General features: G+C 41.2%; 1 protein-coding gene across 1 annotated transcript; it reads right to left on the reverse strand.

Annotated features, from left to right (window-relative positions):
- Positions 1-275: 275 nt before the first annotated feature.
- FAM47E (family with sequence similarity 47 member E) lies at positions 276-29,592 on the reverse strand. Its single transcript, XM_036852609.1, has 8 exons — positions 29,291-29,592; positions 24,381-24,753; positions 22,021-22,148; positions 15,893-16,043; positions 9,391-9,591; positions 4,546-4,701; positions 2,910-2,987; positions 276-595 (listed from the first exon to the last, which is right to left on the reverse strand). Exons 1-8 carry the CDS (start codon positions 29,305-29,307, stop codon positions 530-532), a joined length of 1,170 nt encoding a protein of 389 aa, XP_036708504.1. The 5' UTR covers positions 29,308-29,592; the 3' UTR covers positions 276-529.
- Positions 29,593-54,601: the final 25,009 nt, after the last annotated feature.

Raw genomic sequence — 54,601 nt, forward strand, 5'->3', positions numbered from 1 at the left:
TCTTGAGTTTCCATTAAACTTTATGACCCATGACCTTATATTATAGGTACACATTTATTATCAAGATTAACATGCCAAAAAACCCTCAGTAAGCTTAATTCAAAATGAAAGAAAATTATATTGTAAAGAAAGAGTAAAGGAGCTATTCACTCAAAACCAGGGAAAATAATACTCTGGGAAAATGAAATAGAGCAATTCTGCTTTTTTATGGTTTTATTTATTTTTACAAATAGTTGATATAACTATGTAATATTGACAATGCTACCAAAATGTTAGAATACCAAATATGAAATTGATCTCACGGTTGATAAAATATATAAAATATTGATTAACTGAAGCAGAAGACTATTCTGAAATGTTTGCAAGTATTAGTTATAAATTTTATGGATGTTACCAAGTCAAAATTGTACAGCTATGGTGGGACATTCATCATAAATTTTGTTTAATGTTTAAAGAGAGAGAGAAATAGCCAAGTATATAGTAAATGAAATCTGTCTAATCATCTTCCCAAGATTCTTCCATGCTTGAGTTATTTTACAGAAGTCTTGTTACACTCACATTTACATTCCTTCCTCATATACATCTTCTCAAGGAACTAAAAAAAAAAAAAAAAAAAAGATGAGGGAAACTCCTTTAAATTGTCAAATGAAAATTGTACAGTCTAGTCACAACCACTACCATACCCGAATTCACAATCTCACACTCTGATGTATATCCTGATAGGACCCAAAATCTGATGTCGATGATTAGACCATGCGAGGTGGTGGACTTTGGAAGGTAGTTGCACACCATCAGAAATATCTAGAGATAATTCATGCTTTTTCTGTGACCAAGTCCAGCCCAGCCCAGCTCAGTACAGCCTTGTGCTGCTCATCTCTGCTATTAAAGGCCTGGGACTTCTGTGTAGCCGAGGGAATGAAGCTGTAGGTAAGGCACAGAGCAGTTAATCCAGCAGCAGATACTGTAATGTGTATATAAGTATGTATGCTCATGTAACATACATAAACATGTATGTATACAAGGTGTACATAGACATTTAAGGGAGTAAAAAGAATGAATGCTCACATATAAATTTAAATAAGTAATGATTTTATATATAGATAGATAGATAATTTACCATCATAGATTCCCCCCTCTCTTTTAGTTGAAATCCTATTGATAAAATAGAGGATATAGGATGTAAGAATAAAGGGAGAAAATATTCCAGGGTTTTGAGTGACAGGTGTTCTCAGGGGACTCAGCCATAGCCAGGGGCATCACCTTGCTTTAGTTGATGCAGCTAAAAGAGTAACCAGTGAGTCAGGCATGTTTCCTTCTGCCCAAAATTGAACTAAATGTTCAGCAACGGAATGGATTAAACCAACAGGGGACAAATCAAACTGAATAAAAAATCCTCTTTTGCCACTAAAGAAAAAACTATGAGTCACTATAATGTCAAGAGCAAATAGGGATATATATATATGTATATACATATATCTCCTTGGCAAGAAGAATATATATGTGTGTGTGTGTGTGTGTGTGTATATGTGTGTGTCTGTATATACACATATATATCACATAATTATATTTATGCTTAAGTATAATTTTGTGTGTATTATATAAATATATAATCATATATACAATTATGTTATATAAAATATATAAGCATATTTTATCTATTATACATATAAATATATAAAATATACTTATGTAGGCCATATATGCAGATGAGGCAGTTACATAAATACATAAGTACAAAAATGTGTGTAAGTATATTAACTATATCTTACTTATATATAAGTATCTTATATATAAGATATATACTTATATCTAAGAGTATAAAATATGTAGGCCCATTATTGATGCTCAAAGCTATTGGAGAGATTTCATCCTAGTTCTATAATGGAATCTCTAGCCCATTAGTCTATTACCATACTCTCGACTTTCCCTTCACATCGCCTGATTTAACTTTGAACAAGTCTGGATCTGAGATTGGTCAATATATCTATTTGCCAGTAAGTGTAAGCTGTTGCTAGTTCTATCGCTCTTGGAAAAAAAGAAATCCAGTATCCTAGTTCCAGGGACTTCTACCATCTTGGCTGCATGTCCTCCTAAGGACTACCATCTTGGCTGCATGTCCTCCTAAGGACTCCACGGGCCGTGAGCACAGGGAACGCTGGACAAACACAGAACTTATCAGCCACGACTTGGGCCCCAGGCCCAGCTGGCTTCCTGCCACGGTGGCAGGGCTGGTCTGGGGACAGATCTCCAGGCTGCAGGGCCTCCTGCTAAGGGGTCCGCTCTGCCAGCCTCCCACCCCACTCCTGTTATCTGTGGCCTCCCAGGGGAGCCCTCCACGTGGGAGGCGGGGGCGCCAGCAGCACAAGTTCAGGGAGAGGGAAAGACAAAGTGGGAAAAAGACAGAAGAGGCTGCAGGGCTGCCGGAAAGTGACCTTTTGCCCTAGTCTGCGTGCTCATGTACCCCACAGATGGCACAATAATAGTCCTGTGACTCCCAGCTCCACTTCGTCCTGACCCCAGCCCGGCTCCTTAGAAGTAGAAGTGAAGGAGACTTGACACTTCCTGGAGAATTCATTGTTTTAGTAGCAGGCTCACGCCCTGCACGTGGATCGCTTTCACTTTGGCCCCGTTAAGGCCAAACCCAAGGAAGGTGAGTCAGCAGGGAGATAGCACCTCTGACAGCAGGAGCCAAACAGGCAGAATGAAAAGAGCAGAACGCCAAATCCCATCTGTGGGCCCCTGTGGGCCCCTGTGGGTCTGGGGAAAGCACACCCCTTCTCCCAGGGCTGAGTCCTGGTGTGTCCCTGTAGAAGAAGTATTTTGATTTTGTCAGGGTGCTGACCCCTTCCCATCAACAACTGTGAGCCCCTCAGCAGGTCTTTCCAAGGTCTTTCCAACCCTTTACTCACACTCGGCATCCTGTAGCCCCTGCTCAGAACGAAATCCTTAAAGGCAACTGTTCCATGAAGGCCTGCGAGTAACTCCTCCTAAAAGAGGGTCCACACTTTAAAAAACTGGTCAGCTGTCAGAAGCTTGATTTCATATTTGTCCTAATTAAAAGCACTTAGCCGTTTATCAAGTATGTCATTTTAAACGACTTCCTTCTCATTTAGGAATATGTGTGTAAATAACGTTCAGAAGTTGATGAATACAAAGGCTTTCAAAAGATATCCAACTTTCTCTCCTTTCTCTGTTCTTTTTCTTACCCTTGTATCAAGGATAAGCAACACATTTTATCAATTAGATCATTATTGACCTAGGATGTCCGGAATCTAATCTATTTGAGATTAATAATTGTGATACTGTGATTTATAATAACAGATATTTGGTCTTCTTCCCATTCCTGGCACAGAGGTCTTAAAAACCTTGGAATTTCCTAAGTGATGAGAGCCACAATGGTGAGAGTCTTTCCTTATTCATAACAAGCCCCTTTCAACCACATTGGAGTTTATCTTAATGAAGTGTTTTCTGGAAAGCCCCTAGATAGCTACAAGATGGGGGCTGGTTGCCAGGGAAACCAACCACGTGATTAGAGGGTTGGCACTTTCAGCTCCACCTCCCCAACTCCAGGGAGGGGAGAGGAGCTGGAGGTTGAATTAATCACTAATGGCCAATGATGTAATCAATTACACCAGTGTAATGAAGCCTCTATACAAACCCAAAGGAGGGGGTTTGGAGAGCTTCCAGGTCGGTGAACATGTAAAGGTACCTGGAGAAGGCAAGGAAGCTCCAAGCCCCTCCCCACATACCTTACCCTATGCATCTCTTCCATCTGGCTGCTCCTGAGTGTAGCTCTTTATAATAAACTGGTAATCTTACTAGATTGTAAGTAAACTGTTTTCCTGAGTTCTGTGAGCTGTTCTAGCAGATGATCAAACTCAAGGAGGGCGTCGTGTGAACCTCTGATTTATAGCCAGTCAGCCAGAAGCACAGGTGACAACCTGGACTTGAGACTGGCATTTGCAGTGGGGGCAGTTTTGTGGGACTGAGCCCTTAACCTGTGGGATCTGATGCTCTCTCCAGGTAGGTGATATCAGAATTGAGTAAAACTGTAGGACATCCAGCTGGTGTCAGGGAATTAGAGTATTGCTTGGTGTGGGGAAAAAACCCCGACACATTTGCTGACCAGAACTGAGAGCGGTAGAGGAAGAAACGGGAGTGTTTTCCTACTCAATATATATCCACAAATTTTAGATCTTAACTCCAAAGGGCATGATAATCAAAAGAGATTTGATTCAGTCCCAACATCTTAGGTGTATTCATGCATTCATTTGGTTTTTCTTTCTATTTATTGGAATTTAAAATTTGGGATGTAGAAGTTTATATCATTGTAATTCAGTTCTTTAAGACCATTTCACCTTCCAAATGAACTCAATCAAGAATAGTCAAAAGTCATGTGTTTCCAGCAAGACAGCCATGTCATCATAGTGTCCCTTACCAGCACACGGCTGCACCCACGTCTTGTGAATTGACTTCAATATGAGATGGCATTTGCACTGTGACCACCTTCATCTCAGATGATCAAGTCTCAGCATATACACATACCTGTTCCCATAGCTCCTTTTTAACGGTCTCATCTTGAGCTTTACGTAAGACCTTGGGGTCAACCAAAGGTTCATCGGCTCTTTGCTTTTTCCACAACTTGGTGTTCAGATACCATGCTCCGTACCTCATCTTTACCCACTTTGGTTTATAAGGATTCTGTAGAAATAACATAATTCCCAATTTCATTAGTTTGTTTGGTTTGTCATTTCAATAAACCTAAGATTTAGCTTATGAAAGCAGTATCATTTATTTTTAATTTATGGTTACTCCTTGCCAAAGTATTTTATGAAGTTTCAGTGTGCTTTGATTTACAAAGGTAACAGGAAAAGTTCATGACTGAGAAAATAATGTGGTAGTTAAGCATGACTTTTGGATTTAGACAAACCTGGGCTCAAATCCAGCCTTCCCCACTTAGTAGCTATGAGTCCATGGACAAGTTAGTTAAATTCTTCATTTGTAAAATAGAGATAATAGTATCTACCCCATAGGGTTGTTGGGAAGACTAAAGGAGAGAATTATGTAAAGCAGCTAGAACTCATGTAAGAATCACATATTTCAGTGAAGGGTAATGACCTTCAACAATACTCAGTCAACCAAAATAATAAGTTATCAGCCTCTCTCTGAGCCCAGCTCTGTACTCAGCTTTGTAAATGGTACACTACTTTTGATCCAAATGCTATTCAACACCAGTCTCTTGCCTCTTTATTTTTTTAAGTTTTAAAAAATATTTATGTATTTATTTATTTGGCTGCACCACGTCTGAGTTGCTGCTGTGTGTGGGATCTGCAGTTGTGGCATGCGGGATCTTTTTAGTTGCAGCATGCAAACTCTTAGTTGCAGCATACGGGATCTAGTTCCCTGACCAGGGATTGAACCCGGGCCCCCTGCATTGGGAGCGTGGAGTCTCAACCACTGGACCGCCAGGGAAGTTCCTCTTGCCTCTTTAATTGGAAGAGAGAAAGAGGGGGAGGAAGAGATGTCTTTCCTTTCTTTCTCCCATTCCTCAGGAGTGCATCTGTTGGTTCACAGCCTGATGCTGTGATGCAGTACCCGCTCATTGTCTCATCATGAAAGGAGGTCTGACGCTTGTGTAGGACAAAGAAACATGAAACACAAAGACCCTGCTCCTCCCTCTTCTCACTCATATCTAAACTATGAGGTGGAACATGTGGCCATTCTAGAGTCAAGTCAGAAACACCTGCCTGAAGCAGAGATGATGGGACAGAGCAGAGGGGAGGGAAATCCCTTCTCAGAGCTGGATTCAGCATTATGATCCCTCCATTCCAAGCAGACTGACCTCCTTGCTATTTCTAGAGCACCTATCACACTGCTGCCTCAGGGCCTTTGCACTCACTGTTCCCTCTCCATAATGCTCTTCCCCAAGACACCCACATGGCTCACTCTCTTACCTATTTCAGGTCATCTTTTCAGTTGTATCTTCCCTGACCACCCAATTCAAAAACGGTAACCCCTCACAACACTGCTTGCCTTCATTCCCTGCCTCATTTTTCTGAACAGCACTTATCGCCACTTGATATGCTGTATATTTTTCTGATTGTTTTCTCACCTCTCACCTTCTAAAATGTAAGCTTCTGAGCTTGTTCCCTGCTACATCCCCCTGGCATCTAGAACAATACTTAGGACACAACAGGTGCCTAAGGTTTCTTAACTTCAGCGTTATTGACATTTTGAGCTGGATAATTCTTTGTTGGAGGTGGGGGGCGGAGGTGCTGTCCTGTGCATTGTAAGACGTTAAGCAGCATTCCTGGTCTCCACCCACTAGATGCCAGTAGCGTCTCCAAATTGTGACAACCAAAAATGTCATCTCCAACGTGGCCAAATATCCCTGGTGGGGTGCGGGGGTGGGAAGGGGGACAAAATTGCCCTGGCTGAGAACCACTGAATTAAAGGAAGGAGGGTAAGAGAGGAAAGAGAGGAAAAAAGAAAGGAAGGGAGAGGAACGCAATCTACATACTGCTCCACTAAAGAACTTGAGCTCTGGAATACGTTAGGTTGCTGGGTACCTGGTGATCTTTCAAGATTCAGTACAAACATAATTTCGTCTGTGAAGTCTTAACTGTACCACCCTCAGCCCATGCATGGTGGAACTGGTTACTTCTTCCTACAACCCGGATGAACCATGACATCATTTCATTATAGTTAGTCATTTATCCATTGACCTCACTAGACCGTAAGCTCCTTAAATGCAGGAAACAGTCCTTCATTTGCTCCCAGCACTTTTCGGCACATAGTAACAGATGCTCAGAAGTGTTTGTTGAATTAATGTATAAATAAATGGATGAATGAATATATAGGGCAAAGAGAAATATGCTACAATAGAGGCACAAACTGCTGTGAGAGATTAGAAATAAGAATAAATTAATGTCAACCGAAGGACCTGGAGAAAACTCCACGGAAAAATTGGCATCTGACCTGTGTCTAAAGGAAGATGTAAGAGTGTAGACATGAGAAGAGGGGCACATCAGGCAGAGAGAATACTGTGAGCAAAGGTAAGGTAGTCGAAAAGCTCAGAGTTTTAAAGAACATCAAAGAGCAGAGGATAACAGGCCTGAGAGTATGTGGAGTAAGAAAATAAAGATGGAGATTCCATCCCTGGAATAGGGACCAGATTTACCCTTCCACCTGCAACAACCAAAAAACGAAATATAGATATATATAAATATATATATATATATATGTTTATAAGACACTTCACATCAAATAGCAAAGGACAGTGATCCCTGAGAGGCAAAAAGTAAATATAAGCCCCCCAAATGCCCCAGTTCACTGTCTTCAGAGAGTTCCCAGGCCACAGAGCAGGAGGAGGAGCCCAGCAGGAACCCAGTGGACTTTCTGAGTTGAGAAGACAGAACTGAGAGTCCAGGAAGACCAAGGCAGCTAAAGTTTGCAGCACAGAGTAACAGAAAGGAAAGAGCTGCACAGAGAGGGAACTACAGAAGTTTGCAGAGGGTCTCCATCTGCGTATGTTTGGGAGGAAACCACCTGAGGTCTGGGAAAGAACTAACCAAAAGGATTAGAGAGAACAGTGTCCTGCATGCACACAGGGCCAGGGCCTCTTCCCTCCTGGGAAACTCAAAGATTCACAGGATACTGGGTAGAATACACAGAAGGGTCTCGCGTCAGTAGTAGGGAGTTAGCCCTAGACTAAACATTATTTTGACCCTTCTCAACAGTTCTTAAAAGCAAGACCCAAAAGGATCAAACTTTTCCAGGCACAAGAAACATGAAGACATATACACCAATGTGTATAATAATCACACTACTCAAAACCAGTGACAAAGAGAAAGTATTAAAAGCAGCCAATATAGTAGTCTATAGTCTACTGACTATTAAAAAACATGTCCAGAAAAACAAAGATAAGGATGACATAAGATTTCTCATCAGAAACAACACAGCCAAGAGGACGGTGGAGCAATATTTTTAAAGGACTAAAAACAAACAAACAAAAAACTTTGAACCTAGAATTCTATACCCACAAAAAATCTTTAAAAATGAAGGAAGAACAAGGATATCTTCAGACATAGAAAAGCTGGAAGAATTCATTGCCAGCAGATCTACACTAGACATATTAAAGGAAGTCCTTCAGGCAGAAGGAAAATGATACTCTGTGGAAATCTATTTGAACTTTTGCATAGTGATCCTCCATCGGCCAGCCAAAAGTTCGATTTTGGCAATAACCACCATGCTTTATAAAGCAGCATTTGTGCAATTATTTGTAAATACAGAGAATTGAGCAATTTCATTCAGCCCAGATTCAGAACAAGCAGTGGTTCAGGCCCCATGTGCCTGAACCACATGGATATAATTTGCCTGTCCAGCATCATTCTGCATTTTACCCTTTAGAAAGATGAGAGGAGAATGGAAGATTTAAAGTGCTGAATTAGTGATGGAATACATAGTTTTCATAAACTTTATGCAACAGAGTCAAAGATGGAAAACATCATGAATGTAAAAATAGGTCAGCTGATCATGTTCAATTATGAAAAGACAAAGTTAGTATGTCAAAAATATTGGAAATATAGTATCAAAGATTATGTGTAAAAGACAGAGGGAAATTATTATCTTCACTTCCAGAGAAACTAACTCTATAATCTCCCCACTCCCAACCCCCAATTAGGCACATAAATCTGTTGTTGGACTGGCACAATTTGACTTGTGTATATATATTTGCACTAACACATTGTGTAGAAAAGTACTTAGGGGCCCATAGTACTTCCCTTTAGAACATAGCTTGTTTTTTCTCCTCTCTGCTTCCTTGTTCTGTCTTCACAGGAAATTGGTGCTGGGGAACTGAGCGATTTGTTAATTATCAGGCAAGCATGTGGTCAAGAATGATGGTCTGTGGTCGAAAAGACCGCCATAAAAATTCAAGAATTCTTTGGACATACACAGTGTTCACAATTGTTAACTGCAGCATTTTACTCTTGCAGTAATAACATTCATGTATATTTCTACTGACGATTAGACTTGCAACATGTAAAACACATAAAGAGATAGATTTCAACATATAAAACACATAAAGAGGTTCTCTCAACATATAAAACACATAAAGAGAGAAATAATGACTGTTCAGATATTAACAATAATGCTGAATGGCCTGCCTTGTTTGTATAACTGACTTTTTAAGATGTATTAAATATTCATTCATTTAACAAATGTTTGTTTATTTATTGTATTTTTTACAAATATTAAACATCAAAAAAATTTCAAGAATTTTATTGAAAAAGGTCAGTGCCTTCTGAAGTACCAGAAGTCAAGAACATTTAATATTTTAATACAATTTAATTTCCTTTGATTCTCAGTCTTCTCCCTTTTTGCAGTTACCTGTGGTTTCTGAAGTCTCTGCTCATAGTGTAGTTTCTGGAAAAACTGTGGCTCCTGCAGTTTATTTAGCCCAATCCTTTTCTTTAGCTCCAGAGGAACCTGGTTGGGTCTCATTGTATGGAGCACATTATAGCTTGGTTTGCTCTGATAGTCAGTGTTAAACTGTTTCAGGATGAACTCCTCATCAATGTTCAGGCCCCCCTGGAAGAATAGCACAGGGCATGAGTCAAGGACAAATGGTGAAATGCTCCTTCTTCCTTCTTTAATCTACAGGCGGTATTCGACCATGGCCGGAGAAGAGAGAGGTAGTTTAAAGGAGAGGTAGAAAGTGCTCAGTCACCGTTTATAGGAGACAAGAAGTATTTGGGGTCTGGAGAGCTTTGTCAGTGCATTAAGAGACAACTTAGGACCTATAAGAAGCAGTGAGTCCTGAGGGAGATAGTGGTGCTGAGGAAAATTCAGTCTGTTTGATCAAAAGCAAACATCTCCAACACTTTATAGTAGGAACATCTTTAGAGGTATTTTCCAGACATGTCTAGAAATGTTAGTGGGTGTTCTGCCCACAGCCCCTTATACGGGAAGCTGCCCTGTTCGGGGCTCCTACTGAAGCCATGGGCTCCTTTTAGTCAGCCATGTTTTGTGCACAGAACAAACCTGCCTCCCCTCCCCCAGCCATAGCTGGCAGGAGTACAGATGGGCACATTAAGAGCCCCTAATCTGTAGGCTGACTGTGGATCTATGATATGGCTGAAAGATAACTTAGATTTGAAGGATAGTAGAATATAGCACCCCAAAATATGCCTCTGGCTTAAGGCTTATTTTGAGCTGATGATTTTGAGAAACAGCAGACAGTGCAGGGAACGATCTAGAAACGGAGGAGAAGTCACCCTTTAAGTGAAATTTATATTTATTAAAAAAAATCTCCACTTGTAAGGCTGTCTCCCTCTCCATTCCAGGAAGAGAAGGAAGACTTTAAATCATAAGACACTCTTAGCAAAGGAAAAGGCACCCACTTAAATCTGCATAATAAACCATACTCTTGTTCTCCTATTTCTTCCTGGTCACCTCCTCATTACTGACTCCCCACACCTTTCTCTCTTTGTCTTTGGTGGAAGTTGGTATTTGAGCCTTAATTCTAAGCCACCTAGGAGAGTTAGTCATTTTTCCCTGGGTATCTCCCATGTATACATGAGGTATACTTCTTAATAAACTTCTGTTTGTTTTTCTCTTGTTAATCTGTCTTTAGTTATAGAGATCCCAGAGAGAACTTAGAAGAATAAAAGGAAAATTACTTTTTCCTGCTCTACAGGCTCAACACAATCCTACTTTGGAATATATAAGTAGGGGAATATAGAGAATGAGGTCGTTAGCAACTGAAGCTGATGTTGGAGTGAAATTTATAGACAGGGGTCATTTAATCGAGTCAGGGGTATAAAGTAGAGCAAGCAGAATCAATGAGGTAAAAAACAGAATAAAGAAAAAAGAATGAAAAGAAATGAAGACAGCCTAAAACACCTCTGGGACAACATTAAATCCAAAAACATTTTCATGATAGGGGTCCCAGAAGGAGAAGAGAGAGAGAAAGGACCCAAGAAAATATTTGAAGAGATTATAGTAGAAAACTTCCCTAACATGGGAAAGGAAATTGCCACCCAAGTCCAGGAAGCACAGAGAGTCCCATACAGGATAACCCCAAGGAGAAACACGCCGAGACACATAATAATCAAATTGGCAAAAATTAAAGACAAAGAAAAACTATTGAAAGCAGCAAGGGAAAAACGACAGAAACTCTACAAGCCAGAAGGGAGTGGCATGACATATTTAAAGTGATGAAAGGGAAGAACCTACAACCAAGATTACTCTACCCAGCAAGGATCTCATTCAGATTCAATGGAGAAATCAAAAGTTTTACAGACAAGCAAAAGCTAAGAGAATTCAGCACCACCAAACCAGCTGTACAACAAATGCTAAAGGACCTTCTATAAGTGGGAAGCACAAGAAAAGAAAAGGACCTACAAAAACAAACCCAAAACAATTAAGAAAATAGTAATAAGAACATACATATCGATAATTACCTTAAACGTGAATGGATTAAATGCTCCAACCAAAAGACACAGGCTCACTGAATGGATACAAAAACAAGACCCATATATATGCGGCCTACAAGAGACCCACTTCATACCTAGGGACATAGAGACTGAAAGTGAAGGGATGGTAAAAGATATTCCATGCAAATGGAAATCAAAAGAAAGTTGGAGTGGCAATACTCATATCAGATAAAATAGACTTTAAAATAAAGAATGTTACAAGAGACAAGGAAGGACACTACATAATGATCAATGAATCAATCCAAGAAGAAGATATAACAATTATAAATATATATGCACCCAACATAGGAGCACCTCAATACATAAGGCAACTGCTAACAGCTATAAAAGAGGAAACTGACATAACACAATAATTGTGGGGGACTTTAACGCCTCACTTACACCAATGGACAGATCATCCAAACAGAAAATTAATAAGGAAACACAAGGTTTAAATGACACAATAGACCAGATAGATTTAATTGATATTTATAGGACATTCCATCCAAAAACAGCAGATTACACTTTCTTCTCAAGTACGCATGGAACACTCTCCAGGATAGATCACATCTTGGGTCACAAATCAAGCCTCGGTAAATTTAAGAAAACTGAAATCATATCAAGCATCTTTTCTGACCACAACGCTATGAGATTAGAAATGAATTACAGGGGAAAAAACGTAAAAAACACAAACACATGGAGGCTAAACAGTACATTACTAAATAACCAAGAGATCACTGAAGAAATCAAAGAGAAAATCAAAAAGTACCTAGAGACAAATGACAATGAAAACACGACGATCCAAAACCTATGGGATGCAGCAAAGGCAGTTCTAAGAGGGAGGTTTATAGCTATACAAGCTTACCTCAAGAAACAAGAAAAATCTCAAATAAACAATCTAACCTTACACCTAAAGGAACTAGAGAAAGAAGAACAAACAAAACCCGAAGTTAGTAGAAGGGAACAAATCATAAAGATCAGAGCAGAAATAAATGAAATAGAAACAAAGAAACAATAGCAAAGATCAATAAAACTAAAAGCTGGTTCTTTGAGAAGATAAACAAAATTGATAAACCATTAGCCACACTCATCAAGAAAAAGAGGGAGAGGACTCAAATCAATAAAATTAGAAACGAAAAAGGAGAAGTTACAATGGACACCGCAGAAATACAAAGCATCCTAAGAGACTACTACAAGCAACTCTATGCCAATAAAATGGACAACCTGGAAGAAATGGACAAATTCTTAGAAAGGTATAACCTTCCAAGACTGAACCAGGAAGAAACAGAAATATGAACAGACCAATCACAATGAATGAAACTGAAACTGTGATTAAAAATCTTCCAACAAACAAAAGTCCAGGACCAGATGGCTTCACAGGTGAATTCTATCAAAAATTTAGAGAAGAGCTAAAACCCATCCTTCTCAAACTCTTCCAAAAAATTGCAGAGGAAGGAACCCTCCCAAACTCATTCTATGAGGCCACCATCTCCCTAATACCAAAACCAGACAAAGATACTACAAAAAAAGAAAATTATAGACCAATATCACTCATGAATATAGATGCAAAAATCCTCAACAAAATACTAGCAAACAGAATCCAACAACACATTAAAAGGATCATACACCATGATCAAGCGGGATTTACCCCAAGGATGCAAGGATTCTTCAATATGCGCAAATCAATCAATGTGATACACCATATTATCAAACTGAAGAATAAAAACCATATGATCATCTCAATAGATGCAGAAAAAGCTTTTGACAAAATTCAACACCCATTTATGATAAAAACTCTCCAGAAAGTGGGCAGAGGTATTACCTCAATTATGTTGAGGTATTACCTCAACATAATAAAGGCCATATATGACAAACCCACAGCAAACATCATTATCAATGGTGAGAAACTGAAAGCATTTCCTCTAAGATCAGGAACAAGACAAGGATGTCCACTCTCACCACTATTATTCAACATAGTTTTGGAAGTCCTAGCCACAGCAATCAGAGAAGAAAAAGAAATAAAAGGAATACAAATTGGAAAAGAAGAGATGTTTGCAGATGACATGATACTATACATAGAGAATCCTAAAGATGCCACCAGAAAACTACTAGAGCTAATCAATGAATTTGGTAAAGTTGCAGGATACAAAATTAATGCACAGAAATCTCTTGCATTCCTATACAATAATGATGAAAAATCTGAAAGAGAAATTAAGGAAACTCTCCCATTTACCATTGCCACAAAAAGAATAAAATACCTAGGAATAAACCTACCTAGGGAGACAAAAGACCTGTATGCAGAAAACTATAAGACACTGATGAAAGAAATTAAAGATGATACCAACAGATGGAGAGATACACCATGTTCTTGGATTGGAAGAATCAATATTGTGAAAATGACTGTACTACCCAAAGCAATCTACAGATTCAATGCAATCCCTATCAAATTACCAATGGCATTTTTTATGGAACTAGTACAAAAAATCTTAAAATTTGTATGGAGACACAAAAGACCCCGAATAGCCAAAGCAGTCTCGAGGGAAAAATACGGAGCTGGAGGAATCAGACTCCCTGACTTCAGACTATACTACAAAGCTACAGTAATCAAGACAATATGGTACTGGCACAAAAACAGAAACACAGATCAATGGAACAAGATAGAAAGCCCAGAGATAAACCCATGCACCTATGGTCAACTAATCTATGACAAAGGAGGCAAGGATATACAATGGAGAAAAGACAGTCTCTTCAGTAAGTGGTGCTGGGAAAACTGGACAGCTACATGTAAAAGAATGAAATTAGAACACTCCCTAACACCATACACAAAAATAAACTCAAAATGGATTAGAGACCTAAATGTAAGACCGGACACTATCAAACTCTTAGAGGAAAACATAGGAAGAACACTCTTTGACATAAATCACAGCAAGATCTTTTTTGATCCACCTCCTAGAGTAATGGAGATAAAAACAAAAATAAACAAATGGGACCTAATGAAACTTAAAAGTTTTTGCACAGCAAAGGAAACCATAAACAAGACGAAAAGACAACCCTCAAAATGGGGGAAAATATTTGCAAACGAATCAACGGACAAAGGATTAATCTCCAAAATATATAAACAGCTCATGAAGCTCAATATTAAAAAAACAAACAACCCAATCCAAAAATGGGCAGAAGACCTAAGTAGACATTTCTCCAAAGAAGACATAGAGATGGCTAAGAAGCACATGAAAAGCTGCTCAACATCGCTAATTATTATAGAAATGCAAATCAAAACTACAATTAGGTATCACCTCACACCAGTTAGAATGGGCATCATAAGAAAATCTACAAACAACAAATGCTGGAGAGGGTGTGGAGAAAAGGGAACCCTCTTGCACTGTTGGTGGGAATGTAAATTGATACAGCCACTATGGAGAACAATATGGAGGTTCCTTAAAAAACTAAAAATAGAATTACCATATGACCCAGCAATCCCACTACTGGGCATATACCCAGAGAAAACCGTAATTCAAAAAGGCACATGCACCCGAATGTTCATTGCAGCACTATTTACAATAGCCAGGTCATGGAAGCCACCTAAATGCCCATCAACAGACGAATGGATAAAGAAGATGTGGTACATATATACAATGGAATATTACTCAGCCATAAAAAGGAACGAAATTGGGTCATTTGTAGAGACATGGATGGATCTAGAGACTGTCATACAGAGTGAAGTAAGTCAGAAAAACAAATATCATATATTAACGCATATATGTGGAACCTAGAAAAATGGTACAGATGAACTGGTTTGCAGGGCAGAAATTTAGACACAGATGTAGAGAACAAACGTATGGACACCAAGCGGGGAAAGTGGCAGGGGGGTGGGGGTGGTGGTGTGATGAATTGGGCGATTGGGATTGACATGTGTACACTGATGTGTATAAAATGGATGACTAATAAGAACTTACTGTATAAAAAAATAAATAAAATTTTAAAAAATGTATTGATAATGGCACATTAATTTTTTAAAGTGTACCAAACTAATTATTAACATGAGAGATGTTATTAATAGGAGGAACTGAGTATGAGCTATTGGGACACTTCTTACTGTTTTTGAAACTTTTCTGTAAATCTAAAACAATTCCAAAATAAAAAGCTAATTAAAAAAATAATAATAAAAAAATTAAAAAATTAAAAAATATATATATGAAACAACAGCAATGTACATATAAACAATAAACATTCAAACATTGGCTGTAAGCTTGCAAACTTTCCAGAAATTTCACCTACAAAAAACATTCTATTTTAAACAGTGGGAGAGTCAAAACATTCCTTTACGACTTTGCCTATTTGACTTAGATTATATCCAAACACTGTTTTTTAACAAAAGCAACTCTGAGCTCGACTTGTAAGTATTACCAGTAACTTACAAACTTAGTAGCCCAGCTGCAGAAGTCGCTAACTCCTTTGCGTACGTTTTCGTGAAGAAGTGGACCATCATTGCAGAGCAGATCTGTTTCACTTGGCTTCTTTTCTTCATAAAGCCATTGGCCTGGATGTGACACAGCAGTCTTCTTGGGACTAAAGTTAATGAGATCATCAAAGAATCACAATATAAAGCGCCATGAATCCAGGTGGATTTCAAATAGTATCTTGGGGAGGAGCTCATAATGCAGGTATGTTTAACAGGCTCTTGCAAGCTCGTACAAATTATATGTTAATATTTTTCAAAGATCATATTCTCATTATCAATATCATAAAGACAAGTATATCATATTTATTTAGAACAATTAAAGCTGATATAGAATTTTATCACTGTAAGTTAATTTTTTTAAAATTCTGAGTACCATTTTTTAAGAACTATTTCAGGTAAAAACCCAAATTACAGTGCTTGGAATCTGTCAAGACTATCTTGACAAGTAGGAGATATCCTTGCCTTCTCTCTCCCTCAGCCCTAAAATCCAGCCTATTAGTAAATCTGGTAGATTTTAACTCTGTCTCCTTCTCTGGACTGTTGCAAAAGGCTCCTTGCTGGGGTCTCTGCATTTTCTCTTAAGGCCCTAACTGCTAATCCCTAATCCATTCCCAAAATGTAAATCTTGTCTTATCAAATGCAGCTACCCTTCATCCTGGATTAAGCCTCTTCAATAGCTTCTTTTTAAATACTGAGATATAACTCACACACCCTAATATTTACCATTTCAAAGTATACAATTCAGTTGCTTTCATATATTTACAAAGTTGTGCAACCATCACCACTAATTCTGGAACATCTTCATCACCCCAAAAAAAGAGGCCCCATAACCATTAACAGTCACTGTTCATCTCCGCACCCCCACCATTCTCTCTGCTCTTAAAAACCACTAATCTACTTTGTGTCTCTGTGGATTTGCCAATTCTGGGCATTTTATCTGAATGGAACCATATAATATATGATCTTTTATGTCTGACTTCTTTCACTTAGCATAATGTTTTCAAGTTTCATACATGCTGCAGCATGTATCAGTAGTTTCTTCCTTTTTATGGCTGAATAATATTCCATTGTATGGAGAGACTGCATTTTGTTTATCCATCATCAGTCGGTTGATGGATATTTGAGTTGTTGCCACTCTTTGGCTATAATGAATAATGGTGCTATGGACATTCAGGTACAAGATTTTTTGAGTTCAATAGCTTCTTGTTACTCCTCCAGTAAAGATCTAAGTCTAAACTCAGTTTTCAGGGCTCTTCATGGCCTGTTCCTTGCCTATCTCTCCAGATTCTTCTGTAACTACACCCTCCCTCACTCTCTGAGCTCCAACCATAGTGGTCCCCTCTCAGTCCCATGAATTTATCATGCTCCCATCCAGCCACAGGGCCTTTGTACATGTTATTCTAACTGACTGCAATGCAAACTCCATTCCCTCATCCCCATTATGTCTCAACATACATGCCACTTCCTCAGGGAGGTATTCACACAGTCTGTCCCCAGAACCCACATTTTATTCATAGCACCCTGTACCTTTTATTCATAGCACCTATATATTAATTCATGCATCCATCCATTCAACAAGTATTTATTAGGCACCAACTATGTGCCAGGCACCATTCTAGGCATTTGGATTCAGCTGTAAATAAAGTTAAGACCCTGTCCTCACAGAGCTTACAATTGAGTAGGGAGAGACAGATAGGAAAGAGCTAAACAAATATGTACCAGGTGATTATAAGTGGTATAAAGAAAAATAAAACAGGGCAGGAGGGTTGGAGAGTGATGACAGGGGGCTCTTATTTATACAGAAAAGTTCTCTCAAAGTGATCTTTGAGCAGAGACCCAAAAGAAGAAAGGGATTAAACCATGTAGATATCAAACAATGCAGACACCAGGCAGGAAAGAAAAGCATGTGCAAAGGCCCTGAGGTTGGTGCTAAGCATGTATGAGGCACACAAAGAGGTCACTGCGACTGGAGAGGAGTACTTAAAGGATATAATAGTAGAGGATGAGGCCTGAAGAGATAATGGGAACCTGATCATAAGGAACTTGAGAGGCAGCTGTAAGGACTATGGAGTTTACTCTGAATAAGTAAGCAACTGGAGAATTTTGAGCACAGGACTGATACTGTATGACAAGTTTTTTACAGAATCACTTAAGCTATTGTGCAACAAATAGACTGGGGCAGAGGGTGGGGGCTGGGTGGAAGCCATGAGACCAGTTAGTAAACTATTCCAATAATCCAGGCAAGAGATGATGGTATCTTGGAATAGACTGACAGTGGTAGAACAGGTGAGATTCTAGGTATATTTCAAAGGTAAAGGCGTTAGGATTTTTCGGCAGATTGCAACCACTGTTTCAAAAGCCACTGGAAGAATGGCGTTACTATTTACTGATCTGGAGAAGACAGAAGCGGGTGTAGGTTTGGGGAAGAAATCAAGAGTTCAGTTAGGACTTGTCGAGTCTGAGATGCCAATTATACACTCAAAGGCAAATGTTAAACATCCATACATAGACGGACTGAATGAGGTGACTTAGATTGCGTAAACATGCAGAAAAGAAGACGTCAGAGACTGACGCACTTCGAGGTTAAAAAGAAGGTGAGGAAGGACCAGCAAAAGAAGACTGGGGAGAGGGCCATGACGCAGGAGGAGAACCAAGAAAGAGGATGTACCAGAGACAAAATGAAAAAGTGTTTCAAGAAAGATGATATCAATTGTGTCAGCTGCTACTGTTACATCAAGTGGTGATTACTGAGAACTGATTAGGTAACATAGAGGCCAATGGTGACCTTGACCCAAGGGAGATCCAGTGGAGTTCTGATTGCTGTGCGTTCAAGAAAGAATGAAAGAGGAAGTGAGTATGGACACCTCTTTCAAGGAGTTCTGCTCTAAAGGAAAGAAGAGACTATATAGTTAAAGAAAGTTGTTTTAAAGATGGGAGCTATTACCTCATGTGGGAGGCTGCTAATGGCTCCCAAAGAGATCAGGTGCTAATCTTTGCAACCTCTGAAGGTCACTTATGTGGAAAAGAGTCTTTACAGATATGATTAAAATAAGGAGTTTGCGATGGGGAGATTATCCCCGATTATCTAGGTGGGCCCTAAACGCCATCACAGTGCCTTATAGGAGAGAGGCAGAGGAAGATTTGACACACACAGAGGAGAAGGTGATGTGAAGACAGGGCAGGGAGAGATTTGAAGATGCTGCCCTTTGAGGAGTGGAGTGATATGGCCACAAGCCAAGGAAAGCTGGCAGCCTATAGAAGCTGAAAGAGGCAAGGAACAGATTATTCCCTAGAGCCTCTGGAAGAACATGTACCTGCAGACACTTTGATTTCAGCACAGTAATACTGATTTCTGACTTCAGGCCTTCAGAACTGCAAGATAATAAATTTCTATTGTTTTAAGCCACCAAGTTTGTGTTACTTTGTGTAGCAGCCGTAGGAAACTGAGAATACACTGACAAAAAAAACCCTCGCCATTATATAATTATACATTCATTTTGTGATATGACAATTTATTAACACATTAATTTTGCTCATTTCCTCTATACTTTACCTTCTCCCCTCTTAAGCAGATAACCCATTAGCTTGAAATTTCTTGCCCTGGAGGTTTTTGCAGGGTTGACCAAGAAAACTGCCTAAGTGAAAGACAGATCTTATGTTGTGTAGAAACCCAAGCTCACTGAAACAATTATGTAGGTGTTGAGATGGGATGGGGAGAGTGGGGTGGATGCACAGAGCGTGACAGAAACAGCAAGGGTTGAGAAAAGAAAGAGTCCCCAAAACCAGAAGGAAATGAAATATCAATCTAATTGCCTCTGCAATTGCTAGAGGCCTATCCCACTTTCTTATACTACAAAAAATGACCATGACTGAATGTTTGCTATTCAGTGGGATGAGGGCTGGGTGTCAGATATAAATAGAAATAAAAGAAAAGCAATATTTCATAAACATATGGCTTTGTGAACAAAGACTCGATGCCCTTGATATTTAATGCTTTCTTCCACACCAGTCTGCAGTCACCACGAGGATGGGGTCCTAACTTGTTTACCACTGCGTCCTCAGAACCTAGCACTGACCATGACCCATAGTAGGTGCTTGATAAGTACTGTTGATCTTTTTGCATAAATAGAATGAGCTAGTGGTCCCTGAGGGTCAAGAATTCAAAGATGCTCACAGGGCCACACTGACCCACACTGTTGGAGTCTCCAAGGGGACCCCCTACTTACAACACTCCTCCCTCTCCCCCACCCACATTCTAAGCACTGAAAAATAATACAAAGAGCAAAGACAAAAGCCAAAATGTCCCCTTTATCACTGGCAGCAGCCATGTTGGAGCACTTGGGTTCAGGTCCAAGAGGACTTGCTAACTGAAATCCAGAAATGGGCAGACTGTCCTATCCGGGCAGCAGCGGCATGGACCAGGGTGGGGCTCCTCTCAAGAGGGAAGGAAGAGAGGAGAACTCGTGCTTCCATGGGCCATCTTGCTTTCCAGTAGAAGGGAACAGCTGAGAGGAGTTTGCCCAGTTGCTCTCCCCAAACTGACCAGGGGTACACTAAGGGGCCAGGACAGTGGGGCTCCTGTCACCTCGTGTCCCACCCTAACCAACATGTATAATTAATCAGTGGATTCTCTCTCACTCCACTTCCATGTAGCTAACTCGTGAGACTAGCAAAGCTCTCCGTGGCCCCTTCCAAACACCCTGGGCGTGGTCCTGGGTCCTATGTAAGTGGCCTGGGTTCTGTGGCTGGGCTGCCCTCTAGTTCACCCATACGCTTCAGTGTCTGCCAGTGATCTCATTAATTTCAACAGTCAAGTGCATATCCCAAATCTGTTTGTGTCAAGTATACTTATCATGGCATTTACATTTTAAATTAAATAATATGTGAATGGGGAAAACAAAAGTATGATATGAAAGAGAGCAGTTTCTTTGAAAATTAAGCTTAGTGCTTTGGAAAGGTTCAATGAAGGTGGCATTCCTGGTGTAGTTTATGCAAAAGAGATGACCGGGAAACTCCAAGCAGCAGACCCATACTCCAAAAAAGGCTTGATATTAAAAGACTAGCAAGTGAATGTACAGTTATGTTTTAGGGTAAAGTAAAATGTGTCAAGTACTAAAGTATCACCTTCTACACTTCCCTATGTTAGCTTCTTGGTTGGTTGGTTTGTTTGGTTGGTTATTCAACCAACTACTGGTCTCAGTCCTGTTGAATAAAAGGGCTTCTGCCACAGATAATGCAGAAAGCCACTGTGGGCTAATCAAAGTCAATCAGGTTTTCTGCAGTTTTCTTCTTCTCCAACAGCTGTCCTAGAGTCACGCAGATACACCCGTACTCGCTCCATAGCTGGCTAATTCACATCCATTTATGAAGTAAACACTATTCAGAGTGGGACCCAAGGCTCCCCCAAGGCTCCCTTCCCTCCTCCTCAGGAACTTAGTTACTTTTGCTTCTCTTAATTATTCTAAAGATTCTTAATTATTCCTAAAATATTCTAAAGATGAGAAGCTTTGAGAAGGTAACTACAGATAGTCACTGACTTATGATGGTTCGACTTACGATTTTTCTACTTCATGATGGAGTAAAAACAAGCAATGTTCATTCACTAGAAAATGCACTTTGAATTTTGAATTTGGATCTTTTCCTGGGCTGGTGATATGCAGTGACGGTACTGTCTCGTGATGCTGGGCTGCGAACCACAGCTCCCCATCAGCCACGTGATCACGAGGGCCAACAGCCGATACACTTACAACCATCCTGTACCCACACAACCATCCTGTTTCTCACCTTCAGTGCTGTATTCAATAAATGACATGAGATATTCGACACTTTATTATACAATAAGCTTTGTGTTAGATGATTTTGCCCAACTGTAGACTAATGGAAGTGTTCTGAGCACGTATAAGGTAGGCTAGGCTATGCTATGATGTTTGGTAGGTTAAGTGTATTAAATGCATCTTTGACTTACGGTATTTTCCATGTACCATGGCTTATGGAGACATAACCCCACCGTAAGTCAAGGAAGATCTGTACTAGAACGTTTCATCACGGGACAGGAATGAGCGAGAGGTTAAGAACGATACTTACCGCCCCAGGTAGACTTGGGTAGAACGTTTTTTTAAAAGTTTTGTGGGTTCCTTCATTCTTTTCCGGATGCCCTGACAATAACCCCATGTGTCCTCCAGCTTCCTGTCAGGATCCAGCACTTCCAGCACCTTTAATAAGAGTTACAAACAGAAAACAACTTTGGAGGAAAGAAAGATGAGCTGAAAAGGGTGCCCCTTGATTCTAAAACAGAATAGACCTAGTCGTCCATTTCCTTTTCCTTTCCAGTTGGTCAATTCTGTTCATCAATTCCAGTGCAAATACAGCGCTGGGTGCTGCAGGTAAACGTCCATCACCTAGACATTAGCTATGTGGCCTTTTTACTGAAGTTCCATCTCCTCTAGACGGAACAGTGCCTCTGGGCCCACCTGGACCTCACTGCCCCACAGAAAAAAAGTGTCTCTAGAGGATTTCTGTTTATTTGACTGCCCACTATCCATTCTTCCTCCTATGAGTAACAGTATCTAGACTTTTCTTTGGAGAATCATGTCTCCCTCCACTCTCAGTCTTTGTGACCTGAATTGGCCTGACCACTCCTCACTCTGCAGGCTGACCAGGCTAATCAGGCCCACAGTGACTGGCTTAGGAATGGGTACAAGACCCAAGTGAGACCCAGGGAAATTTGGTCATGGAATCTTGCTGGAACCGTGCAAAAAGAGGTGTTGTTTTTCTGGGTAAAATTTACATCTAGAGCTGCTGGTGGCCATCATAGCACCACAAGAAGAGATCCTGCTTCAGAAGGAAGCCAACACATCTGTTTGAGGAGGTCAGACATGGGAATAAGAGCCACAGTCCCATGTGCCCTCTAAGGATGTGTGCAAATAATCTCTTTGTCATGGACTCAGAAGCTATGGCCTGCAGGAGGCAGTGAAGGAAAGCCCAGGGAGCAAATCATTGATTAGAAATTCCAGTTGTCCTTTCTACAGACTTCCCTGACACTAATCACTTACTCATTCATTCATTCATTATCCATAAATATTTATTGAGTGTCTACCATATGCCAGGTATTGGTGGTACACAGTGAAAGACACAGATAAAATCCCTGCCCTTGAAAAGCCCTGCCCTTGTAGAGCTTTTATTCCAGTGAGGAGCCCAGTGCTGACAACTGCTAGGATGGAAATAGATCATGGTAAGGGACAGAGGATGAGGGGGAGGGGAGTGCTATTTTATGTAGGCCTCTCCAGTGAGGAGATAATTGAGGAAAGAGCTGAAGCAAGTGAAGGAGTGAGCCCGGCAGACATCCAGGGGCAAGTGCTCCAGACAAAGGAACAGAGACCTAAATTGGACATGCTTGTTTACATTTGCTGAGCAGCCAGGAGACCAGAATGGCTGCAGCCGAGTGAGGAGGGCAGAGGAGTAGGCGGTGAGGTTGGAGAGGGAGCAGGGCAGGAATGGGATGGAGCACAGAACATGCAGGGCCTTCCAGACCATGGCAAGGACTTCACTCCGAATGAGAAGCTTTGAGCAGAGGAGTTCATCTTCTCAACAACTGTCATGCTTGCTGACATAGGGAACAGACTGCAGGGCGTAGGGGGGTAGGGGGGTAGGGTGGGTAGCAGGCACTGTTAGTTCCCTGTCCAATATCCATCCTGCCCCCTTTCCTTAAATCTAATAGAATTCTGTCCTGGATTTTGTTCAGTGCTGCAATACCCACCCAAGAAATTCAATTTTCTAGACTCCCTAGCAGCTAAGAGTGGTCAGATGAATGAGATGTTTACTGGGAAAGCTACTATTTGCCTGATTCAAAGAGTCAGCTGGCATGCAACTTTTAAACTTTGCCCCTTCCCCTTCTTGTCTGAGAGACAGACCCGATGCCTGGAGGTGTGGAAGCCATTTTGAGCTATAAGGACAAGAGACATATGCTAAGGACATTAGACCTGCAAGTTAAAAGACGCCTGGCACAGTGGTGACATATTGCAGCTGCTGCCCAGCCCTCGTCTCGGCAACCTGGTGAATTTTCCCATGCCATTTCAGGTGCTCAGGTGCCTTTCTAGCCATCAGTTAATAATTCTCACGGACACCTCCCCAGACCAGGCTAACGTGACAGAAGCAGGACTGAGCAATTCCTCCACTATATTCTCCCCCTAAAAAGTCACAAGCAGAGTAGACTGGTAGAGCTTCAGGGGTAAAGAAGCCAAACACTTCTGGTTTGCTGGGCCTTTATAAGTCGCATGGCCTCGTAGGAAGCGCACGGAGCAGCGGGTACGTTGCCGCCATTTGCGTTTCTTAGAAGGCGGCTCCAAACCCCAGGAGAACGCTCCCCCTGGGGAGACATTCATCACCCTCACCCCCTGGCGGGAACTCCCCAGGCCTCTAAGGAGCGATATTCTCCAGGTGGTCACCTCCGCAGGCATGTCTTCCTCCAGGTCCGCGTAGAGAGCCGAGGGGTGCGGGGTCGGCTGGGCCTCCACGTCCGCCCGGAGGTCGTTCCCTGCCTGCCGGGCCGGCGACAGCGTGGAACACGGGGCTGCTTCCCGAGGCAGCATGTTCTTCTGTCTCCTCCTCGGGGCAGGTCGGGGAGCTCTGTGATAAATCTGGGGGAGAAAGCCCTCCTCGGGGCCCTGAGTGATCCCACCTCCGCGCGGCGGCCGGCCTTTCCGGAAGTCATCCAGTCGCGTTCTCACAAATCTCCACTGCCGGCTGTTCAGTGACGTGGGACATGGCGACCTGCGCCTGTGCTTTGCGAAGCACTTGGACGGCAGATCTTCTCTGGACCTGCAAGACAACATGCCGGTGTTATGGACCACAAGGACCACAAGGGTGGGAGAAGGAGGCTGTGAGCAGGTTGGTCTCCACCTGTTTTAGGAGGAGAGGTGGGGGAAGGGAGGGTCACGTGGAGAAGTCTGAGTTAATCGTAGTCCTGGTTCATGGCACATTAACGCTGGTCTGTGCAAGGCCCCGCTCCTGTTTTCTTTATTCTACGTTATTCCCATACCCCACCATCATTGCCCTCCCCTGCACATGCAAAACCACTCTAACAGATTTGGAATGTACCCGTTGTTTGCAGACATCCTCATGAGACCTGGGTATCCTTCATGTACATAAATGGTACTATTCTGTCACTTGCTTACCAAGCAGGATACCATGAAGGCCCATCCGTGTCACTATATGCAAATGTCATCCATTATTACATTTGGTGGTGCTGTCACCACCGTCCAGCTATCCAGTCTCTTTGTGAAGAATGCTCACAAGTTGTGACCCCTCCTGGGACTCTTTCTTATCCCTTAAAGGGACACAGTGCAGTGGGAAGAACTTGGACACAGCGACAACTCGCCCCTAACTAGCTGCATGACCTTCGCCCTTCGTTTAACCTTTGTGGACCTCGATTTCTCCTCTAAACTCAGGGGGTCAAGGGTTGCAAACTGGTTGTTCATGGACTGTATCAGGCCCACAAACCTGTCATTTGATCCCATTTGTGTTTTAATAAGAATCATAATAGTTCACATGTATTGAGAACTTTCTATATGACACGTGTTGTTCTAAGTGCTTTACATGAATTAACTTATTTTAATCTCATAACAATCCTATGAAGTAGGTACTAATATTATTCCCATTTACAGATAAGGAAATTGAGGCACAAAGAAGTTGAAAAACAAACACTTGTCAAAGTTCCCACAGCTAATAAGGGGGAGAGCTTAAATTTTAATACAGGTAGTGTGCCTCTGGAGAAAGGTGTTTAACCACTATGCCAGAGCTTCTGACATATAAAAAAGTCCACACAAATAATCTGGAACAAAAATCAGGAGCTCTGGGAACACTGGGTCCACCTATCCATGGAGCCATTATTGGTATAAGGGCTGCCATCTTTAGACAAGTCCTATGCTCTCTTATTCACAGTCTCTACCACTCCCTACTGCCTTATATGCAGACTGCTTCATTCTGTTTCTTTACCCATCAGACCCCTGTTTGCACTGAGTAGTCAGGGCATGAAGCTAAGATGGAAGAGACAGATGGACAAATAGGAAGGAAAATGGGACCTGGATAATCTAATATATCCAGCCATTGCCAAAGTCAGGACTTGGAACCTGAGCAGCTTAATGGCAGGTCTCTCATTATCCTAATACATCACACTGCCCTAGTCAGATATTTCTATATTATTGGTGTCTTTCCTTGAAGCCTCTTCCACCTTCAGGCCCTTCTCATCTATAATTACTCGTTACAGCAAATCTACTCCTTGTTGAACTCATCCTTATGGGCACAAAACATTTTTAAGAGATTCCAGCTTGATCTCTATTCTTTTCTTATGAGTCCTAGAAACTTCTTGCTTGCTGTGCGTGCATGTGTGTGTTGTAAGGGCTTAACCCATCTCTACTGTGAAGATCTAAATGAAAGGATATAAAAACATGAGTTTACAAAAAGTTGCCCTTTGCAATTAATAAGTCACTCTTAAATAGCTAAGTGGTGGGAATGTCGAAATTCCATCTAATCTTGAGATTTGATGACCCACTCAGTATGACCTGTTAGCAAGTTACCCTCCACAGTGTTAAATATCTTTACCAAAGTGTATTTTCCACACATTTACAACAAATTCAAACACCCAAGCACTTCATAAAATCAAATCTGATAACCAATATTTTTACTTAAGGACAGTCATACAACTCAAACTGGGGAAAGTGTGGCAGCTAGCTCAAACCTCATAGATTGTTAGAGCTGGCAGAAACTTTGAAAGAAATCTAGTCCACCTTCCTCACTTTTCAATGAGGAAACTGAGTTCCAAAGAGGTGAATAAGGCAACCAATCTGGCTGGAGGGCTTCCCATGACCCCACTTTACCTCTCATAGCTGATAAGCTTACCTCTCTGCATTCTGTTAAGTTCATGAAAAATTTTGCTTGACCCAGAAAATAAAACATTTTTTCTAAACATTTACTATTTTCACAGTCACTATATGATACTTGGTTATTTCCACTTTTAAGAATTGCAAGAGTGTCAGGCATTTATCCTAAAGAAATGAAAACTTATGTTCACACAAAAACCTGTACGCAAATGTTCATAGCAGCTTTATATGTAATAGCTAAAAACTAGAAAAGACCTGAATGACTTTCAGCACATGAATGGATAAGCCATGGTACATCCATGCCACGAAATACAACTCAGCAGTAAAAATGAACTAACTGTTGATGCACACAATCTCTTGGATGGATCTCAAGGGCTTTCGCTGAATGAAGAAGAGCCAATCTCAAAAGTTTTATACCTTTAATAAAGGTATTATTCTATTTATCTAACATCCTCAAAAGAACAAAATTATAGAAATGGAGGTCAAATTAGTGGTTGCCAAGGGTTGTGGTGGGAAAATGAATGATAATAAAGGGATAGCATGAAGTGGTTCCCTTGAGGTGAGGAAACAGTTTTGTATCTTGATGTACACATATGACAACATTTTAGTGAACCACACACACATACACACACACACACACACACAAGTACAAGTGAAAACTGGTGAAATTCAAGTAAAGTCTACCGTCTAATTCATATACTGCACCAGTGCTGATTTCCTGCTTTGGTAATGTACTATCATTATGCACGATGGTACTACTGGAAGCATCTGGAGGAAGGGTATATGGGGCCTCTGCACTGTATCTGCAACTTCTTGTGAGTCTATAATTATTTCAAAGCAAACAGTTTGAAAATGGGGTTGGGGAGAGATTCTCAAAGAGTTCATAATTGCTAACATGTATACAGTGCATGTATGTGGCAGTAACTGCTTCACAGGTGCTATGTCAGTAAATCCTCACAACAATCCTATAAAGCTGATTCCTTTTATTGTCCCCATTTTACAGGTAGGAAAACTGAGTCCAGAAACAGCAACTAAGTTGCCTAAGGTCACCAGTCAAACAAGAGGAAAACTGGCCTTCAACTCCAGCCTTTCTGATTCTAGACTTTGTAATCTTAACCACCACATTGTGCTGCCTACAAGAGAGCCGAATTCCATTCTCATAAGCAGCTCGAGGAATCAGCAAAGGCAGAAAGCCTCAGCTTCCTGTCCTGCGGCAGTGACACTGAGGTAGGAGACGGATGGGCCCCTGGGCTGGACAGCTGGTATCTGTCACGAGGAGTAAAACTGAAGCTTTGTTCTCCCCCAGACACTCCAAGGACAAAGCCAGTGGCAGAAGCTGAGCTTTGCTGAAGTAAAGAGATAAGATGACCACTCCTGAGGTCAGGAAAACTTCCCTTTCTGCACATGCGCAGGAAGGCTCCTTGGTGGTCAAAAAGGGAGGGGGCGCCACCCCATAGTAAGTGTGGACATGCACCCACAGGCCTCTGCAGTGGGATCCATCTTAGCAAAAAGTTGCACACGCATGTTGTGGAGCGTCCTAGGACCAGTCAGGTGTGAACAAAGAAGCAAGATAATTGACCAGATGTAAACAAAGACCTGGAAGGACTGTCCTATAGAAGGGATTTAAATCACCTCTTCACTGCTTTTCTCATTCAGGAGGCCAGCACTCCTCTCCGGTTGTGTATTTCCGCCTAGTTTCTGACTTACTGCCTCCTCCTCATTAAGAGAGGACGCCCATACCCTTTCTCTCTGGGTGTGTATTTCTGCCTAGCTCCTGACTTAAATAAACTGTTTCAGTGTGTGCTCTCCCATACATTGTGCTGTGTCTCTAATAATAAACGCTGTACCTGTTTTTACAGTTTTTGCCTCCTTGAAACATTCTTGCTTTCAATGGGGGTAAGAGCCAGGGGAACTTTGCTTCTAGCCTCTAGCTCCTGGTGGCTAGGATTCCTGGTTTTCATCCAGGCTACCCAGGTTCAATTCCTGGGCAGGGAACTAAGACCTCTCTTCAGGACAGCTGACTGCTGTCTCTCCGAGATCAACACATTCAAAACGGCAGCAGACCACCCCAGTACCCGAGGTACTCTCCAAACACGGACTCAGCTTGGCCACAGTTACTACCTGGGTGGCCAAGGCGCCAGGTGCTGTCTAACCCGGAGAAGGGCGGGTCGCAGGCTAAACCAGTCTCCGCAGAGGACTCTATGGCCATCAGTTTCCCATCTGGAATGGGTATATTCATCTACATCCTCTGGGGGACTGTGAGGATAACAAAAAAAAAAAAAAAAAAGGTGTCCTTGGCATTGAGGAACGTCGCGCGCTGGTTACGGTCTATTTTTGCGGGGGACCATGAGGAGGAAAGGGAGTTGGGTCCTCCTCGGCCCCCGGCCATCCCCCGCCCCCAGCCGCAGCAAGCAGGGCGTGCAAACTCCCCCCACGCTCCACCCGCAGGATGCGCCCTCGCGCGTGCGCGCGCTTACCAGGGCCTGCAGTCCATGCCCAGCGACACGCCGGCCCGCGCCGCCGGTGCGAACAGCCGCTTGCGGTCAGCCGTGGTTCCCCGGCTGCCCACCCGGCTTCCGGTGGTGTGTTTCCCCCGCCTCTCGGGTCGCTAGGAGACCCGCGGAGCTGTGCGCTGCCCAGACTCGCTCGGGACGCCCCGCTGCTGCTAGGGGGGAACACGCGTCCCCGTGGCGTCCCTGCGTTCCACAACCCTCGCCTCACCAGAGCTTTCTCCAACGCCCGGGGGCGTGGACCGTGGCAGGGGACGCGCGAAGGATCAGGTTCTTGGTTTAATTATGTTTTAATCTGTTGGGAAGGCGTGTTCGTGTTTATTTTGTTCACCACCGTTTCAAAAAATGTGTTGAAGAAAAGGAAGAAAGCAGCTGGAGAGAGAGCAAGAGAAGGAGTGGAAAGGGGGCGAAAGGAATAGAGTGATTTCTAATGGTGGGAAGGTCTTTTAGCACGGAATGCTTTTCTGGAGGTCTTGGAACTCCGCGAGTCTCACCGCCTCCGTAAATCGGGGGCTGCGCCCTGGTATCTAGCTAGTCACCAGCTGGTTTCCAGAGTCCCTCTCAGCTCTTGCGTTGCTTGATTTTTTTTGCCTGGACTCAACTTCAGCAGTAAAATTGCCATCCAGTTGGCCGTGATAGGCAGTTGCCCACGTAAATATGGATTGCGTGAGGATGTATTTGGGGTTTGCTAAGTTCTCTTGCTGCTTCTGAATGTTCCTGATTTAAATAGTGAGCATCGCTTCTAGAGGAAATAGCAGCAAAACATTCTCTTCCCTCAAAATTATTGCAGTAGTTAAACTGTGTCTGTTATGGTGGGATACTTTTTGTAGTCATTTAAAGATGAGTCTTCTCTTTAAACTCTCTGGGAATAAATTAGCTTCACCTTTGGGCACCTGTTAAATATCTGGATGGTAATAAAGGTGCTCCGACTGGCACTAACTCCAGCATCTTCACCTGCTCTGTGTGTTCAGCTGCCTTTTCTAGGCACAGTGGAAAACCCTGGAGTCCCACCACTTGAGAGAAATCATGATTCTGCCAATTAATAATTATGCACTCCCCACCCCCCACCCCCGCACAGTTGCTTAAATTTGTTTTAGCTTCATTGATTTCCTAGTCTGAAAATGGGGGAAATAGTAGTATCTGCCTATAGGGTTATTGGGGAATTCAATGAGATAATGAATGTAAAGCATTGAATGCTGTGCTGGCAAGTAAGAATCCCTCAATAACTACTGAGTAGTATTATTATCTCAACTGTGAACTGGGGATGTTAATATTTGCCCGGCTACTTCACAGAGTTGTTATAATAGTTGATAGAGAAAGCTATGAATGTAATCATGGAAAGGAGCCCTGTTAGTTGTTTTCATTATCTTCGATAATATCGTTAATATTTGTTTGATTGCAAATTCCAGCTTTTATTACTTTGAGGAAGTAGGATTTCTCCTTAGGACTGAGGATTAGGGTCATGTCCACCTTGCTCCTAGTACTGTGCATAGCACACAGTAGGCCCTCATTCAACAAATATTGTTTGTTATGGCCATGCTAGGCACTGGGGAGGCAATGGGGGATAAAACAGACTTGGTCTCTGTCATCTTGTTACTTAGTTTGTAGTGTTGTATGAATTAATAAAAAACCACCTACTTTCATGACTCCTGTATCCTCACAAGTTGATATTTGCTCCATGTAGTAAGTCTGATTTCATATCTGGTAGGAAATAACTAAGATTCTTTTTATTTCACCACATTCCATGCCTTAATTATAGTCATTACTCAGAGAATCTCTCATTCATTCTCTTCTCTCTCCCCTTCTTTCTCTTTTGCAACACAAAGGTAAAATGTGTTACATATAGTAATCCAACAAGTAGATGTTATTTAAGAGTGAGGATGATGGGGTTTTGTTTTGTTTTGTTTTTAGCCCTATTGGCAGGTAGTGTGATCATTTTATTTCCAAAGAGGGTTACTCAAATACCCGTAACAGGGTTGCCAAACACTGTTACTGGATCTTTCCCACTCAAGGACTAATTACTATCTCTGTAACATGTTACTACATACTCAGCAATACTTAGTTCATGGTACTTTCCAGAAAAAAAGCATTTGAACAACAAAAACAACAGAACTTTAAGCTGAGACATTATAAAATGGTCTTGGATTAGTAGAAACCCTTGGCATCTGGACAAGGTGTTAGGTTGCTTCCATATGTTGGCAATTGTAAATTATGCTGCTATGAACATTGGGGTACATGTGTCTTTTCAAATTAGTGTTTTTGTTTTCTTTGGCTATATCCAGGAGTGGAAATGCTGGATCATATGGTAGTTCTATTTTTAATTTTTCAAGGAACCTCTATACTGTTTTCCACAGTGGCTGCACCAATTTACATTCCCACCAACAGTGTACGAGGGTTCCCTTTTTTCCACATCCTAACCAACATTTGTTATTTGTAGACTTTTTTTTTTTTTTTAAGTAAAGCTCTTTCTTGTATTTAATTCTAAAATTTCACTGTTGGGGGCCTTATAGGAGAGCGGGGGGAATTTCAACAATAACACCAACTAACATTTATTGGGCATGTCCTGCTTCTTTGTGTAGACTTATTTTTTTTTTTTTTTTGGCTGTGTTGGGTCTTCCTTTCTGTGCAAGGGCTTTCTCTAGTTGCAGCAAGCAGGGGCCACTCTTCATCGCGGCGTGCGGGCCTCTCACTATCGCGGCCTCTCTTGTTGCGGAGCACAGGCTCCAGACGCGCAGGCTCAGTAGTTGTGGCTCACGGGCCCAGTTGCTCCGCGGCACGTGGGATCTTCCCAGAGCAGGGCTCGAACCCGTGTCCCCTGCATTGGCAGGCGGATTCTTAACCACTGCGCCACCAGGGAAGACCCTAGACTTCTTGATGATAGCCATTCTGACAAGTGTGAGGTGATTTCTTATTGTGGTTTTGATTTGCATTTCTCCAACGATTAGCGATGTTGAAAAACTTTTCATGTGCCTGTTGGCCATCTGTATGTCTTCTTTGGAAAAATGTCTATTGAGAGGCAATATTTTAAAAGATAATGGCTAAGAATTTTCCAGACTTGATTAAAGATACAAATTCTCAATTTCAGGAAGGACAGTGGACTCTGCATAAGATAAATAAGAATAAAATCTCACTTAGCATTTCACCATGAATACAAAAGACAAATATTTGACATTAAAAATAGCCAGATAGGAAAGATAGATTACTTACAAAGGAACAAAAAATAGACTGAAAGCTAACTTCTAAAGCAATTATAGAAACCAAAGACATTAAATAATCAAGGTTTGAGTAAAAACAACTGTCAATTTAGAACTGCATACTTAGCAGAACTATCTTCCAATAATATGGCTCAAAAACATTTCAGACAAACAAAAAATGGCAGAATTTATCATCAAAAGACCATAACTAAAGAAGATTATAAAGGTTGCACTTCAGATAAAAGGGAAATGATCCCCAAATGAATATCAATGTGAGATGGAATGTTGAACAAAGAAAATTATAAATACGTTGGTATTCTTTTAAAAAGTGGGTTGTGTAAAATCATAATACATTCTAATCAGTGGATATTAACAAAAAGAACTTATCTAAAATACTGAATTATTTTATTTAATCAATAAGAAGATAAATACATTGATTGAAGAAATATAAAGAAAGATGTACCAGGTAGATATTAATCAAATGAAACCTGATGTAACTATATTAATATCAGACAGAATAGACTTTAAGGCAAAAAAGATCATTAGAGACATATAAAGAGTATTAAATGTATCATCATGCAAAATGATAAAAGGTTCAATTGACACACACGCATACACAGTAGATAGACAGATACACAATTCTAAACTTGTATGCACATAATAACATAGGTTAAAATACAAAAAGGAAAATTGTTAGACCTACAAAAGAAATTGATTAATACACTATCCTGATGGGAAGATTTTAATACAACTCTCAGTAATAAATCAAACAGACCAAAAATATCAGTGTGGACAAAGAATTTAAAGCTTGAGCTAATGGATATATGCTGAACTTTGCATCCAACAATCATAGAAAACATTCTTCTCAAGAACATATACAACATTGTATTTGCAAGTTCATAAAACAAGTTTTACACATCTCTGACTTGGTATCATTTAACCCACAACCCTGATCATATTGCAATTAAGTTAAATATCAATAATAAAATCATATTTAAAAGGATTTATTTGAAAATAAAACAAGACAAATAATTCATGGGTCAAGAAATATATCAAGACAGAAATTTAAAAATAAATGTAAAAATATCAAAAACTGGGAGATGAAGCTAAAATGATACTTAGAATGAAATCACCTTAAATTATTAAACTAAAAAAGGAAAAAAAAAAAAAGGAGAAAGGTTAAGACCTAAATAAATGGAAATATCAATATATCTCATGTTCATGGTTTGGAAGACTTATTATTAAGACAACAGTACTACCCAAAGTGATATACTGATTCAATGCATCCCTATCAAAGTCCCAATGATGTTTTTTGAAGAAATGGAAAACTCATCCTAAAATTTATATGGAATTTTGGGTTAAGAGACCTAAAATAATCAAAACAATTTTGAAAAAGAACAAAGTTTCCTTATTTCAAAACTTACTAAAAGCTACAATAATCAAAAACATCTGTACAGACCATTGGAATAGAATTTAGAGCCTAGAAATGAATGGTCAACTGATCTTTGACAAAGGTGCCAAGACCAATGAGGAAATAATAGTCTCCTCAGTACATAATGGATAGCCACATGCAAAAGGATGAAATCGGACCCTTACCTTATAGAATATACCAAAATCAACTCAAAAATGGATTAAAGACAATTTTAAGAGCTAAAACTGTAACAATCGGAAGAAAATACAGGAGCAAATTTGCATAACCTTGGATTTGGCAATGGTTTCTTATATATGACATCAAAAGCAGAAGCAACGAAAGAAAAAATAGATGAACTGGACTTCATAAAAATTACAAACCAGTGTGTTGTGCATCAAAGGAAACTGTCAAGAGAGTAAACAATCCACAGAATGGGAGAAAATATTTACAAATCATATATCTGATAAGAGTATAATATCCAGAATATTTTTTAAAAAACTCCTACCACTCAATAACAAAAAGACAAACAACCCAATTAAAAAATAGGCAAAGGACTTGAACAGATATTTCTCCAAAGATATACAAATGGCCAGTAAGCACATTAAAAGATGCTCAAAATCATTAGTCATTAGTGAAATATAAATCAAAGCCACGATGAGATAGTACTTCACACCAACTAGAATGGCTATAAAAACAAAGAAGGGGACTTCCCTGGGGGTCCAGTGGTTAGAACTCTGCTATTCCACTGCAGGTGGCACAGGTTCAACCCCTGCTCAGGAACTAAGATCCCACATGCCACACGGTGCAGCCTAAAAAAAAAAAGAAGAAGAAGAAGAAAAAAATTTAAAAGGTTGGCAATGATGTGGAGAAGTTGGTACACTTGTTCATTGTTGGTGGGAACATAAAATGATGCAGCTGCTTTGAAAAACAGTTTGGCCATTCCTTAAAAAGCTGAACATAGACTTACTGTATGACCCAGCAACTCCACTCCTAGGTATATACACAAAAGAATTAAAAACAAGGACTCAGTTATTTGTACAGTATGTTCATAGCACCATTATTCACAATAACCAAAAGGTAGAACCATTCCAAGTGTCCATCAAAAAATACATGGATAAACAAAATGTGATATATACATACAATGGGATACTATTCAGCCATAAAAGGAATGAAATTCTGATACGTGCTACAACATGCATGAACCTTAAAAATATCATGTTAAGTGAAATAAGCGAAACGCAAAAGGACAAATATTGTGTAACTCCACTTATATGAAATATCTAGAAGAAGCAAATTCATTGAGACAGAAAGTTAGAGGTTACCAGGAACTCAAGGGGGAGAGGAATAGGAAGTTACTTCTTAATGAGTACAGAGCTTCTGTTTGGGGTGATGAAAAATTTTGGAAATAATCATGATGGTTGCCCAACATTGTGAATGTAATTAATGCCGCTGAATTGTACACTTAAAAATGGTTAAAGTGGTAAATTTTATGTTATATGTATTTTGCCACAATTTTTAAAAATTGTAAAAAATGCAAAAAAAAAAAAAGAAAGAAGAAAGGTTGAAATTAATGAGCTAAGCATCCAACTTAACAATTTGGGAAAATAACCAAGTAAATCACAAAGGAAGGACATTTTTCACGTTGAGCAAAAGAAACGAGACTCAAAAGAGTACGTACTCTATGCTTCCATTTACAGAAGTTTTAAAACAGGCAAAATTAAGTAATAGTGATAGATGGTGGTATTATGGTTATTTGGGGGTAATTGATGGAAAGGAGGCAGGAGGGGCCAGCTGGGAGGCTGAAAACGTTCTATATATTGATCTGGGTGGTGGATACATGGGTGTACACATGTAAAAATTCAGTGAGCGGTACACTTCAGCCTTGTGCACTTTACTGTGTATGCTGTAAATGAATAGAAAAGCAAAACAAATATGGAGCATTTTCTATCAGGAATATAATCCTGGAGAATTCTCTCTGCCATCATCACACATAGAAAGGAGGCTCCTGGGAGTCATAGGACACCCAAAAGTCTACAGACTTTCCCCTATGCTTCTTTTGTGATACTCCTCCAGGGGAAGGATATTTAAAATATTTAACAACCAGTAAGCCATATGCAAGAACCAATTGGGAAAGTGGCGAGCCAGATTGCAGCAGCAGAGTTCTAGGGTCCCCTGGCCAGGCCACACGTATCCCTTTAGCTGCTGATTTTGGAGGAAGGGGTGCTTCCAAGGAAGTGGCCGAGGCAGTCAGGGCACAGCGGTCACTTGGCATTGCTCAGAGCAGAGCCTATTTATCAACCAACACAGTGTTTTGACAACCGTTATGGTCTTAAACTATGCTTGTTGGCTGAGTATCAACTCTCTCCCTCACCCACAGGCTCTCCCTAGAGATTTCCCTCCACAGTGTCACAAGTGGCTTGTTGAAGACTGCCACCAATGCAGTCTGCAAGCCAAGTCATAACAATAAGGGGTAAGGCATGACACCAATAATCAACAAGTATATTTATCACTTGGTCAGTAGCATTGAGCATAATGACAAGTAGGGGCTTACAAATAAAACTGATGAGGTGGGGCTTCCCTGGTGGCGCAGTGGTTAAGAATCCGCCTGCCAATGCAGGGGACACGGGTTCGAGCCCTGGTCCGGGAAGATCCACGTGCCACGGAGCAACTAAGCCCGTGCACCGCCACTACTGAGCCAGCACGCCTAGAGCCCATGCTCTGCAACAAGAGAAGCCACCACAATGAGAAGCCCACGCACCGCAACGAAGCGTAGCCCCTGCTCGCCACAACTAGAGAAAGCCTGCGTGCAGCAACGAAGACCCAACACAGCCAAAAAAAACCCAAGAAAAAACAAAAACTGCTGAGGCTGCTGCCCTCAAGAGGCTATGGCCCAATCGATGGATGGGTTCCCGAGCTCCCGGAAGCTGCTAGATTTAAGGAGCTACCTGCGGCATCTGCAACAGGCTAGACACATTCAAAGGAAGATGGAAGAGGTGTCTACTGCTACTTTCTGGAGTATAGTAGACCATAAAGAGTAGATGGTATGTGGGGACATGCTGCTGAGGGGAGTATAGCTGGTGCTAGTTATTATGGAGAGCAGTCTAGCAGGACTTAGTCAAATCAAGTATAGGGTGTGCTTACAACTGTCTGCCCTCTATTTGTTCCTCACCTGTCCCTGCTCTGCTCTGGCACCTGCAGGATGCATTTGGGAATGCAGCAGAAAGCACTGATAGGACACTGGGGATGGGAGAAGGGAAAAGTCAGGGTATTTCTCTCTTTCCCTCTGTCTCCAAGGGGGTATCTATATTTTTTCCTTCTCTTTCAGCTTCCACCGGGCAGCTTCCATCAGACTCAGGCTCCTATTACAAGTAATTCCTGCAGTTCGGATGTGGTAAGCGTGTTCGTGCTGTTGCTAATCTCTCAGTCACCTCATATCCCCAGTTTGGCTCTCAGCACTTCCATCACCTCCGCAACATCTTCTTTGCATTAAAGTCCCTTGGTTTTACATGCTTCGAGTGGGTTCTGTTTTCCTGGTGGGAACCAGACTGGCACATATATTACCTATACCCCAGTATTTCTGCTGCCGGGAATGGTACAGGAATCCAGAGGGAGTCTCACCTGTAAGGGAAGATGTATGAGGATGTTTGTCGCAGCATTATTAGCAATATCGGTGAGTTAAGGACAATGTGCATGCCCATTTTTGTGATGTAGATGGGTAAAATGGACGGATAACTAGGTATCAGATGCAACAGTCTAGATTTTACTTGGCAACATGGTTAGACTTTTTAAAAATGTAGTAAAGAAAGAGAGTGAGATTTTTTACAATGATATGATTTATATAAATTAAAAATGTATGCATCAAAACAAAAATATACACTTTATAGAATGCATACACTTAAGAATGATTGCTTATGGTGAGAGCAGAGGAATAGAAGTGGAAAATGGAGAAGAAAAGGAGTATATAAATGAATGATTAAGAGAGGGCCTTGTACACCCAGTTGCTAATGGGGTGCCATCAATTAAAGAATAGGATTAACCAATGTGCTGTACCTGAAGTTGAAAAGAAATGGTTGCCAGAAAAATAGTTACTAGGTGGCACTGAGACATAATTTCCAAGAACACATTGTGACTTGTGGAATGTTGAAACTGCTTCAAAGCCAAGTTAGTCGCAGTAATAAGAACACAGCACAGACGGTGAAGCAAGGAGCCGGAGCTAGTGACAAGTACTGGATAAAGTGGGGCTGCTATCGAAATTCCGTGGCAAATTTATGTGATCCGAGCTTGAAGAGGATTCTAGGTCAGATTTTTTTTGTCAGTTGCACTCAAGCATTTACAGAGATTATGGCTTGGAGTCTCACAACAGAGTATAAGCGATACCAAAAATTTCTCTTTCACGCTTTTAAGGATCAGCTATGGCCTTGAAGAGTGAGCTGCTTTCTCAAGTGGGGCTCAGATTATGATCAGTATATGCACTAAAAAATTAGAAACAAGAAGCATTTGGAGTGTGTTAGGGAGGACATGAATTCTCACCAATGTAATTAAATTAAAATATGACAATAACAGAAAAGAAATACTACCGCATGGCACCAGGTTTTCCTTTCCCTTGCTTTTATGTTTAGAGTTGGTATGATTTTCTTGGTCCAAAACAATTCAAGTTCTGGAGATTCTTTGTGTAAGAGGTTGTAAGAATACTTGAAAAATGATCATATGTAAATTACCCAATATAGTCAATATCAATTCAAAACCATATTGTATCTGTTATTCATTAAGCTTAAAGTGAGCGTTGCTCTTCTCTTTTTACAACTGGAAAGTTAAAGTGTGTTTTGTTCATTCATTCTGGTGTTACTCCAAACATAATTAGCTCCCTCTCAGGAATTAACACATTTGATGGTGTTTATTTGGGCTTTTTCACAACTGTACATAGTGATGTTAAGGAGACATTTGCTAAGTTGAACTGAATCTTTGTTTCCACAGATTGTGAAGCCAAAGAAGTGATTCAAATAAGACAATAATGCATTATTGACTTATTACATGTATTAGGCTCCTGTCTCATGACATGAAGAGATTAAGATAATCACTCAAGCTCATGCAAGCAATTAGCGGGGAAGACCACAACCTAACCCAGAGTTCTACACTTGAGTCACCCAGAAAAATACTGACTCATAAAGCAAGCTGAAGAGGCAGTTTATCATAATATAGTGGCTAAGACCAACCCTGGTTTGAATCACAGCCCCAGCACTTAATAATGCTGGGCAAGTACCTTGCAGTCTCTACACCTCAGCAATTTCTTCTTCAATAAACAGACCAAGTAATAGTCTATGTTATAACGTTGTTATGGGAATGCAGAACGGAGATCATCTAAAGCTATGCTCTCCAATAGAAATACAATGCAAGCCACAAGTGTGAGCCATTTATGTAACTTTAAATTTTCTAGTAGTCATATTTTTAAAAGTAAAAAAAAAGATAAAATTAACTTGAATAATATATCTTATATAACCCAGTATACCAAAAATGTTATGATTTTAACATGCAATCAATGTAAAAATATTAATGAGGTATTTTACATTCTTTTTTTCATATTAAGTCTTCAGCATTTAAGCACATCTCAATTTGGACTAGCCACATTTCAAGTGCTCAGTAGCCGCTTGTGGCTGGCGGCTAGCATATTAGGCAAGACAAATATTGAGTATTTCGCCGAGTGCCTAGCACAAAGGAAGCGCTCAGGGAGTGCTGACTCAGAAACATTCCCTGGGTTTGTCACAGATCGGTTGCATTCCTTACTGTTACAAGCATAGAAAATATTTGTTAGCAACACAAGCTCGAAGTCACGTACTTCCTCCATTTCAGTTATTCTTGTGCTGTTTACTCCAGGGAATGTTTCCTTTTTTTCCTTCTGACATGAGCAGAGGGTTTGCTAGCCCTGTTAGCTTTTTCAGATGAGGGACTTTCCCTGAGAACCAAGATGAAGAGTGTAGCCTCCATAAAGGATTTCACTGGACTTTTGTCCTAGTGAAACAAACTGCAATTGCCCGGGTAGTTATTTAATGTGCTCTTATTACCGCTGGAGTATGCCTAGAGTCAAAATTATAACACTTATTTCTTTGAACCTGACATGGGTAAACACCTTCCTTTTATCCTTCTCGTCAGATTTCTCCTAGGCTTCCTTGGAAATCTGGCCCCAAACGGTACAATTAATTCATTTGAATTGCCTCTTTTACGTCTGCTTGTGGCGTCATTGTTGCCTTTACCTGCTGAATTCATGGTGATCAGCAGGGTGAGCTAGGAACCCTGCCTTCTGCTAGTGGCTCTGCTGAAGGTAAGTGTAGAATGAGGGGCCAGACTCCCCATGGCCCTGGCGGGATCTCTCAGAAAGCCCACAGGGCAGTGTCTAGCAGTCTTGGAAAAATAGCACTTATATTTGTAGCATGGTAGAAACAGGTTCCCCAAGCAAGGTCAAAGCGTGCAGGCAAAGGAAACTCTGTCCCTAGTCCTTGAAGGCTGAGCCAGGCTTGGAAACATCATCCTAACCCAGGGTGACCTGGAGACATTCAGCCTGACCCGGATCAACAGCTGATGCAGAAAAATCTTTATAGAGTCTTGGCAAGCACAGACTAATAATGCCATAACCTTCCTTAAAACCTTGCACAGCTACCCATTAGATACAGAATACATTCAGGCTCCTCAGGCTGACGTTCAAAACCTTCCAAATGTGGCCTGCTCACATAGTTCTCTTACGTCCCAGTCCTGCTTCTCTCCAATTATATTATTCTACTTTCTATTTTTCCCTTCCATATTCTTTCTTAATGTTGTTCACGTTGTACCCTTTACCTAAAAAATCCCTTAGTAGTTGCTCTCCACCATTATCTTTGAAATCCCACTCTAACCACACATCTTTCCAGAGATGGAATCCTTCCTTCCCCCTTTTACCTCCAAGAGAGCTCCCTTCTATTAAGTATCAGGCATTTAGCGTTTTTATTGGACATTATAGATGTTTCTTCAGTAATTATCCTACCCCTTCCCCATTATGTAGCAGTCACTCATTTGCAGAGAATGACTGCACCAGCTCTAATGATTGACTCTGATTGATAGAAACCAGTATAATTGAATTCTACCTATGACTGGTTCAGGTTATGGGCAGTAACCCAGTCCGAGTCAGTCAGTGCATGGCATTCCCTAGGGGTCTGATTCAGATTGATCCAGAGTTTGATGTAAGTTCAATGGCTGGGGGAAGGGAAGACCTTTCTCATGCTCCCAGTGGTATTTATCATTATAATTTTTTAATGGAAGTATAGTTGACTTACAATATTGTGTTAGTTTCAGGTGTACATCAAAGTGAATCCAGTTACATATATTTTTTCAGATTACTTTCCATTATAGGTTATTATAAGATATTGAATATTATTCGCTGTGTTTTATATATAGTAAATCCTTGTTGCTTATCTCATTATAATTTGTAATTAATTTTTTTATTCACCAAAAGTATTTGGGATGGTTGACTTTACCATTGAATTTGAGCCATCGGAGGTCATAAAGCATTTACCATCCTTCCTAGCTCCTAGCAGAGTGCCAACCACTGTCCCTGGCACACAATAGAGGCTTCTCTCCTCCTAATGCCCACCTTAAATTTATCAAGGAGAGATAGCTTGAAATTATATATTTAAAACTATTTCCCTAAAATGAAATTGATCTTAATTTAATTTTGCTATTTGAATCAGCCACAAGACAGTTTTAAAGAAAGACTAACATTCCCCAAAATGAAATAACGTTGGGGCATCATTTAAAATTATTCACTTAAACAAATCCCAGTGGTCCATTGTATATGAACGAAAACTATTTATACATACACACACACACACACACACACAAAGATTGTAACTATTGTTTAATTGACTTTATAATTCAGCATTTTATTTTTTTTCCCTTTTTAAAAAATTTATTTACTTATTCATTTATTTTTTATTTTTGGCTGGATTGGGTCTTCGTTGCTGCGTGTGGGCTTTCTCTAGTTGCGGCAAGCGGGGGCTACTGTTTGTTGTGGTGCGCGGGCTTCTCATTGCGGTGGCTTCTCTTGTTGAGGAGCACCGGCTCTAGGCGTGCGGGCTTCAGTAGTTGTGGCACGCGGGCTCAGTAGTTGTGGCACGCGGGCTTAGCTGCTCCATGGCATGTGGGATCTTCCCGGACCAGGGATCGAACCCACGTCCGCTGCATTGGCAGGCAGATTCTTAACCACTGCACCACCAGGGAAGTCCCAATTCAGCATTTTAAAAGAAAGTTTCTAAGTTATTTCATTTCGTACCTATTCAGCATTTCTATGTGTCAACGTTTTAGGAAGGCATAAAAACAATTTGTCTTATCTAAGTGAAGCTCCTTGCCTTTTATAAAGTTTCAAATGAGAGCACCAGCAAGTTTTGTCCCTCCTTGTAAACCTAATTTCTGTCCTATATAGAATACTTAAGAATGGTAATAATATTTATTGAACACTTATCTAGTGCCAGGCACTTTATATGCTTCATCTCACTTAGTCCTTAAAACATCTCCATCAAGTAAGTACTATATGTTATTCCCATTTTATAGATGAAGAAACTGACACACAGAGAGGTTAAGTAATTTGCCTGAGGTCACACAGCTTCTAAATGATGGAAGTAGGATTCAAACACAAATGGGCTTTAGTGTCCACTGACAACGTTGAACTTTGTCTGAGCCCTGTGCTCCTAAAAAGCAATTGAGATACCTCCCGGCCTTTTTGCATTACAGCTAACCTCAAAGAACCATCCTGCCTATGGGTGATAAGACCTGTCATCACCCTTCCTCAGGACTCTCTTGTTTACCTGCCTCTACAAAACTCCCGACATTCTTTCTTTCTTTGAGACATTCATTCCTTCTTATTGAGCATTTTCCCCATTGCAATAGCCTAAATAAGATGATCTCTTTAATTTTCCACTGTGTTTTGTCTTCACACCAAAAACTTACCCACTCAGGACAAGTTCCCCAATACCTGAGAAAATAAAATCCAATTTGGAGAGTTCTAAACTGTTGTCAGGTACATAATGCCTTTTCTGGTAGAGCGCCCTACACACATTTCATCCAGCCTCTCATAATCACTTCAGAAATTTTTACCAACGGGGAGAGAAGGCAGATCCCTGGGACGATGTGAGGTAAGGTTACTTTATAGAAAACAAAGACTGCTAAAGCTGCCAGCTGTTGCTAAAAGAGAGTGTAAACAGATTTGAGGGTTTGAAATCAGAACTCCTTTCCCCAAATCAATCTCTCTCTCTTCCCCCTTTCCTCTCTTCCAAAATTTTGCCCAAATGCAAAGGTTCTCAATAGAACGCTTTAGTAAAATTCTCAGTCAGCATTTATGAGCATCCGTTATGAACCACTGTACCCCTTTCTAGGGTACAGAAATAAGTAAAATCAACATCTTGCTCTCATAAAGTTCACACAGAAATGGAGCACAAATCTAGGTGTATTCCACCCTAAAGCTCTCTATGTAGGATCGCTGATTGAAAGCACATTGGATGAGGACAGCTAAACAGGGAGTGCTCTAGAACAATGAATAATACCAAGTGCAGAGATGACCATGACAAAAAAGTTTCATTTTCTCTTAACTAGAACCCTGAAATTACTCCCACCTTAGTCAAAGGTTAGACATTCAGCTTTCAACAGATACTAAGAACCTACTATGTTCCAGGAACTCTTCCAGGCACTGCAGAAATAATCACATGGTTGAATCTTTCTGTGCCTTAGTTTCTCCATTTTTATTCCATGTCAAGAGTAAGGCACACATATAACACAGTGAAGAGTTCTGTCTCCTTTTCTGCATGACACTTGCTCTCAATTTCCAGGAGGGAAAACTTCAGGACATACAGCAAAGATCTCTATCTCATTCTCAGAAGTCTGGTACTATCTGGTACTGTTAGTGTCCAAGATTTTACTTTCTTTTCTCAAGATGCAGAGAAAAACTTTCCTTTTTCTTCTAATATTACCATAGATGGTAAACAAAACAAATTATTTTTACAATGTTCTTTGGGACAATCTTAATAAAGCTCTCAGTTAAAATAAATTCGGGAAGTGTCTAGAAGAAGGGAACAAATATTGGTAAGGTCATTCATCAGATTAGCTATGTCATCGACAATAATTAGGTTTCTGTCATCGTTGTCTCTCCTTTATTACAGAAATTATGGCCCATTTACAGGACACGTCATTTCTTAGCAAGGGCTGTAGCTATACTCAGCATTTTTATGGTTGTAATAGCAGGTAATATTTAACTTTTGATGAGACAGAGTAAATAGAGAATTTGAGAGGCTTTCAACATTAGCAAAAAAAGGATGGGTTTATGCTCTTGACCCCCTAGAGAATCTGGTGATTACACAGGACCTGAGAGGCCCGTCCAGGACAAAGCTGGGGTGCAGGGCCGGAGGGAAGAGAAAAGCTACGGAGATGATCAGAGAGATATCCCCAGAGGTCAACGAACTGGATGCTGTTTGGAAGGACTAGAGACTCAATTTAAAAAGTCATATTTTGCACCATCTAATTTTAAGATTTTATTTCAGGTAAAGGATTGGGCCTGCTCAGCCTCCTGAAGTCCTATTTAAAACTCTGGCATTATATTTGGCTAGGACCCTCATTCCTTTTTTTAAAACCACTTTATTGAGGTATGATCGACATACAAAAAGCTGTACATATTTAATATACACAACTTGATGAGCTTGGAGATAAGTATACACCCACAATTACCATGATCTGTGCCACAAACATATCCGTCTTCTCCAAAAGTTTCCTTCCTCCCTTTTTATTATTATTTTTTTTCTGTGTATGATAAGAACACTTAACATAAGATCTGCCCTTTTAACAAATTTTTAAGTATCCAATTGGATTGTTTAAGTAACAATCCAAGTATTGTTAACTCTAGGCTCCATGCTGTTCAGTAAATCTCTAGGATTTATTCATCTTGCATAACTGAAACTTTGTACCCTTGGATTAATATCTCCCTGTTTCCCCATCCCATAGCTCCTAATAACCACTGTTCTACTTTCTGCTTCTATAAGTCTGATGATTTTAGATTCTTCATATAAGTAGTATCATGTAGTATTTGTCCTTCTGTGACTGGCATATTTCACTTAGCACAATGCCCTCCGGGTTCATCCATGTTGTCTCAAATGTCAGGATTTCCTTCTTTTTTTTAAGGCTGAATAATAATATATCCATTGTATGTGCATACCACATTTTCTTTATCCATTCAGTGATCAATGGACACTTAGGTTGTTTCCATGTCTTGGCTATTGTAAATAATGCTGCAATGAACATGGAAGTGCAGATACCTCCTTGAGACCCTGATTTCAATTCTTTGGTATATAACCCAGAAGTGTGAACCTTGGATCATATGGTAGTTCTATTTTTAATATTTTGAGTAACATCCATACTGTTTTCCATAGTGGCTGCACCAATTTACATTCCCACCAACAGTGCACAAGGGTTCCCTCACCAACACTTGTTATTTTTGTTTTTTTGATAATGGCCAAGGGCCCTCATTCTTTTTTAAAATTATAGTTGATTTACAATATTGTGTTAGTTTCAGGTGTACAGCAAAGTGATTCAGTTATATATATTTTGTTTTCAAAATAAGTTCTTACAAGATAATGAATATAGTTCCCTGTGCTTTACAGAAAATCCTTGTTGTTTATCTATTTTATATATAGTAGTGTGTATCTGCAGTCCCATACTCCTAATTTATCCCTACCCCCCTTTCCCCTTTGGTAACCATAAGTTCGTTTTCTATGTCTGTGAGTTTGTTTATGTTTTGTAAATAAATTCATTTGTATTATTTTTTAGATTTCACAAATTAGTGATATCATATAATATTTGTCTTTCTCTGACTTCACTCAGTATGAGATTCTCTAGGTCCATCCATGTTGCTGAAAATGGCAAAATTTTATTCTTTTTTATGGCTGAGTAATATCCCATTGTATATATATACCACATCTTCTTTACTCATTTATCTGTTGATGGACACTTAGGTTGCTTCCATATCTTGACTATTGTAAATAATGCTGCTGTGAACATTGGGGTGCATGTATCTTTTCAAATTAGAGTTCATCTTTTCTTGATATATGCCCGGGAGTGGGATTGCTGGATCCTATGGTAACTCTATTTTTAGTATTTTGAGGAACCTCCATACTGTTTTCCATAGTGGCTGCACCAATTTACATTCCCACCAACAGGGTAGGAGGGTTCCCTTTTCTCCACACCCTCTCCAGCATTTATTATTTGTAGGCTTTTTGATGATGGCTGTTCTGACTGGTGTGAGGTCGACCTCATGGTAGTTTTGATTTGCATTTCTCTAATAATTAGCAATGATGAGCATCTTTTCATGTGCCTCTTGGCCATCTGTATGTCTTCTTTGGATAAATGTCTGTTTAGGTCTTCTGCCCATTTTTGGATTGGGTTGTTTGTTTTTTGTATTTTTATTTTTACTTTTATTTTGACTGCGTTGGGTCTTCGTTGCTGCGTGCAGGCTTTCTCTAGTTGTGGCGAGCTGGGGCTACTCTTTGTTCTGGTGTGTGGGCTTCTCATTGTGGTGGCTTCTCTTGTTGCAGAGCACAGGCTCTAGGTGCTTGGGCTCAGTAGTTGTGGCGCACAGGCTTAGTTGCTCCACAGCATGTGGGATCTTCCAGGACCGGGACTCGAACCCATGTCCCCTGCATTGGCAGGCAGATTGTTAACCACTGTGCCAGCAGGGAAGCCCGGGTTGTTTGTTTTTTTGAACAATTTTTTTTTTTTTTTTTTAAATATTTGGCCATGCTGTGTGGCATATGGGATCTTAGTTCCCTGACCAGGGATTGAACCGGTGCCCCCTGCAGTGGGAGTACAGAGTCTTAACCATAGGACTGCCAGGGTAGTCACTGGTTTTTTTTGACATTGAGTTGTATGAGCTGTTTGTATATTTTGGAAATTAAGTCCTTGTCGGTCACATCATTTGCAAATATTTTCTCCCATTCTGTGGGTTGTCTTTTCATTTTGTTTATGGTTTCCTTTGCTGTGCAAAAGTTTATAAGTTTGATTTGGTCCCATTTGTTTATTTTTGCTTTTATTTCTATTGCCTTGGGAGACTGACCTAAGAAAACATTAGTAAGATTTATGTCAGAGAATGTCTGCCTATGTTCTCTTCTAGGAGTTTTATGGTATTATGTATTATATTTATGTCTTTAAGCCATTTTGAGTTTATTTTTGTGTATGGTGTGAGGGTGTGTTCTAACTTCATTGATTTACGTGCAGCTGTACAACTTTCCCAACACCACTTGCTAAAAAGACTGTTTTCTTCCCCATTGTATATTTTTGCCTTCTTTGTCAAAGATTAATAGACCGTAAGTGTGTGGGTTTATTTCTGGGCTCTCTATTCTGTTCCATTGATCCACATGTCTGTTTTGGGGCCAATACCATGCTGTTTTGATTACTGTACCTTTGTAGTATTGTCTGAAGTCTGGGAGGGTTTTGCTTCCTGCTTTGTTTTTTTTTCCTCAGGACTGCTTTGGCAATTCTGGGTCTTTTATGGTTCCATATAAATTTGAGGATTATTTGTTCTAGTTCTGTGAAAAATGTCATGGGTAGTTTGATAGAGATCATACGTACTAAATCTGTAGATTGCTTTGGGTAGTATGGCCATTTTAACAATGTTAATTCTCCCAATCCAAAAGCATGGGATATTTTTCCATTTCTTTGAATTATCTTCAATTTCCTTTATTAATGTTTTATAGTTCTCAGCATGTAAGTCTTTCACCTCCTTAGCCACGTTTATTCCTAAGTATTTTTTAATGGAACTCTAAAAGCTATTGTGTTTTTACACTCCCTTTCTGATATTTCATTGTTAGTGTAAAGAAATGCAACTGATTTCTGTATGTTAATCTGTGTCCTGCTATCTTGCCGGATTAGTTTATCAGTTCGAATAGATTTTGTGTGCAGTCTTTAGGGTTTTTTATATATGGTACAATTTTCATACTTTTATTTCTTCTTCTTGTCTGATTGCTGTGCCTACATCTTCCAATACTGTGTTGAATAGAAGTGGTGAGAGTGGGCATCCTTGTCTTGAGGCCTCATTGTTTTGTTTTGTTTTGGTTTTTGGCCATGCCACTCGGCTTGTGGGATCTTAGTTCCCCGACCAGGGACTGAACCCAGGCCCTGGCAGTGAAAGCATGGAGTCCTAACCACTGGACTACCAGGGAATTCCTGAGGACCCTCATTGTCAAACGTGCAGGGATTTTTTATGGTTTCACACATAGATATTAGCATGCCAGGTAGATCCCTTCAGGTTGTCACCTATTATTAAAGAGTTTGGAACTAATTCCACAATATCACCCAGCATAGGTTAAGGAATAGACTTTATTGGTGAAAGGAAAACTCACAACACCAGGGTGAAGGCTGCTGGACAGCTTCTCCCCACCACCTTCCCCTAAATCCCCCTCACCCTCCACAATGGATCTCCCTTCCAGTAGGGCAAGTGTGAGAAAGTGGCCTTTATTCCCTGTAAGGGAATAAACAGATTGCTCCGTGTCAAGCAGTCAGGATTTAGGGCACTGGCTCTCTACAGGAGTTGATTTGGAATGCCAGCTGTCTTGCGTCCTGGGGACCTTGGGATATACATATCTGTGGGATGTACAGTGCCCCACGGGGAAGTAAGGAAGGCTTAGAAGAAGTCACCAGTCTCATGAAAAGCAGAGTATTGAGTGCCATCTCTGCTGAGAGAGAATGAGGGAGCCCCCTTTTATTTTCTCCCTGAAGAAAAAGATGCTAGACCTTTCTAGAATTCTCTACCATCACTGAATTTTCAAAAGATCATATTCCAAGAGTGATTATCACTGAAATCAGAAATGGTATATGAGAAAGAAAAAAAAAATCCTTGGAAGTATTTGATATCTATACATCTCCTTCGTATACACTACCATCTCCTTATAAAATTCCCCTGTGATTTGCAGTTTTTATTGAAGTGAAATCCATATAACATAAAACTAACCATTTTAAAGTGCACAGTTCAGTGACAGTATAATTGCATTGTAGTACAACTACCATCTCTGTCTAGTTCCAGAACTTTTTATTACCCCAAAAGAAAACCCCATACCCATTAAACAGTCCTTCCTTATTCCCTCCTACCCTTCCCTGGCAACCACTAATCTGTTTTCTGTCTCTAAGGATTTACTTACTCTGGATATTTTACGTAAATGGAATCGTACAATATGTGACCTTTAGAGTCTGTCTTTCACTTGGCATACTATTTACAAGATTCATCCATGTTGTAGTATGTGTCAGTACTTCATTCCTTGCTGTGGCTGAATAATAGTCCATTGTACATATTCCCACATTTTGTTTATCCATTTGCTTGCTGATAGACATTTGGCTTGTTTCCACCTTTGGCAATTGTGAATAGTATTGCCATGAACATTTGTATACAAAGATTTGTTTGAGTACCTGTTTTCAATCCTTTTGGGTACCTACCTAGGCATGGAATTTCTGGACTATATGGTCATTCTATGTTCAACTTTTTGAGGAACCATGGTTGGTATCTTTGTCTCCTCTGGTTTAATTAGAAATGCAGAAAAACAGTGCCACTCAAGATAGCCTGTAATGCAGTTGAAGCAATCCCTTATCCTGAATATTCTGAAACATTCTTCACTGAGGCTAAAAAGAGAGAGTGTTTGTTGTTTATCAGAGAATTGGAAATGTTTCTAAACCAGTAGTTAACTGATAAACAATCTTCTTTGGAGCTGGACCCTTACAGGAGGCTTCTGAGAGACTCAGGGAATGTGGTCAGTGCAGTGGCCAGGAGTCCTGTGGGCACTAGGCTAGAGGTGAGGCGCAGCTCTTATTTTTACACTTTCCATAGGCTAATTCCTTGACCTGCACCCCGACCCTTACCACACCCTGTCCCCAGCCGAACACTGACCCTCACGCAGTCCCCTCTTCACTGCCCATTGCCCCGTTCTACTCCCACTCAGAGATACTGAGTAAAGTCGACTTTCTCATTTAAGACAACTTCTAACCATGGAATACATCATTAAGGAATAACTGTAAACTCTTGTGTGGTTTACTTAGCACGGATTTCATAATGCGCAGGAATCAGACAGCCCTGGTAGTTCATAATCCACTGGCTTGCCACACTGAGTTGAACGGCTATCTAAACACACAACCCAAGCTTCGTTTGCTTATAGAAAGTACCACCAAACTACCTCAAGTGACGACAGATTAGAATGCTTTTCACATGAGAGCATGCGTTGAGGATTGTATGTTTAGCCATTTTGTGGTTGAGGGGAACCTGCAGCTCATTCCTGGCATCAAGTCCAGGCAGGCGGAAGTACTCTGTCTCTCAAACAATGAATTCTGATCCACCGCCACTCCTGAGGGGCATGGCTGCCCACGTGACTGAGAATGATGGTACTGCCACAGCGTCTCCAATTTTCCCTGCTTTCCTTTTGCTCTTAGTAAACACGAGGCCAGAAATCCCAAGCAATGGTTAAGAGGCTAAGAGCCCAGCTTAAGTGTCTGACAGACTCAGACTTCAGGACTAGTTTGCTTCGTACAAGCCATGTGACCTTGGACCACTTTGTCAACCTCTCTTTGCTTCAGCTTCCTCATCCTGACAAAAGAATGTCTACTTCAGGGGGCATTATGTGTGTTAAATGAAGTAACGCGAGTCCAAGATCTAGCACGGCGCTTGGCACATTGTCCAAGCAGCAGGTAGAATTGTTGACATATTAACCAATTTTTGCCCAATATTTCTTTTTTTCCTCTTTTGCTCCTCTGCCTCCCCCTCTACCCACCCCACTGCCCTGCCAAGCAGTCTCAGTGAGAAGAGACTCTGATTGTGGTTTCAGGGGAGGGAAGGGAACAAGACAAAAAAGTTGTCTCTTCCTAGTTGTTGTTTCAAATACTCTGCAGCCTTAGAGGAACAACAACAACAAAAAAGAAACATGGATTTGAAGAGGGAGATTCTCATTTTCCCACAAACCCAAACAGAATCAAACCCAAACCCAAACCAAACAAACTAGAAAAGATTCCCCTCACTTGGGGTACAAAGATGACAGCAGGGAAGCTATAAGATTTCTTGGTTGGATGAGGCAGCAGATGGGCCAAGGACAACCTCCGGGATTCCCTCTGCCTTGGTTTGCTGTGTGATAGCGTATGAATGGTAAAGCAGCTCTAATCCAGGAGCCTGTAACTTGTCTCATAAAGAAGTTGGGTAAACGTGAGAAGTTTGGGGTGCTTGTTAAGTGGGAAGGGAGGTGACAGAGATTCTTTCTTATGGATCCAACATTGCTCAGGGTTAAGGATGCTCCACAAACATTTAGAAAAAAAAATACCAGATCACTAGGGTGTGATGGTACATTTTCTAGATCACCTTCAAATCATAGTAAGAAAGCTAAGAGTTTTAGATACCTCTTGGAGCCAGGCCGATCACAAAGTAAGTAAGGCCTAGGGCCACCTGCATCCTTTTTCAGGCTCCTAAAATAATGAATAAATAACAAAATATGGTATTTCAGTTATCCATTATGGCATAACAAACCACCCCAAAACATAGTTGCTTAATACCCAGCCATGCACTGGCTCCCGATTCTGCAATGTGGGCAGGGCTCACAGGGATAACCCATCATCTCTGTTCCCTGTGGCATATGCTGTGGTCATCTGGGAGCTGGGATGACCTGTGAGTCCCCTCTCCTTCTCCAGGGTCTCTTTCCATGTGGCTTCTCATCACCCAGCGGTCTAATCTGAGCTTCTAACATGGCAATTGGATACCAAAAAGGTAAAGGAAGGAGCTGCCTAGACCTACAATGGGCACACTCCCGTCAATTCTGGCACATTCTACTGGTCAAGGCAGGGCACAGGGCCAGCCCAGATTTAAAGGGAGGGGAATAAACGCTACCTTTGACTGGAGGAGCTGCAGGAGCCTACAAAGAAAGGAAGACTTGCTGCTGACAGTCATATTTAGAAATGATTTCCCACACAGGGTTGTAAAAACTGTGGTGTATTCTAAATGTTTACATTTAACACATCGACACTTTTAACATAACCGTGTACAGTGACTACATGATTAACCTCCTTTGAGTATAATATCAAAATTTTAAATTTAAGGTGGGGCCCAAAGAGTCCTTCTTGCTTCTCCCTGACTCAGAGTCTGTTGTCCTGGCGCCTGTCTTAGACTCTGTGAAGGAAGTTCTTTCTTTTCTGAGTCCTGAATGATTGTGTAATTTGCAGTGGGCACCAACAGTCATTCATTCACAAAGGCACTTGTTCCTCTCAAGTTCTTGTTCTTCTGATTTTAGGTATAGAGGGGTCACTGGGAAAATTCCTGACTGTCTCCCTGCCAGGGCATCAGTATCCTCATCCAACCAGTAGCAGCAGTAACCCCTTCCTCCACCATCTGACCCTCCAGAGTGTGAGAGGAGCTTAATAGTCTGTGTACCTGCCATGCAGCAGCTACCCCTTGTATGTAGAGATGGAGGCTCATCTGGAAGGGGAGATGATTCAACAGTACAAAAAAACCCAAACATAAGAGTGCCAGTGAGCAGAGGAGGTGACACATCCTACAGATCAGAAATGAGGAGGAGGTCTCAGGAGCTTTTTGGAAGCTTGCATGAGAATTTGGGAGGCTTTGGGCAAAGTCCCTGTCAGTAGCTGCCATGCGATGGAGAAGATGAAAGCGAACAGAAAGACAGCCAGGCCAGGACCTCAAAAGTCGTCAGCTTTTTACCTTACGAAAGAAATTGCTGTGGGATCACAGATTGCTATTTTGGGAACGTGAGTTTTGTTTTTTTTTTTAAGCTGTTTATATTTTCTGTAATTTAGGTCCTTTTTGTTCTCTCTTAGTGTTTAGTACATTTTAAAAATGCTAGTCTGGTCAGCTGTGCTAAGAAAGAGGTTTTTGTCCAGTTTGGACCAGAGTTTTAAAGGGGGAGCAGCTTACCAACCACCTGACAAGGTGGAGACAAGTGCTGTTGCCCGAGTGAGAGAGCCTCACAGGGAAGGTAAACCGAGAGCAACTGAGTTGGAAACTGTGGTTTAGATGCTCCCCCCATCCCGAGATGTGTTTATCAAATCTGGGTCCATCTCTCCATCCCCGCAGTCTGTTACTCCCCTAGTGGCCCAGACAAGAGGCAAGAAGAGATCTCAATGAACAATGAGAAGGAACAGCACCCTGGGATTGGTGGCCCAGGGCTGGAGTGGGCGGGTCGCCATGGAGTTTGCCCTCCAGAATGCAGCCAGCAAACAGAAAAGCTGGTCTTAGTCTGGAGACGGGGGAGGGGTGTTCAATGTGAGCATGAACCGCTGGGTGCCAAGTACTCAAGCAAGCAGGTTACCAAATCATTTTTCTAGTTAATGCAAGAGAGGACACACACAGTCTGCAGAGGACCCCGACCAGTGCCTAGGAAGGGGATGAGTGAGGGTTACTGGGCTCGCACAGCCCCTGAAGCAGACTGGGGCACAGGACAGAGCTCAGGTAGATAGGTGGAATCTAAAGCAGAGACAGGGTCAGAACAGGCCATTATCACGGCAGAATTGGGGGTAAGGAAAGGCTGCTGATGGTGGCCTGAGGACTGGGGACCACCCAGGCATCCTGGCCGTGAGGTTTGGAGGAGCTGAGTCACTCCAGACTCCACCCAGGCCTGGTTCTCTGGGACTGCTGCGCGAAGACCTTTGGTAGCGACAGATGGGTAGAACTGCGAGTGGGCAGCCAGTGTCATTGCCAGAGTCACGGGCTCAGGCCCGCCCTCACAGTCTGCTCCAGTTATCTAAAACCCGGTAACGTGCCAAAACATAGTGGCTTAAAACAACAACAGTCCTTTATTTTGCATTTCAAGCAGGGCAAGGCAGAGACCACTCTGCTCCACGTGTCTGGGGCCCATGACTCAAATGGTTGGGGACAGCAGGGGGGCTGGCAGGGCATCTCCCCGTGGTCTCTCCCCTGTTCTCTCCAGCATGGAGGCCTCAGGGTAGCTGAGCTTAGTGGTGGCTCAGGGCACCAAGAGCTACCATTTCCAGAGGCTCAGAGAGAAGCTGCAAGGTGTTTATGATCTATCTTAAGAAGTTCCAGGATATAGTGATTTAGTGCTTTCCATCCCTAAATCCAGCCCAAACTCAAGGGGAACGGTATAGACCCCACTTCTCAATAGAAGGAGTGTCAAAGAATTTGCCACCATTTCTAATGCATCACAGCATCTCACCAAGTCGTCAGCAAAGTCTCCCAGCTGAACCCCCTGTTCCTAGATTCTCACTGATGGCAGCTGGGAGGCAGCAATGCACTGGGTAGAAAAAGTGAGGGCTTTGGAAGGCAAGATTCACCACTCAGCAACTGGTTGAGCTTGTTAGGTTACTCACCTCTCAGAGCCATGGTTTCCTTGTGTGTAAAACGGGAATAATACTACCATAGTGGCCAAGAAAACGTACTCTCAGAACTTGCAGTGCAGAGCATAGCTGACCAATGGCCCTGTCCCAGCTGCTGAGCCCTAAAATCTATGCTCTGATTCTCATCCCCAGCTTGGTGCAGAGGCCAGTTTCCTAGGGCTGCTGCCAGCGCCTGCCTAATGACAAGAAGCCTATTCCTGGGGCATGCTGGACTCCTGGGACAGGGCAGCTTGGCTTAGGATCCCCCAAGGCCTTGCTGAACTTTCTTAGAGCTTCACTGTAGCA

This window comes from Balaenoptera musculus, chromosome 5 (assembly GCF_009873245.2).
Source record: "Balaenoptera musculus isolate JJ_BM4_2016_0621 chromosome 5, mBalMus1.pri.v3, whole genome shotgun sequence".
Lineage (NCBI taxonomy): Eukaryota > Metazoa > Chordata > Mammalia > Artiodactyla > Balaenopteridae > Balaenoptera > Balaenoptera musculus.

What these genes read in the sequence shown, in the direction of transcription:
- FAM47E (XM_036852609.1), bottom strand. An exon ending in AGAGACTTCAGAAACCACAG is followed by an intron (nt 4,702 to 9,390) that starts GTAACTGCAAAA and finishes TTATTTCTACAG; the next exon opens with AATCCTTATAAACCAAAGTG. An exon ending in GGGGCTACAGGATGCCGAGT is followed by an intron (nt 596 to 2,909) that starts GTGAGTAAAGGG and finishes TTTTTTTTTTAG; the next exon opens with TTCCTTGAGAAGATGTATAT.